Genomic DNA, 62,660 nt, shown 5'->3' with positions numbered 1-62,660 from the left:
ATCAGGCTTGGTGGCCTTGAAACGTGTATATATGCTGGTTATACAATAAACAGAAGAGTTAAGCAAAATAAAGCTTGTGAACTCATATGTGTTTCCAGGTTGTGCCTTATACCCAATTTTTTCACCGTTTTGGTTTCCGTTGCTCCCACGACCATCCTGAAGGTTCTGATGGTCACTTAGGGTCGGCTGCACCATGGTGTAGCACCAAGACTCGCGAACAGAGAATTAGCTGATAGTTGGGCTAAGGCTGGTGAAGAGATGGTAGTTAACTTCCAAGGTGCAGATGTACCTCCTGCTAGAAATTAAAACTTGTCTGTGCCCTGGCCATGATAGAGTAGCATCTTAGTGCTCCTCAAGCACTCATAACCTTTAAGGAAATGACTTCTTCCCATCCCTCTCGCTATAGAGATATTTTTGAATTCCTGCTTGTAAAATGCTATGTGTTTTAGTCTCTGACTCAAATAAAGGCCCTCCCATGATAAGCTGATCATAGAGATGTCCACCAATCAGCTGTACTCGAGTTTGATAGCAAGTGTTTGATTTCTCTGCAGCACCTCCACAGGGGAAAAGATGTATTACACAGTTCTCATTTAAATAAATGGTCGCTTGTGTAACACACACACACTCACATGTTGAGTCCTCCAAAGAAAAAAAATGCTCTTTACAGCTGATAGATGAGGGTCCTGAATGAAAGACCCCCATCTGCTTAACTCAGAATTCCCTAGTAAGGTATTTGTAAATGAGTTTTCTAACCCAAGCAATCCCTATAAGATTGGATGTGTTGGATTCTCCTATATGCTACTTGGATGTGATATGATGTCGCTGATGTTACATTACAGTATTTTTCCTATTTTTGGTACTTTATGATCCACCTTTCAAAAACACCCTAAATGGTTTACTAACCAGTTAAAAAGACGTTCCGTTCCTTTAACCTCCTCAACTCCAAACTTCTGCTTCTCATTACCTACTTAAGACCTTTGAGATGTGTGATAGACCTGCGGTTGTCTAAAAAATGCACATTTTGAAAATTTTAGTTTCATTCTCCCTCGAGCTTGTACTCAGATTAACGTCAAAGCATACTTCACCTGCTTGTAGGATGAATCTAAGACCGCTATGGGTGGCACTGTGACCACTGACCCATCTGGATACAATTTTGTGTGTTTCCCAAATTTTTGGATTCTGTTTCAACTCACCGCTCAAAAACATTCTTGTGAAGTTAGAAGTATCCTCTGAAATTAGGGCCGCATGTGGATTACTTGACTTCATTGATGGCGTGGCTATCAATAAAGTTGGTTTACTAGCAGCCTAACCTGTAAGAGTACATGTCACGTATGACGGAACCAAACAGCGCCGAACAGGCGCCATTGATTATAAGGGGGTCCGCTCGGTTTCCACTCAGCTGCCCAGCATTTTACCACATGCAGCGCTATTTCTTTTCCTGTATTTTGTGCCGTATCTGCGATGGAACCTCCAAACGGTGTTAACCTGGCCTTATAGTAGTAGATACTACATGCTGATTGGTCATTAATGCTCATATGAGCAGCTCTGGCCAATCCAAGCAGCATGTAGTGTCTTAGACTACCAATGTACAGTATGCATCAGGTTGTCTCAAAGAAAAAAAAAAAATTGGTGTCGCCATCTTGGTGTGTACGGAACTGGAGAGTTATATGGGGCAGATGTACTTAGACCGGTATTTTATATGCAGGTCTGAGTAAAGATTGTGCTGGCCTGAAGTAATACAAATGTATTAAGGTTGCCAAGCTTTTTAATACATTTGGCGCCTCTTCAGGCCATCCGTGTGCCAAATCTGAACTGGCTTAGATTACAGCTATAATTTATGCCAGCTTCTCTGCCCATCCATTTCTCACTAACACTAAGCCCCATCCACTTTTTGCAAAAGTGTACGGGCTGGTAAAAAAAAAAAATAGCAAAAATTTGCATATTTTGCCAAGCAAAATGTTGATGGGAGGACATTCCCTATAAAGTACCACAGTGCGGATTTATATATCACGATTCCATCCATGTAATATGTGTCCCGGATTGTTTATTTTCAGTATCAAAAATATGATAAAGTTTGCCAAAGAATTGCTTATTTTAATAATCCCAATCAGAGGCTTTCAGGTTCGAATCACTCAGGCATTCGATGTGTACCTATTTGTAAGTCCTAGAGACAGGACGTTCCTCTTACCGGCCAATTATAATCAACATTGTCTGTTCCTCTAACACGAGAGACTATAGAAAACCTAATAAAACGAGTGGCCCAACACTGTTATTTCATATTTACCAAGAAGCTGCATCGATGATCCACCTGGTGTTTATGAAAATTGCTGTATTATGTTGATTTTCTGCTCCCAGCAAGTGTCCATAATTGAGAAGATTAGTGGTAGGTATGAAATGGGATGAAGGTCTGTGAGGACTAAAATGTGACGGGGTCTGTCCAGATTGTCCACGCAAACTTATATATATTGTTTCCTGTTACGTTCGCAAATGGGGTGCTGGACCTGCACCTGCAGATATGCACAATAATAGCCCAAAGGGCGGCAGCCCAAACAAACCATAACCAATAAACGGGAAGTCTTTCCCTAAATACATGATGACGGGGGAGAGAGCCCTGCCTAACATGGCAGACTGATCGCTTCGATAGATACGGGCCTGCACTCGTTCCTGGGACTTAGGTAACCCTACTTGGCCAAACTGAGAAAGGACAAAACAAAATAAGACACAGCACTTAGCTGGTAGTGAAGCCGCAACATACGGAGCCGTCCTCTGTTACGTCACAGTAGAGACCACACGGTCCACAGGAGCCACTTACTGCCAGCTCAGACAGCGAGCAACTGACAATTCACAGCACCTAGATGAATATCCAGCCCAGGTAAATACCCAGTTAATTACCCACAGATATGATTATATTACGTCACACCTACTGAGCTGGAAGGTGCAGAACCAAATCTAAAACCTGCACTGGACCTAGTCATCCGGCAGCGATCTCAGCACTGCTGAAATAGTTCCATTATCTTAAACATACATAAAGCACACAGGCAGAGCAGTAACTAGAAACTCTCAATGCAAAATCTGTACAAGGGCCCGCTGCATACAATGTGCGATTTATAACATTAGTGCCTTTATATGTAAAGGGCCCGGTAGTGACTGCATCCTCTGCAACCCCTATAGCTAGGCCCCTGCACACAAGATTTCCAGACCAAATTTATATCCTGTTTAAAACTTGTATAAAAGTATCCAGAATGTGTTAAATATTCAATAAATAGCTAAACCAGACCTCCGTCCTGCTTGTGCGAGGCTGTAGAAGTCCCAATAGAGAGCTTCTTCTGTTACCTTGGCCGTCATGTTCAATATAAGACAAAGTATATCTATCTATATATTTAGCTCACATCTATTCCATATCTATCCGTGTATCATTATCTATCTTCCACCCATCCATTTCATATTTAGCTCATCTCTACCATCTCATGCCTATATGTGTTGCCAAACTACATAAAGACAAGTTAGAGTTATCGCAGAATCTCCCCCAGGAAATAGGTTGAAAGGACTTTCTAACAATGTGTATAAATATTTATGAGCTGCCGTGTGTACATGGGGCCGGGCGCACCGGACCGCACTCCACTTCTTCATATACTCATGACTTCTATTTTAGATATAAGATAAATAAATTGATTTGCTATCTCACTGTATTTAAAACCATGTGTGAATTTAGGTAGATAGATTCCAATAATGCAATATTACGGTATATAATAATCCTTTCCTATATTATTATCCTTGCACTGTGATGTCATTGTGTATGTCATTCTTGTACTGTGACATCACTGTATTTATTATCTCTGTAGGGTGACTGACAACACAGTGTGTATTATCCCCATATTTTGACTTTACTGTGCTTTTTATCCATGCCATGGGGTATTATTTTATTGCATTACCCATACTGCGTGCCATTATTGTAAGGACTTAAACACATGGGGCCTGATTTTGTCCCGTTTTCACGGCTGCAAAACGGAATGAAATGAAATTATTGATTTCAATGGTTTTATTTTCCCTATTGGGAATTTTGTGCATTAACCGTTTGCAATCCAATTTTGGATTCAGGGTTTCCTAGGGGGCTTTCCCTTTCTGCCATTATACAATGGCGCCATCTGCTGGCTAGAGCCAGTGCTGTGGTGTGTGACATGCTGAAGAGGCCCCCGACAACAGAGCGGCCAGTAATCTACAGTAAGAATGCCCTGCCAGACGATAGATAGAGAGAGAGATGTGATAAATGCAGAGATAGGAGATGGATAGATAGATATCAGATAGATAAATAGATGGATAGATAAGAGAGAGATATATATGAGATAGATAAATAGAGAGATAAATAGATATGAGATAGATAGATATGTGATAAAGCCAGAGAAAGGAGATGGATAGATAGATATGAGATAGATAAATAGATATGAAAGAGAGAGAGAGAGAGATGAGATAGATAGATAGAAATATATGAGAGAGATAGATAAATAGATATGAGATAGATAGATAGATATGTGATAACGCCAGAGATAGGAGATGGATAGATAGATGAGATAGATAGATAGATAGAGAGAGAGAGATGTGATAAACGCAGAGATAGGAGATGGATAGATAGATATGAGATAGATAAATAGAAATATATGAGAGAGATAGATAAATAGATATGAGATAGATATGTGATAAAGCCAGAGATAGGAGATGGATAGATAGATATGAGATAGATAGATAGATAGGTAATATAGAGATATATATGAGATAGATAGAGAGATATGAAATAGATACACAATAATTCATGCACATTTATGTGGCCTTGCAGCTTTTATACATATTCATGCTTTCCCCAAGCTATCATAATCATATTATTATGTATTTGCAATCAGTAGTACCCCCCTTAAAGACTCGTCATATCGTTCTTTTCCCAAGTGCCCATTCTGACATAATTGTCCTATTCCCTCCCGCCGCTGGCCACCGTGTAAGAGCAGTGCCCCTCGCAGCCTCATGCTGACTGCGACATTACGAGCAATTTTTGGATCGGCAATTAATGGACAGGGAGGAGGGTAAAGACTGTGGGAGCAGGGTCAGCAGTGATTAAAATGACCATTGCTGAGGCCATCAAATTTTAACCCCCCTTCTAGTAATATAGTGAAGTGCTGAGACAATCATGAGGTTGTTATAAGGAGAAAGAGGGAGGGCAGCGAGGGACACAAACACGCTGAGGAAAGCAAGAGAGAGGAGGAAACTGGAGAAGAAAGCAAAATACACAATAGGACGGACGTGAGCATTGTACAAAATAATAGCAGCGTGGATAGATACAACTTATATATCAACTGGATAGATATAGATGAGATAGATAGATAGATAGATAGATAGACAGACAGACAGACAGACAGACAGATAGATAGATAGATAGATAGATAGATAGATATGAGAGAGATAGATGATAGATAGATAGATAGATAGATAGATAGATAGATATGAGAGAGATAGATAGATAGAAAGATATGAGAGAGATAGATAGATAGAAAGATATGAAATAGATAGATAGATAGATAGATAGATAGATAGATAGATAGATAGATAGATAGATAGATATGAGATAGATAGGTAGATAGATAGATAGATAGATAGATAGATAGATAGATATGAGATAGATAGAAAGATATGAGATAGATAGATAGAAAGATAGATAGAAAGATATGAAATAGATAGATAGATATGAGATAGATAGATATGAGATAGATAGATAGATAGATAGATAGATATGAGATAGATAGATAGATAGATAGATAGATAGATAAGTGATAAAGCCAGAGATAGGAGATGGATAGATAGATATGAGATAGATAGATAGATAGATAGATAGATAGATACACAATAATTCATGCACATTTATGTGGCCTTGTAGCTTTTATACATATTCATGCTTTCCCCAAGCTATCATAATCATATTATTATGTATTTGCAATCAGTAGTACCCCCCTTAAAGACTCGTCATATCTTTCTTTTCCCAAGTGCCCATTCTGACATAATTGATAGATAGATAGATAGAAAGATATGCGATAGATAGATAGATAGATATATATGAGAGAGATAGAGAGATAGATATGAAGATATGATAGATAGATAGATAGATAGATATGAGAGAGATAGATAGAAAGATATGAGATAGATATATAGATAGATAGATATGAGAGAGATATGAGATAGATAGATAGATATGAGATAGATAGATAGATATGAGATAGATAGATAGAAAGATATGAGATAGATAGATAGATAGATAGATAGATAGATAGATAGATAGATAGATAGATAGATAGATATTTGCAATGAAAACAATACCAGAACAGGATTAGCAGACTAATACTTGATTAGTCCACTGATGAGAATATGAAAACTTTATGGTCTCTAAAGAAGGGTCTCAGACAAACGGATTCTAATTGGCATTCTCCATCCATACAGAGGAACCACTGCAAAAAACAACCATTGAAAGGCAAGCACTTTTGCTTTCTCCTTCACACCTGCGGATACGAATTGCGTATTCTGCAAGCAGATGAAAAATCGTAGCATGTTCTATTTTGCCGCGGGCTCCACATGGACGGCCTCCACTGAAGTCAATGGAGGTGTCCGACGTATAGCGCTGTACACAATTACCATTGTGTATGGGCTGCAGGTACCCGTGTCATTGCTTAGCGATGGTGCTGGAAATACAAACAATGAAAAAAGCTGTACTGCGCATGACCGACGACGAGCTTCAGCGGTAATCCGCAATACAGAGAAATCAGGTACGCAGGGTGACCAGCCGGGCTTACAGACGGAATTCACATTGGGCCTCCCACATGCACAATCCGACCCGCTCATGAGAGCCAATACATAAATTAGACCTCTGAAATGCGTTGGGTATTCCTTGTGGTTCTTCTCAATAAACCTGTGGGTGATGTAACTTGATTCCTGGATCTACTTTGAGTGTTTGAGAAATTGTTGGCACAACCACAGGCGGAGCAGGAAGGGGGTAGTTGTCTTCATGTCACTGCCCGCTTTGCCGAGTAAGTTCTTCCTCTTTAGCCATATATGATGGGGGTTCATTAATTTGACATACTATGCTGAGTGCTGTATTTACATTTTTCCTTGTGACGTTTTACTGTTTTACCAAGACCTGTGGGAACTATGGGATACTGTCAGCACCCTCCGTAGCGAATGTCCTGTTGACACGGAACATAGAGCTTGTCGATTATTGCTAGCTTTCCTGGCCCTTGGTGTAACAGTGGGTCCTACTTACATGTTCTCTCCGGATCACAAGGGGAGTTTGATTTTCTATACCTTTTACCTTTATCTTTTTCCACCTTTGAGCGTTGTCCCGTTTTTAATTACAGTTTCATCCTTATAACACACTGAGCGATAACGGCATTAGGAACACCTTCAGGTTGGTCCACCTTTTTGGGAGTGCCTGGTTTTCAGACAGCGGGAAACATCCGTAGGGTTCACCAGAAAATGGGACTCGTTACTCCAGAGGACCTTCTGCCATGTGTCCATGGTCCGTTGACCTTTTCTGAGCCCATGCGAGGCATTGTTGGCAATGATGTGGGATTTATCAGGGGTTATCTTTCTAAGTCTCAAGCTATTACACTGTAGTGGCCCAGAACAAGGAGGCCCCTCCATAACAGTATGCATGCATTTGTCTATGTAATGTCAGTGTCTTCTGTGTTGCATGATTGAAGTGTATTGTTTAGCTGCAGCACTGAAAGAGTTAAATGTCTGGTATGTGAGAGGTTTGTCTGGAAATGTATCGTTTTATGTTGTGAGTTGGTGGTCACCTGACCATGCTTGATATATGTGATTGCAAGGTTTCTGCAAGAGAGTTCTGTTCTGGGCTTGCAAGAGAGAGGAGTGTAGGGAGGCACACAAGCACCTTCAGCCCTGTGTGGCCCAGAATGGAAGAGACTGAGAGATAACCAAAGTCTACCCTGGGCCGACTTCACCCAAGGGAGGTGTCAGTGTCACCCTTGGACACAAAGATAGAGAGCGAGAGAATTAAGAGCCGCCATGCAGCACACCTTTTCCTAAATGTGGGTGTTGACCGGTAGAGAGTTGAAGAGAAGAAAGAGTGTTGCCAGGATCAGGGCCCACAGATAACAGGACTGTGGTTTCTCCGGTCCACTCGTGAATACTCCCTGTCACACCGTCTTGAGTTTTGCACTGTTATACTGCTGGCGTGTATTCTTGGATTGTAATCAAGTTGCTTCAAGTAAACAAGCTTCACCAACCATTTCCGGTTTGGCTTAGAAAGTTAAATCCCTGTGTGTGGACTCTTTATTACCAACAACTGGATTCACCACAGTGGATTGAACGGTGGCGTCATGCGTGACACAAAGGACTAAGGTAATCCATCATTGGGTTCTCCTGTTTAATAGCCTGTCCTTGGCCCCTTGGACGTGTCACCGCTTACCCTCCGGGTGGGATACGGTAGAGCCACCGTGACAATGCCCAAACTCTACCCTGCTGTCTCCTAGGCTGGGGCTCACTCCTTGGACACTGCAACACCACAATGGGCGCGAAAGGAACACCACATGCGTGCCCCCCGACTCTTGCCTCTAGGATCAACCACACATGAACGGCTGCTGTGTGATCTTCTGTCGGATATCTGTCTATTGTTCAACCAGTCTTGGTTCACTCTTGATACTTTGGCTATGGAGCAGCAAACAAGAGTGACTCTTTAGAAATACTGGCACCACACCTTCGAACACCAACAATCTTTCTATGGTCAAAGTTACTGAAGTTATCATGTTTACCCATGACCGCCAAATGCCTTCTACTGTGCAGGGGAGAGGTCAGCACATTGGAGAGCAAATTGTGACGTGCCCATCATGTCAGGTACTAGATATTCCTAATGCATTGATCATTCGGTGTATAAGAGGGGTGCGGATGGAACCGGGAGAAGAGCATGTAGGACCTGGTGGACCCTAACAGAGATGGCTGCCTCTGCATTAAGTAATCCACATATGGAGCAGATGAAGGGAAATTAGGACTATGTATAATTATAAAATTAGAACATAGGGATTAGTGGGGAAAGGACAAGATGCACAAAGGGGAATTCAATGATCGGCATCAACGGTACTATGCTATTTTCCCCCAACAAACTACAGATCAACTGTGATGCTAAACTTCAGAACTTGAGAAGGAAATGGAGCACAATCGAAACCTCTACATTGTACAAGAGAAGAACTTCTCCCACCTCTACTTTAGGGCCCATTGCTGCGTCCTAACTTTGACCCAGTAGTGGGTCATTCTGACCATGTATGCCATAAAGACTTGACATGGCTGCTTTCTTGCAAAAATACAAATATTTGTGATTTTGTGTCTGGTATTTCAGGCCACATGCATTGGAGTGAATGTGGCTAAGCTGCAATACCACCCACAACCTATGGACGGGCGTGGCACCATTTTTGAAAGAAAGTAGCCACGTGTTCCTCCTTCTGTAAAACTTTTTAAATTAAAGAGCATTTCCTAATGTCTTCCTTCTCCTGTTACAGATTATGCCAAATTACATCTCTGGTTTAAAGACAATTTTCTACAATTTGACAGTAGAGGACGACTAGTAAGTCTACAATCTGAGATTCTCGGAAACGTCTGCTGTTATACATAGCAACCAGAATTAATTTTCCATGTGGAAATGGATGAGAAATTCCTATGTATCTCTGCACAGTTTCCATGTACTCTGATGTCTTTGTAGATTTTTTTCTTCCACAGTAGCGGCTACGATGGAAATGTTTAATGCTAATAGGTAAGGTGGGTGGTCAGCGGATGATTGCTCCTTGTCAGGATCGCAGGGTTTACAGCAAAGCTAGCAGCGTGTGTGTGTATTCCTCTGCATGGGCCAAGCATCTCCTGTGTTGTGACAAGTACGTTGTGAGCTCCCAGCTCTGCTTTATTTAAACTGCCAAGAAAGTCAGGCTACTTCTTAATTGTTGTTTGGAGCATGCCAAGATACCCAGCAGCTCTGCTCAGTGCTCTCTGGTATGCCAAGTATGTCTTACAAGAGTGTAAATGCAGACTAGCAATTAAAAGGCTTGTGAGTACGGTTCAACTGCAATGTCAGATACAGACTATGAACAAGAGTGGCGCTGTTTCAGGAAAAAATGCACACTCCCTTAGAAGAAGTTGTCCTGTAACAACCACTTTAATACTTTTATGACCCGTTGGTGAGATAGGTCATAAAAATAAGTTAGGCAGGGGTTCAACTTCTGTGACTCTTGTCAGCAACAAAGGGGCTCCACAACTAAATATATTACAAACTCCATTCAAAAAATTAATAAGGTGTAGGTCCCCTTTTGAACAGCAATCACAAACATTTCCTGCAGCTACAAATTAGATTTGCACAATGTTGAGAAGGTATTTTAAACTGTTCCTATCTGCAAATATGTTTCGGTTCATGAGTATTTCTGGGATGCCTTAAGTGCACAGTCCTCTTCAGCTCTGCCACAGCATCTCTATATAGATAAGGCCAGGACTTTGAATTAGTCATTGCAAAATATAAATCTTCATTTCCTGGGGCGTAGCTAAAGGCACATGGGCCAGGGTACAAAAGTTTATCTTGGGGCCCCCCGACTTCTCTTAACCGTTTAACACAGAGGCGTAACTTGGAGCTCCTGGGCCCCAATGCAAAACCTGTAACAGGGCCCCCAGCTATAATGCTTTATTCATAGTATTGGGCTCCCTATATGGAGAAGAGAGGCCTTATAGGCCCCCTAAGGCTCCTGGGCCTGGGTGCAACCCATCCCCTATAGTTACGCCAGTGTGTTCAACCATTTTTTAGTTGATTTATTTGTGAGCTTTGTGTCATTGTTTTGTTGCATCACCCAATGTCTCTTTAGCTAGAGTTCATGGACAACTACCCTTACATTATTATGTAAAATGTTTAGTTCCACCCTACAATTCATTGTTTCCTCAAGGTGACTAGACCCTGATGCAGAAAAGCAGCCCCAAACCATGATATTCCCCCCACCAGGCTTCACAGTTGGGATGAGCTTCTGACGAACTTGAGATTGACCATAGTGTTTTTTTTCTTTGGACAGCAGTAGCTTTCTTCGTGATGTCTTTCTATGAACTCCATTCTTGTTCAGTGTTTTTCTAATAGTGGACATATGAACAGAGGTGTTGGAAGCTTGTAGCATCTTCTTGTCAGGACTTGAACAGGTGCTCCTGTGTTCCAGGTGACAGCTCAACCTGTTGAGCTATCCAACCTGTTGGACAGCTCCCCTGCTAAACCTCTCTATTCCTTGGTTCCTACTCCTGATCCAATTTCCTGTTTAGCTCCAACTTGTTGTCCCAAATTGTACATCCTATAAAAGCCTGCCCTGTCACTTCCTCCTTGCGTGTTTAGTGAGCTACCAGCTAGTAGTCAAGCTCCACCACCTGCCTGCTCCTCCACACCACGAACTGATACTTACTTGTTATCGACCTCTGGCTTTCCTCTGACTACACATCCTGCCTGCCCCTTTGTACTGCAACTGATACTTACCCATTTCTGACCCCTAGCTTTACTGACTACGCTATCTGTCTGCTTGGGTTACAAAAAGAGGCTCTGTACCCACACAAGATCATCACACTTCTGTAGGTCTTTATCCTCTTTCAGTGTTGCCTGTTGTCCTCTTGAAGTGATCTTAACAGGACGGCCAATTTTTTTTTTCCATATGTAAATAATTTGTCTAGCCATGAATTGATATAAATCAAAACCTTTAGCAATGCTTTTGTAGCCATTTCCAGATCCATGCATCTCTATAACACATCTTCTGAGAGTTGTTTGCATTGAGGCCTGAATTACACTAACCAAAGAACAGATTTGTCAGTAACCAAGCTTTGTGTGCCATTATTTAATGGGCAAAGCACCCACATTTCCAATCTCATCTTTTAGACTGAAATACCTTTTACCAGTTAGCTCTTGGAGAAGTCATTAGCTCAGAGGTTCACTTACATTTCCTCCCTGGATGATTAGTCAGTGTGTTCAATAAAAGACATGAAAAGTACACTTGTTTGTGCGTTATTACTTAGATTGGGTTTGTCTATAATAGGGACTTATATAACAATCAGACCACATTTTATTAGTAATAAATGCAGAACTCCAGGTCATTCCAAAGGGTTCACTTACTTTTTTTCTTGCAGCTGTAACGGAGCCTGTATTAGTAACAGGCTCCCTTTAATAACTGTAGAAATAGTTTCATCCTGCAGCCCATCTGACGTCCATGCAGTATCTGGATATATTACTTGTACTTGAAGCTGTCATGAGTCGGTGGCTCGTTACGCCTAATTTACCAGGACAGTCGTGGACATTTGTTTAAGGCAAAGGCAGACACCAGGGTGCAAGTTAAACATATAATCTTACATGCACCAGCAATAAAATCAACATGGCTGTGGAGATGTGCAGAGCGCTGACAGGAACCTCATCTGGAAATGAGTGTTTGTCCCCAGGGACCAAGTGTCATCAAGAAATCACAGGACAGACATAGAGACCTGCACAGTGTCTGTACATTAACTATGTCCCCTGTCAGAGGTCTGTGGAACATCGCTCCATTACCCCTGTCCCAGCAGAGACCACTCACTTAACCCCTCCCCTGCTGGCAGTGCAGCGTCGGAGTATTGCCACATGACCACCGTCATGATGGACATTGCTCCATTTAACGTGCCTACAAGGCCTGCAGGCTGTTACTCCATTAAGTGTCGGCCCCACTTCATTAAGACTCAGTAGAAGTCTATAATGAACAGCCTACAGATTACAACTCTATAAATTCTCCGTAAGAGGACTGCAGATCATTTCTCTAGGAGTTAGGGAAGAATCGGACTATGTAGATACTATAGTCTATAGATCCGCATTGGGCTGACTAGGCCATCTTAGCCACAATTCTTGCCACTTGTGCCCAATCGTAGTATTTGCTGGTGATTTCCATCGCAAAGTAGTAAAATATAGTAAAAGCCAAGTGACTTGCATCATGCAATCATGGCACAGCATAGCCCAACTATGAGGATAGCCGGCATAGCAGCTGCTATGGGGCCCACAACTTAGGGTGCCCATCTCCACTCATTACTTAGTTCTGCTACTGTATTATGTTATTACCTTGGCTCTCTAGGGCTGTATTTTTATTAAGAGCTTGGTTCTGGTGCTGTATTTATGTACTGAGATTTGTCTGGTGATGAATTTGTATTATGAGCTTGGTTCTGCTGCTAGACTTATGTAATGAGGTTGATTTGTGCTTTACTCATGCTATGAGCTTGGTTCTGGTGCTGTATGTATGTACTGAGGTTGGTTTGTTCTGTATTCATGTTATGAGCCTAGTTCTGGTGCTATATTTATGTAGTGAGTTTGGTTTTGGTACTGTATTTATGGTAAGAGCTTGGTTTTGGTGTGATATGCATGCACTGAGCTTGGTTCTGGTACTGTATTTGTGTTATGAGCTTGGTTATGGTACTGTCTTTGTGTTATTAGCGTGGTTCTGGTGCTATATTTATGTACTGAGCCTGGTTATGGTACTGTATTTATGTTATGAGCTTGAGAAAGGTGTGCTATCTATGCTGAAACGTGTTTCTGTTAACCCTTCACTACCTGTATGCTGTTAAACCTTCAGTACTTATAAGTGTAATAAAGAGAAGATTCACTTTTACATGCTTCTCAGGTTCTTCAACTGTCTCTTTGGGCCCAAAGGGAGACGGTCTGCCCTACTTCAAGTTATAAGGGGGATCTCCCCATCCCCAGTAAGTACTGTAAATCATTTCTAATTATTAACCCCCTGAGTGCGTATGAAATATCCTAACCTATGTTATGGCCTTGGTACTGGTGCTATATTAATGTAATGAGCTTGGTTCTGGTACTGTATTTGTGTTATGAGCTTGGTTCTGAGGCTGTATTTGTGTTATGAGCTTGGTTTTGATGCTGTATGTCAGGTACTTGGTTCTGGTATAGTATTTATTCACTAAGCTGCTCTGCTGTGAGTATGCTGCTATTTTATACAGATATACTGCCCATCAGTCCAATATATATTGTCTTGTTCTTGTTATACCTCTGCATGTGGTTAGGTGATAAATGTATCAAGCTAGGATGACCTTTTAAGCATATCTGCCTAGTCTTCATAAACAGGTGGGACGTCCTGCAAACCTGGAGAAGACAAGGCTTCCCTGAACTGTACACTGACTGCAGACACTAGGACTGATGAACACTTCTTTTCTTGGATCCACCATTAGAATGTCAAGTGCAGAGTTCTTAAGGAGGGTTAACTAATTTGGGAATCTGGGGCAATTAGTATTTATTTAGAGTGTTTGGGGTCTATTTGAGTGTCTGTATTTAGTGGCCCCAGGAAGGAATATATATTTGTTTAGAGGGTCCGCTATGGGGTCTGTGTTTGTTTAGAGGTCTGGGGGCTCCATATCAGTTTAAATAGTCCAGTTGTAAGGGGGTTATAGTTTTCTTTATGGTTGCATTGCTGTTTCATTGATTATACTGCTTTTATTGAGTAGGAACATTTCATGATAAGGTGGCTTTAAGAGGAGGTGGGAGTGAGGAGCAGTTCCTACTCGGAGCAACCATGTCTACTCCTGGACCATTTATGAATTACCCACGAAGCCTTCATGCTATTGCTGCCAGCAGAGCTTACTTTTATGCCCAACCCTCTCTCAAACCAACCTAACCAAAACTGGGACATGAGTCCCTGCTAGCGCCCCTGCCAGACTATGTAGACAGGGGCACTGTGGTAATCCTCAGGGAGCTTGGCTAATGGTGCCCTTACACTGGATGAGTCTTTGGTGTACAAGTGCCCAATAATCATCCCATGGACTGGAGATCGCTCCAGCCACCCACCTCCATTCACAAGCGATCGCGCAAAGATTGAGCAACTCCTCTGCTAAAAACCAAGTGACTCCGACAAGTCAGCAATTTGTCGCTAAATGCCCTGTCAGCGGCCAGGGCACGGTCACCCAAATTCGCTGATTCTCGCAAATATTCAGGTGTTTATCACTCCGTGTAAAGGAACCTTTAGCTCTCCTGGTTCCACAGCCAGCTTGGTTCCTGGTCCCTGTGAACATCTGTCAAAAGCCTATGGTTGAAGGGGCAGGCCTTGAGCCAGGCCAATGTCCCCTCATACAGTCTGGGAGTCCGTATCAGTTTAGAGGGTCAGGTCCAAGGTCTATATTAAATTAGGGATCTGGTCTGGGGCCTGTAGCCTTTATGGGGTGTGACAAAGGGGGTCATAGTGATTCAAATGTGGGTGTGTCCTATATACATGGGTAAAGCATAGAGCAAAATTTTCAAACACCACTTTCCAGGATCTCCCAAGTGTCCCTTCTTGTAGTACAATGACTATGTCGCAACGTACAGGGACACTGCACCTGAGGAGTCCATGATATCTGCATTCGCTCCATACTCTACTATTCCCTCTTATCAGCCATTAAGGCTAATGAGACACTAGCTGTAATGTTCCTCAAGTTCAGAAAACTCCTTCCTCCCATAATCCTTACTGCAGATGTGGGAACGTCCAGAAACCTGCACACAAGCGAATTTCCCTGCAGCAGAGTCATCACTTTTTGATGGCAGCAATTAAGTTACAGGAGTTTAACTTTAATTAACCACTTACCTGCCATATATCCTTATCCTAGCGAGACCTGTGGAGTTAGATCCGAAGCTGAGAAGTGATGCTCTGCAGACTCTCTCACCACTCTCCCCATCCCTCCCCGCTCATTCTACTCCTAATTGATTTCCGAAGAGCTGATGCCTGGATTAATGGTTGGATCCACCTATCAATCATCCGACGACGCGGTACCACGGGCTCTCATCGCATTTTGCTGAGTGGTCCTTGGGGAGGGTTGAGTGGACCGGTGTATTATTATTTATGTGTTATTCTTATTTAATGGACTTTATGCTGAACCAGGAAAACATGCTGGCAATGCAGTTGGGCCAAAGAGCTTGCAATTCAAATCCATAATCAATATCACTATAATATAACCAGAACTTTATTTAATGCTGCAATATCTGCGCCTGCCTATAATGACATCATAGCTATGGATATAACTCAATGCGACATGACAACAAATTATAAGATGACAGAAGAGATCTGCAGTCCGTCACCCCTTCCTCCTTTGCTGTCTGCAGAGCATTGCTCTTTAACAGCATTCCCTTGTTAGATTGAGACACTATCCCAAAACACTTTTATCTCTGGAGTGACGCACTGCTCTGGATAGAACACAAATGCGATGCATGTATGTATCTGTGTGTGGCCCCCAAGGGTTTCTAAGTCTGCTTGGGCCCCGAGCCCCTGAATTTCAATAATTCAGAAGTACGAAGAAAAAACACTTGAAATATTCAAAACTTCTAAAAAATTCACTATCCTCCAGATTGCTTTGCTCCCGTTCCTGAGGACAATGTCTTCTCCACTCCCCGGGGCTGTATAGTGATGCCGAATAACTCCAGGAGCTTATAGGAAAACCGCCTGATACTGGAGAGATAATGAGATCTGTGCTGATGAAAAGCTGTGTGCATACTAGTAATTACATGCTGCAGTATATAATGCTATACGCTTATAATGGAACTACAGGGGGTTGGTCCCCATAGCAAATTCTGAATGCCATTCCCCTCCTGGATTATGAACATTTACCAGTCCCATGTAAAAGTTCAGGTAAGGACACACTTTCCTGCCAAGTTGTGCTTTAAAAAAAAAAATCAAAAACTACATTGACAAATATGCCCTTACAGGCTTAGGAAGAATATACTGAATAGCCATGGACAGATATGTTACCCCAGAGCAGCCCCCCAAATTATAGTGCATACCATATATATGTGGTGCAAATATTACCTCCATACAGTCACTGAAAAACACTTTAGCAAGACCAACATTACAGTTCCAATAATCAAACTACTAATGACCACTTGTCAGTTAGTATGTGAGTGCTTCTCATGCTCCACCCATGGTGACGCCATCGCTCCGCCCCCTGTTGACATCATCGAAGGTCCTACAACATATATAAAACACAGAGCCTAACCAACAGAAGAACATAATTAGGGCTCTTGAAAAGGGGAGGAGAAAAATAACAAAATGAGAATACAACTGAGCCGTTATTATCTCAGACACAACTCAGCAGTCCTGACAGAAGATACCGACCTACCACCACCACAGAGATCTGGTGAACTAAAGGACCTGCAGTGACATCACTGTTGTGGGAGGAGCCAAGCTGTGTATGTCTTGTGTGGGGATCAAGATGGATGTAGTAGAGCTGTGTGTATAATGTGTGGGAATCAGGATGGATGTAGTAGAGCTGTGTATGTCTTGTGTGAGGATCAAGATAGATGTAGTAGAGGTGTGTGTGATGTGTGGGGATCATAATGTATGTCCATGTAGCAGAGCTGTGTGTGTAATGTGTGGGAATCAGGATGGATGTAGTAGAGGTGTGTGTGTGATGTGTGGGGATCATAATGGATGTACCATGTATCAATGCTGTGTGTGTGCAAATCAGGGTGTAGTCGAGCTGTGTGTGTGATGTGTGGGGCCAGGATGGATGTAGTAGAGCTGTGTGTGTGATGTGTGGGGATCATATTGGATGTACCATGTATCAGTGCTGTGTGTTTGTGAATCAGGATGTAGTAGAGCTGTGTGTGATGTTTGGGGTCAGGATGGATGTAGTAGAGCTCTGTGTGTGATGTGTGGGGATTACAATGGATGTACCATGTATCAGTGCTGTGTGTGTGAATCAGGATGTAGTAGAGCTGTGTGTGTGATGTGTGGGGTCAGGATGGATGTAGTAGAGCTGTGTGTGATGTGTGGGGATCATAATGAATGTACCATGTAGCAGAGCTGTGTGTGTAATGTGCGGGAATCAGGATGGATGTGGTAGAGCTGTGTATGCCTTTTGTGGGGATCAAGATGAATGTAGTAGAGGTGTGTGTGGGGATCATAATGGATGTACCATGTATCAGTGCTGTGTGTTTGTGAATCAGGATGTAGTAGAGCTGTGTGATGTGTAGGGTCAGGATGGATGTAGCAGAGCTGTGTGTGTAATGTGCTGTGTGTTATGTGTGGGGTCAGGATGGATGTAGTAGAGCTTTGTGTGTGATGTGTGGGGATCATAATAGATGTACCATGGAGCACAGCTGTGCAGCGCATTGCGCCACCAGAAACACTGGTACTATGTAGTAGACATGAAGATTAGTTAGCGTAAAATGTCTATTGATTTGTAATAAACTAGATGTATTACGCAGCTGTAGTGACTTTAACTCTGTAGAGGCTAATGGCTGCGTAATTTCATTATGGTAATTGCTGGACAATGGCATGGTGAAAGATGTGTGTTTTATAACTTCAGCCTAATATAAAGTTCCACAGCAGCCTCTAAGAGTTAAAGTCACTTCTCAAAGACTGCCACATACACTGAAATTCCTTTAGCTTGACCGCATGCTGAGGGGACAAAGTCCACACTACACTGGACTTGAGAGAAGGTGGGGAGGGAGGCGGGGAATTCTATATGACCCAGCGAATAAGAATATGTATATGTTACTGATGTAATCTGTTAAACGCCCATAAAGGGCAGGTATCATGTGTTTCAATAAATCAGGCATCTGGGGATTATAACTCCAGAAGAGCTGGTTGAGATTCAAGGCTGATGACTTGTGTCCGATTGGTTTCTTTCATTATGTGTGCACACTATACAATTAGGAAGCTACAGAATACCCTGAAACCTGCTGGAGGAAAATATGATCCAGTTCAACTATAATTACTAGTAACATTATATAAGGGCCAACTAAGATCACCACACCATTGTCACATATTACCACCACATAGTGACTGAATAATACCACCATACTGTTACTAACTAAAGAACACTAGAAAGACCAAAGTCGTCAATACCATCAATAATAACACTATATGAATGCCAAGTAATTCCCCCAGACCATGCCCACATAATACCACCATACTGTTAACTGAAAAAAACACTGCAAAATCATTATTACCTCCATACCTTGACCATTGTGGCAATGTCTGCGTAAGGCGGTGGGTGTCGGCGACGACACAGTGGCTCACGCAGTTTATGTAAAGGTCCAAATAACTTTATTTTCTTGAATATTTAGAGATAACAGAAAACTCTGTGGAAAACAGCACTTATACTTTTTGGCAATCAAGAAAACAAACTCTTGCCTGTCTTACTACTAATGGTCAGCAGACAGCAGACGTCCACCAGGTAGATTTGCTCACTCCAGCTTGTAGCCTTTTATGTTTCAGTGATTACCTCACTAGATCCAGCTGAGCTTACTGGGATCCAGAAGGAAGATGTAGTGGAGTTTTATCTCACCCAGGCTAAGCATTTGGGTGAAATGTACAATTCCTCCAGCAATTTTCCTTGCATATGTCTACATATCTTCCCCACTTCTTCTATAGACCGGAGCACCTTTAGCCACCCTAGATAGCATTATACCCTATATAGCCCATCCGCATTAGGGCTTATTTAGACGACTGTATATCGGCTCGGTTTTCACGCCGAGCTAATATACGGTGTCCTTGTCTGCAGGGGGGCAGGATGGAAGAGCCAGGAGCAGGAACTGAGCTCCCGTCCCTTCCCCGCCCCTCGCCACTATTTGCAATAGGAGGGGGTGAGATGGGGGCAGAGCTAAGTACTGCCACTTAGCTCCGCCCCTGTCCCGCCCCTCCCATTGCAAATAGTGGCATGGGGCGGGAGCTCAGTTCCTGCTCCTGGCTCTTCCATCCTCCCCCCCTGCAGACAAGCACACCGTATATTAGCTCGGCGTGAAAACCGAGCCGATATACAGTCGTCTAAATAAGCCCTTACCCTGAGGTTTGCCGAGTCTATACTTGAGGGCAAAATTAAAGTTCTGTAGTGACAAGAACCATCTTGTCACACTGGTACTGCAGGCTGAATCATATTGAAGTGAATGTGATTCAGCCTGCAGTACCAACCTGGGCCACTGTGCAATGTACGGAGCTGTTTGCTTCCTTTAGCAAAAGCTAGAAATGGGACAAGCACTTTAAGGAACAAGTGAGTTCTTGACCCTGGATATCAGGACTAGTGATTAAGCACTATTCGGTATTATTATATGTGTACTGTATGGCTTACCTATAATTACACTAGATAGCTTTTGGTATTTGTGCTGCATATGCCATTATTGCTGGCATGCTGAATGGTACTGTTATTTGCACAGGATAAGCAACTGTAATTTACCCTCTGTTTGGCACTGTAATTTGTGTTTTTGTGTCTTGTTTTATAGAGGAGCCGTTTGAAACCAGAGAGAGAATTGCAGTGGAAGGTGAACTCGAGGGTTTCAGTAATTTGTGAGCAGAAAAAAATGATAGCAATTTCTTTGTCCTGAAGAAACCCTTGAAGTAGCCGTCACCTTTGGTGTTTGGAAATAACAAGGGCAATGAAAGTATAAGGAAACTGCTGCCCTCTAGTGGCGGCTTATAGAAACTTGAATCATCTTTGTACTTGGAAGATTTATAAAAAGGATAAAAAAATATGAAGCTGCAGAAACATTTTATGAAGAAGCAGAAGACTAGACATATTGTAGATGAAATAGCTACAAACATACTAAAAATATCCACCTGCTTCGGCCATCTTTACAGGTAAACGGAAGAGTGAAACAAAATGTTGTATCTGCATAGCGCCATCTGCTGGATGGCAGCAGGACAAATGGTAAAACAAGAAGCGCTATAAAAAAAAAGGCTAATTACATGAAAAACACAAAAAACGTTTTCCATTTTAACAGTTTATCATTAAAGTTAGTCCTGATGCACAAACTGCAGATCTGGTCAGTATTTTGCATCAGTATTTGGAAGCCAAAATCAGAAGAGGATGCAAAAAAAAGCGGTGAAGAAATATTTCATTTTTTGTGTGTATTTAGGACTAGAGATGAGCGAACGTAGCAGCTGCCAAAACCCGGAATGGGTCCTAAATAGAGATGAGCGAACCTACTCTTTTCGGGTGTTTTTGCACTCGAGCACCGCTTTTTCCGAGTAACTAACTACTTGGACGAAAAGATTCGGGGGGCGCTGGGGGTGAGCGGGGGGTTGCAGAGGGGAGTGGGGGGGAGAGAGAGCTCCCCCCTGTTCCCCACTGCTACCCCCCGCTCCACCACGCTGCCCCCCGAATCTTTTCGTCCGAGTAGTCAGTTATTTGGAAAAAGCGGTGCTCGAGTGCAAAAACACTTGAACCGAGTACGCTCGCTCATCTCTATTTAGGACCCATTCCGGGTTTTTGCAGCTGCTGTGTCCCCATGAAGACACTTCCTGCACTGTGACTGCCTTATCATAGATGCGAGTGAGATTTACTAAAGATAATGTACCAAAATAATGGAAAACATGTATCATGTGATTCAGATATTTTTGTATGAACAGGTGCGCCACTTTTAGAGCAAACTATTAGTATATCAGCAGGGCAGATCAGAGAGAATGATGTCAAGATGACTTCATATCACTGTGATAGGCCATACTAACTGATGAAGGGCAGAAAACAGTAGCCTCGTATGGCGCAGAGCGTTAAGGCAGCAGAAATGCAGTCCTAAGCTCTCGCTCACAACCTGAAGGTTGCAGGTTCAATCAGGTAGCCGGCTCAAGGTAGACTTATCCTTCAGAGGTCAGTAAAATAACTTGGTGGGGGGCTAATAAATTGGCGCTGTACAATTAACAAGATGAATTAATTAGTTCCCAGCAGGATATAGACAAGTCCCAATGTTAGCGCTCCCCCCGTTTAATGCCCGTTCAGACGGCCCAGGTCCAGCGAGTATATGCTTTGCTAAACTGCCTCCCCCTTTCCGGCTCTCTGCAAGGGAAGGGGACGGGACTGGGCAGGAGCTAGTGTGCTAAGCTCCCTCTCCGCCCCTTGTCGGCTGCCAGCAATGAGAGGGGGCAGGAGCTTAGCAACCAGCTCCCACCCCATCTCACCCCCTCCCATTGCAAACAGCCGGCAAGGGGCGGAGAAGGGGAGGGAGTTTAGCAGAGATGCTGCTAAACTCCCTCCCTCCTCCCTTCCCCGTCAGTCACCAATGGCTCCCATAGGAGTCTATGCAGTGGGCGCTGTATTCCGGACAGGAAGATAGTTTCTGAACTATCTTTCCCAGGCCGACGTAAAAGCACCCGGCAGAAATGCGCTCCTATGTGCTATCTTGGCTGGCCGGGCACTTCTACGCCACGGGAATACGCCTATCTGAACTCATGCATTGTAAACCAATGCATTCATATGGGCAGCATAAATACCGGCTGGGCGTGAAAGCGCGGCCAATATACGCCCGTGTGAATGAAGCCTGGTGTTCCTATGGCTTTATGGATGTGCATGTTAATTACGCAGCAAAAACATTGATGAAAACAGCACAAGTTTTACCACAAAACACGGCCGTTTTGTGATGATGTTTTCAACTGATTGGTTTCTACAGGTGAAGCACATTGAAGCGATGTGCTTCATCCCTACAAGCTGTCAGCTGAAAACCGCACCGCAGAACCATGGGGTGTCATGATGAAATGTGCACATTAAAGATGCCATAGATCTGATGTAGGGTAAAATACTCCGCGCTCCAAGGATCGGGAAGAGAGGAATCAGTATTCCAGGAGTTCCGCAAACTATTTTATTAATTATAACAGGTTGTAACTACTGGACTACTTTTTGAACTACTGGAATATTGATTCCTCTCGTCCCGAATATTTTACCCTACATCAGATTTACTATTTGTACCCACTGAAGAACAGTGAGCGCTCTTTCTCCTGGATGTCTCTCGAGATTCCCTGGATTAAGGACGGGCAAAATGTGATCAGCTAACTGGGACACCAAGGTGCTGGCGGGTTTAACCCTTACAGGGACCTCCCACCCAGCACCAGGTAAGTGCAATCCTTTAGCACTTATGCACTATAATATGCATTTTATGTAAGACAAGAAGCTGTAAGGAGGCACTATTACTGAGTGGTGGGCATTATTACATTATTACTGAGTGGGGGCATAAGGAGGCATTATTACATTATTACTGAGTGGGGAAATGAGGCATTATTACATTACTACTGAGTGGGGAGCATGAAGAGGCATTATTACATTATTACTGAGTGGGGGCATAAGGAGGCATTATTACTGAGTGGGAGGCATAAGGAGGCATTATTACATTATTACTGAGTGGGGAAATAAGGAGGCATTATTACATTACTACTGAGTGGGGGCATAAGGATGCATTATTACATTATTACTGAGTGGGGAAATAAGGAGGCATTACTACATTACTACTGAGTGGGGAGCATGAAGAGGCATTATTACATTATTACTGAGTGGGGGCATAAGGAGGCATTACTACTGAGTGGGGAGCATGAGGAGGTATTATTATATTATTACTGAGTGGGGGATTAAGAAGGTATTATATTATTTCTGAGTGGAGGCATAAGGAGGCATTACTACATTACTAAGGGGGGCTTAAGGAGGCATTATTACTGAGTGGGGGCATAAGGAGCCATTGCATTATTACTGGGGGGGGGGGGATAAGGATGTATTATTACTGAGTGTGGGGACTAAAGAGCCATTACATTATTATTGAGCGGGGAGCATAAGGAGGCATTATTACTAACCAGGGGTACAAGGAGCCATTTTATTGCGTGAGGAACATTAAAAGCAGCACTTAGTGTATGTGCCCTACAGAGGGTACAAAAGTGGGGATACCATTATTGTTTGGAGCACTATGGGTGGCATTATTACTATCTGGGACACTATGGATGGGAAGATTGTGTAGTGGTGTGAAACCATAGGGAAGGTGCTGGAAAAGAAAGGAGTCAAAGATGTTTGTATGTCAAATCCTGCAGAGACACGTTGTGGCTGGGAGAAGTCATCATGGCTGTCTGTAACGGGTGAAAAAGATGGGGAAAGTTAAGGACTCCTGTCAGACTGTGATCACTGAATGTAACGGTACTGCACTCAGTTATACAGTCTGCAGAGCGCATGTATAGATCTGGTATCTACCACTATATGCTCAATGTTCATGGGAGAGGCCCCATTAAAACTTCTGCTGAGTTGTCCAGTCTTTTCCAGCTACTCCCCTGTTTGCTATACCTGTGCTTACTATATTTTCCTCTTCCTTTCTAGGTTCTTCTGTGCATTGAATGATGAGATACGGTCACACTACACCGAGGTAACACAATAATATTCTTTAATTGATGGCAGTCATTATGTTTCTATGATATATGGCTATAGCACATGGTATAATATACAAGGCATATCCATGACAATGATTCTCTAGCGAATAACTTTGGTGCAGATGTCCATAAAAGCTGTCCGGTTCCATAGCTGGTGTATACAGTCTCTTACTATGGTAGCATGACTAGCCTGGATCACACGAGTGGGATTTTAGCACATAATAGGCGCAAGAAAAATCACGTCTATTAAAAGCAATGGTTTCCTATAGAAGCGTTCAGACAAAGAAATTTTAGACATGCAAAAAACTCGCACCTAACAAAGCTCGGACATGCGTGGCTACAATGCACACAGCTAAGGTCCGTGCTGCGAGAAAAGATAGGACTTGACCTATCTCTGGTGCATGATGCACAGGAGTTTCCATAGACTCCTATGGGAGCTGGATAACACGCACCATTCACCTCCTGATCGTGTGATGGGCAATTCCACTGCTAATTAGGCTCGACACCTAATAGCTGAAAATCACCGTTCCCGCTATTTTGAAAGCAGTATAGCCGCGTTCTTTTCATGCGTCTATACTGCGCTACAACCACGCTCTTGTGAACGAAGCCTTGCGGAGAGTCCTTCAATGGCCACAGGTTGATAAAACAGTCAAACAATTAGCTGATATACCAATTACTCCGACCAAGATGATCGGGAAGCAGGGTTAATGCTGGCATAGGAACAGCCAGGTCAGACTGGCCCACCTGAGTACGAGAGGACCCTCCGGTGGGCCCAACATAATAATAGATCCCATTTGGAGGTGACTTTGGAGCCAATCACTCGTCACTAGGATCTATTTCTAATTAGGCGTTTAATTGCCATTCCAAGCATTCCTTCCGGTCGTTACTTGCCATCACTTTAGCGCGTTTTTTTACATGCACGTTGCAGCGCCCGATGTGAGTGGCTTTAAGAACGCCAATTACAATCATGAGTCGAGCTTAGTGAAAATTCATTAATGCGTAAATACGTTCCGTACAGGCGAACGTATTTACGTATATGTTCATGCGAATAAGCCCTGACACCTCATTCAAAACTGGCGTATCAGTACAACGCAGCGAGTCTTACGGCGTTGTACTCATCGCAGCCCTTTCGCTCTGCTGGACGAGATCAAATACAGACTGCGATCGGCACTGCGCATGCTCTTTTGAAATTTCCCACTGTGCAGAGTGCGGCTACGTATTAAACGCTGTCCGTTCGCAGGCATTGCGAAGGGGCAGCGTTTCCGTATGCAGCCCTTCAAGAGCTCCGTATAAAGCATGGAGAAATAGAGCATGCTTTGATTTATTTGTCTTGCGTTTTATATGGATGTCTCCTCGCAGTTTAACGCGCGCAGGTGTGAATCGAAGATCTTCATGGCCTCCATTCACTGCATGTTACGCATAGGAAGTACATGAGCGTAATATGCGATGACAATATGCCCGGTGAATGCGCCCTAAAATCTAACACTTACATACTGTAATATATTTTTCGTTCTTGTTTCCACTTATTTTGCAGCATGTTTTTAGGCCGCCGGCACGCAGATTCTTTCTGCCGAATCCGCGGCGGGCTGCTGCAGCAAATACCGTTCAAAGCATGCTCTAGGAAATCGCTTTTCCTGGCACACGAGTGGAAATCAATTGCGATTTCTGCTCGCGGAGGAAAAATCTCAGCATGCTCCATTTTTGTGCAGATTCTGTGTGGACGGCTTCCGTTGAGGACAGGTTGTAGATTCCAGATCATTACCTGACAGCGCGGGAAAAGTAAACATTTGAAACTAAAAATCTGTACTGCGCATGGCCGACGGTAGCTCGCCGCAACCATCCGCAGTACAGCAGAAAGAAGACAGGTAAGCTGGATCGACGGCCAAAGTAAGAGCTAGATTCCGCTGTGGTGCGCAGGCGGCCTAAGGCCTCATGTCCACTAGGAAATTCGGGCCCGCGCGGATTCTCAATGCAGAATCCCAAAGCGGGTCCCTCCTTTCCCGCGGACATGAGGCCTGAAAATTGATTTTTTTCTTACCTGTCCGGATGTAGTGGATCTTCCCTCCGTTGCGGCCGGATCTTCTTTCTTTGGCCCCTGCGGATGTGCTCAGCACGCCGGAAGCGTGCCCCACGCATGCCCCGTGCCGGAGAGCAGAAATTCAGTTGTGCCGCAGATACGGACGGCTTCCATAGGCTTCTATGGAAGCCCGTGGGAGCCGTCCGCGCGGGAAACCCGCAGAAAATGGAGCATGCTGCGAGTGATCTCCCGCATGTGCGATCTGTGTGGCAGGGAAAAAGGACATCCGCAGGTATTTACTTACCTGCGGGTGTCCAATGCGGATTTTGTAATTCTAATTGTCCAGTGAACATGAGGCCTAACTCTCTACAGGGCATAAAAATCATCTTAGTTTGCTACCTGGAAACCATAAACAATGCACAATTCTTAAAGAAGAATCGCGCTAAAATCGGACACGCCGCGTTTTTTCTAACTTGTGGAAAAATTGCTTGTGTGAATTAACCATTCCTGTGCACGTTCTATTCAGGTCAGAGTTGGATAGAATTCATATGAGGAAATTCAGCCTTAGGGCGCCCACCCACTGGCGATTTTTTTCCCTGCGAAATTCGCAGCGTTTTTTTCTCTGCAGTGGTCTATGGGACTTGTAATGTTAAAATCGCGATCGCGCAAAATCGCAATTTACCGCGAAATCGCAATTTTGCGCGATCGCGATTTTAACATTACAAGTCCCATAGACCCCTGCAGAGAAAAAAACGCTGCGAATTTCGCAGGGAAAAAAATCGCCAGTGGGTGGGCGCCCTTAGGTAAGTATCCTCTTCTGCGCTGCTGACCCTGTTCACGTGTTTAAACAGGCAGGGCACTCTAATGAGTAGGCAGGCCAGCCTAATTAGTCCTCCATGTTATCAATTAACACTGTGAATAGCGCAAATTCGTTTGAGATAACTGCGCATTTGCGTACACCATAGACTCCTATTTGCGCGAGGAATACACATAGAATAGAACCTATTGACATTAATGGGTTAATTCTCATTTCCCTTTTTTTGCACGCTCCTTTATCCCGTGTATATTTTATGTGCATTTGGGCACCAAACAGCCCCAAGAAGTCTATATGGGGATGCACAAATGTGCATGCAATACATAGCGGGATGCACAAAATACAGCGCAATTCTATGAAAAGAAGAACACATCTGGACATCATTAGGCCTTTTAAATCACAGCGAGGAGGGTTGCGTGCGTATATGAACAGGCTCTGCATGCGCAAAGTGTACAGCAAAATATGCCGATACGTGCGCAGAGAGCCTCATCTATAGCGCAAATATGTTGCGCTGAGGCATGTGCATTTGTGAATATGCTGGTGTGAAGCCGCTTTTAGGGTGCATTCAGACGACCGTATATCGGCTGGGTATTCACGCCCAGCCGATATACGGCGTCTCTCTCTGCAGGGGAAGGAGGCTGGAAGAGCCAGGAGCAGGAACTGAGCTCCCGCCCCCTCTCCACCCCCTGCACTATTTCCAATGAGGAGGGACGGGGCGGAGCGAATTCCCAGAACTTAGCCCCGCCCCTGTCCCGCCTTCTCTCATTGCAAATAGTGCAGAGGGGCGGAGAGGGGGTAGAGAGGGGGCAGAGAGGGGGCGGGAGCTCAGAGCACTGCTCCCAGCTCTTCCAGCCTCCTCCCCCTGCAGAGAGACACCGCCGATATACGGTCGTCTGAATGCGCCCTTGGATTGTTAGTACATGAGCAAATTTAAGGAGCTCTGGAAATTAATCCATAATAATTTCCTTCACAGTATCTAGCCTGCTTGTTGATGGTTTCTGGAAGAAAGACGAGATTTTCCACACTGCAAAGCCTAAACATGAACTGCAAAATCAATGAAAACACAAATAATAGTAAGTGGAGCTAAGCTCAATACAATTTGGGTCACCCACATTTTGACCTAACGCATCCTTAAAGGGGATGTCCTGAACTGTTACTATTGCTGACCTATCTTCAGGATAGGTTATTAATTAGAGATGAGCGATTTTCGAGTACTTCCGTACTCGGGTGAAAAGATTCGGGGGGCGGGGGGAGGCGTGGCGGAGCGGGGGTAGCAGCGGGGAACAGGGGGGAGCCCTCTCTCGCTCCCTCTTCCCCCCACTCCCCGCTGCAACCCCCCACTCACCCACGGCGCCCCCCAAATATTTTTGCCCGAGTACAGAAGTACTCGAAAATCGTGGTACTCGGGCGAAAAAGGGGCGTGGCCGAGTACGCTCGCTCATCTCTATTATTAATACTTGATCATTGGGGGTCTTCCGATTGCCACGCCTGCTGTCAGTGCAGACAACCCTGGAATCATAGAGCGCTGTCAACAATACAGCAGCCCATTTTGGTACTACAGGCAGAGCTACCATTGAATTCAATGTGAGCTGTGCCCACAGTATGGACAATGTAATCTGCTGCCAGTGGTGCCAGGAATCAGCTGATTGGTGAAGATCTTAAGCGGCAGATCCCCAGCCTTCAACTATTGATAACTTATTGAGAGGACAAGTCATCAATAGTAAAAGTCTGAATAACCCCTTTCAGATAGTCCACGATGCTGTATTTAAAGGTCACTCCATAAATGTGCACTTGCAATGAGTAATTAAGTTCTTCAACTTTCCTTTGTTCCCCTTAATGTAATATTATCATATTCCCTTTCATTGGTACCCTGTGTTCCCCACTCATCCTCCTGTTCTTGCACCCCCTTTTGACAGGTCTTTGCCCCTCCTCTGGGCACTGCGTAATCATCCCATCCTGGTAAATATGGATATTCATATCCAATCTCATGGGCATCAGTAGCTTGACTTCTCCAAGCGTCCACCCTGATTCCCTCTGGCTCATCATACACTGGGGTAAGTTCTGGCTCGTCATAAATATGTTCGGGTTTGCAAAACTTTCTTGACTTTGACTGTGGTGGAACATTAGGTCCAAGAAGACCTCCAAAGCCTGTCGCCAAAAGGTTCCTTGCCACTTTATCAAACGGCACGGCATATTCACTCTCGGGAATGGGTTGGTTAGTGGGCATGTTGTTCTTCAAAGGCAAGGTTGATAGTGAAGGGACCGCTGGTAGAGAACTAGAACGAACTGGCTGATGAGGTACATTGGCGACTTCCTCATGATATTGTTCCTGGCCGGTTGGAGAATCATTGTGACTTGCTTTGATAGCAGATTCAATGGCGTGGAAAATGTGACTTCCGTGGGCAGTCTCAAACTCAAAGTTGCCCTCCCCTGAAGCACAACGCCGGCCGGCCTCAAAGGAGAACATGGTCTGTTGGTGGAGAGGAATGAAAACTATGAAGACAAGTCTGGAACAGGGGTAGGTACAGGTTTAATACAATTATAAAACTACTAGCTGTTCTCACTATACAACAAATGGCTGCATTATTAGAGACCCCAGCCCTTTCATGATGGAAAGTAGACATGTGACAATGGGGTGCAGCATGAAATCAAGTTACAAGCTTTCCATGGCTCAGTTTCAGTGTGAATCCACATTTGAATGGGAAATGCAGCTATCTGAGTGACTTCCAACAAGGCCTGGTCATTGACATAGACTAGTCGGGTCAGACTATGCAACAACGAATTGCTGTGGTTCCGAAAGCCAAAGGAGGTCCAATGAGCTACTAGATGGGGGTCTCTAATAAATTGTCCATTCAATGTATGTATACAGTAATTTTTCTCTTCAGCAAGAAATAGATGTATACAATGAGCTGCTTGCAATGAGGAGCTTTGGCCAACTAAACATTTCTTCTGTAGCACCTCGAATGAATAGGTGTTTATGCATTATGTTTATAGACTGGGTCCATCAAATGGAGAGACCCTCTTTATTTGTGGCTTCATCGTCTGATGTGGCCATACATCACCAGTGGCTTTCTGGGGCTTCTAAAAGCTGGATATATAGTAGCTAATCACTGGGCCAGCTTCAGTATTGCAAGGGGTTGCATTCATGAAACAACCCCTTTAAGGCCGCCTGCAGACCGCATACTCACCCGCGCCCCGCAGCTCTGGCTCTTTCAGGTGGCGGCGCGTGCGCAGAGCGGAGCCGGCGGTTTGTTTGCTGCGCGAGATTTCGCGCGGACAAACCGAGGCCGTCTGCCTAGGATTGCGTTTGCTAACGCAATCCTATGGCAGCTTCCAAGGGTGGAAACTCCGCGGGAAATCCTGCCGCGGGAAGTCCCGCCGCGGAATTTCCGCCCGTCTGCAGGCGGCCTAAGTGATGTTCTTGTATAATAGATGCCATGGCGGTGACATTTAACTGTTCTTCTTGGAAGACACTACAGTTTAGCTTTCCCGCTTTGAACTGATCACAGAAAATATTTTAATATCCCTTTCAAGAAAAGCACAGAAGAGATCTTCTCACCTTGTCTCTTCCAAACCTCCTCAGGTATGGATACGGCCAGCTGAAGACCACATTCCCCATTTGACGATCTCTCAGAGAAAGACATTTGCCTTCAGCTACAAGAGTGTACATGCCGGAAAGACTACAGCGGGACGAAGCCTCTGTCTGCCTCACCCGCACTGCAAACTGACCACCTAGAGAGAAGAAAAAGTCACATAACATTATAGCAGCAATTTCGGAAGTGGTGTAATGTTTCTACAGGAGAGAGCGCAATGAGAGTATCCATAATGCAATGCTCCCTGGGAGAAAGCTATGCAAATAAGGGGTGGGAAGATGCCTCAACAGCACCACCTATTGGAAGGTTAATAGGGACAGCTTGTTATGAGAGTTTCTGTGTCTTTGGATAATGCAAAGGGTTCTTTGATCTCATGATCAACAGAGTTCCCGACAGTCAGACACCTCTACTGAGAGTATTTCACGATTCACGATTGCTATTTTCTCAATTGTGTAATATATTGGGAGGCGGGGGCAGGATAGTCTTCAAGACTTGTAACCGGGATAGACAATCCATTTTCTGTAGGTTTTGTTTGGATATGGGTATTAGCGTGGAGAGACATTAGTCCTTCATAAGAAAATATGCCCTACCATGTGGATGCATGGTCTGGAAGCATTTGCATTTTACATTACGTATTTGCAAGGTTGGTTCTTTTTACATAGAATTTGAAACAGTTTTGTGTATTTATTAGTATATTTAAAGGGGTTCTGTCATTAAAAAAGAAAAATTTTATACTTTCCTATTCCTCCCTGGTCAGTCTACTAACCAGATCTTCACCTCCACCATCTTCCCCATTCTCCTGCAGTCCAGGGGGTCACTTCACCTCCAGCTGACTTATTCTTCCCCGCCTGCCCGGCAATGTACGTTAGGTCACAGCTCACAGGCCAGAAGTAGGACTGCCTATCTGCTTCAGAGATTGCTCATGTGAGCTGTCTCGGCAATAGATTAGAATTCCTTCCTAGGCAGTGAACGCTACATCACAGGGACGTGACCTTCACTGACAAGGGTGGAAGGAATGTGAGGAATGCAGCCTTTATAACAAGCTGGCCGGTGCACAGTCGGGTGACCCGGGGGACTGTAGAAGCTCAACCAGGAGAAGATGTGGTAAGGAGACTGACGGGGGAGGAATAGGTGAGTACATATTTTCTTTTTTAATGACAAACCCCATTTAAAGGCTATGGACACCGTTGCACTGAGGTTTGTTTTTCTATGTTCATTTGCTTCCTAAATGTAAAATTAAACAACTTTCTAAACAGTCTTTATTAGAAAATTTCCTGCTACTATGCTGCTGTAGAGTCTGTGTAACTCCTTCACATAGCTGGCTGTCCTGCTGAATCTGACAAATTTCCAGCACAGCACTGCTCCTGGCTCTGTTGGCTCTTTCTCCTCTACCACTACTTTTTTTCAGTGTTTTGTCCTTATACAGGGGTATATTTTTGCCCGTAACAAGTGCCAACTGACAATATAACAAGTCTATTGGTGTCTGTTAGGTTTACATTTACATACCACAATTATTGTACAACAAAAATGAGCATTTTACCATTTGTCAGCATGAGGACTGCAAAAGTGATTCTCAGGTAACCGCTAAGAATCACTTTTTCCATGTCATAGAGGTCCATAGCTTATAAAGGGGTATTGCGGAACTTTTTATAATCTTTTCTATTGATGATCAACAGGTCATCAGTAAATGATAGGGGGAAACCTGCAGCATAGATCCCCAATGAACAGCTAATTTCCGGGGCCGCTGTCACTGTGGTCAGTGCAGGAATCAGAAAGTGCTGACCATAGCGCAGCTCCTGTTGACTTCAATTTCCCAGAATACCCCTTTAATAAACCCCATCGTAATTCACGATCCTACACACAATGCCTTCACTGACATCATTCCCTGCCATCAATGGCTAGTACTGTCTAATTTGTCTGAATGTTTTTGGGTTGTGGGAGGTAACAGAAACTGGGACATCAAGAGACTATACATATTCTTTAGGGAAGATGACCTGGTAAGATTCTATCCCAAGGACTCAATCGGCACAAGCCAGCAGTAGCAAACAATGTGTCGGAAAAATATTTGGATGCCTCCAGCCTACCATCTGGGCTATGGGCCATTTTTCATTTACCATTTATTTATTCTTTCTATGAGCAATTACTAGGCAGGCAAGATATTAGGTCTAAGAAGAGATCCTAGAAGGACTAACTTGAACACTAATGCCAGTTCTAAAACAATATCGTCTGCTGCAAATCAATACTCTGCAGATGATTGGGGGTGGCAAGAGATGGTGACTGGAGTTACAGCAGACCTATATGTATCTGAACTTGTATGGTGATCATCCATATAGTGAGCATTGACCTTTACTCACTGCGTGGTCTGTGGCATCTCTAGGAATGGCTCACTTTCCCAATTGTCTATACAGGCATATATGGGTTGTCTGCAATTACCTATATAAGGCTGCTTACTGAGCAAGATCTCTGATTAACACACCCTGATTTGAGGGAGGGATAGTATAAAGTAGTAACGGTTCCTACCATATTGGTAGGGAAACGCGTTGAACCGAACAGAACTGAATAAACATCTATCCGAATTGAATATATATCTAATTGAATCTAACATACATCTGTGACAATAATCTAGTTTGCTCATGGATGCGTATCTGATTGGTAATTGAGGACTCACATAGTGAGCTAAAGAGCGCCAGTTAGATTAGCAACTGCTCTCTAGCTGGGGACATCTGTGACTTTGATAATCCGCACAGAGCTGTTGTAGCCCACTACTTTTAACACAAATTAATAAAGTATTAACCCTTTCCAATCCAATTTGTATCCTGATTTTCCTAGGGGGCTTACTCTTTTTCTGTCATTATACAACGGCGCTATCTGCTGGCTAAAGCCAGTACTGCATGAGGTGACACGTTGGATAGGCTCCGACAGCAGAGAGGCTGGCAATATACAGTAAGAGAACCCCGACGGACATCTTCCAACATCGGAGCTGTACAGCCTTAAATCATAATGTCTTCAGACGTCAGACAGTGGATTGGAAAGGGTTAAGTTTTAGTTATATGTCTATTCTGTGATGGAAAAATAATTGATGTGCGGCTGAATGAATAATACGAAAATAAGCAACTTTCCAGTGTGACAATTTTTCAATTTCCAGGTTATTCTCCACCTGAACTTATTTTAGAAGAACCTGATTAATAATGCATGCTGACATAGGGAAGGACACAGCATGACTGCGGCCGTGTTCCTTCCCCTTCTCTTCCGCATACTGCCAGTCTGTGTGGCCGCTGTGATTACATGGGATATAATAGCTGCAGGCTGCACTCTGGCCTATGGCTATTAAACAGAGTATCCCTAATTTATGGTCTATCTCACATTCAGAGGCATAGCTAGAAGCTCCTGGCCCCCAAAGCAAAACTGTATCAGGCCACCCAACTATCAAGTGCCAATTGTAGTAGTGGTCTGTCTATATCTAGGACAGGGATTATTGGGCCCATTAAAGTGATTCTAGTACAAAAGGTATTTATGCACAGGATAAGATGCAATGGTTTCAGGATCAGTGGAGATCTCAGGGGTTGACCCTAGCAATCCTGAAACTGGCACACCCAAATGCCCCATGTGAATGAAGCAGCTGTGCGCATGTTCAACTGTTGCCCCATTCACTTCTATGGGAAAAGCGGAGATCGAAACGCTCAGCAATCTCCCTCCATCCCATAGAAGTGAATGGAGCAGTGGTCGAACATGTGCACAGCTGCTTCATTCACATGAGGCATTCAGATGTCGTTCTTAGACTTGCCAGTAGGTTGGACCCCCAGCAATCAGGCATTTCTCCCCTATCCTGTGCATAGGAAATAAATTATTTAGTGGTAAAACTCCGTTACGCGAAAAAGCATGAATGTACACAATCCAGTAGGGGTGGGGGGCATGGAGTGGGCCCACAGCCAAGCCTGCTCCAAATGCAGTGGATGTCGGCTGTCTTTGACAGTTGATACCCACCCACAGCAGCCACGATCGGAGATAATTCTGATCACTGCTGTAAACCATTTAGATGCCACTGTCAATTCTACAGCCACATTAAATGGCCTGACTGAAGGAGGGAGCTCCCTCTGCCTCCCAAAAGCCTCCTCCACAATGAGATTGTAGGGTGCCATTCAGGTGTCATGGTAGTGTGAGGCCTTATGAAGACGTCAAAGGCTGCCATATATTTCTGCCCATTAAGCCATGCTTGTGGCAAATCTTTATAGAATGCCTGCAGAAATACAATATACTGCAATACTGCTGACATATTGTAGTACATTGCATAAGTGATCAGATGATCGCTAGTTTAGGTTTCGCATGAGGACTAAGTTAAATAAATTTTCTTTAATGACTCTTCCACAATGAAATTGTGGGTGGTGTCACGGCAGTTTAAGGCCTTATTAACCCCTTAGTGACCAAGCCTGTTTACGCCTTAATGACCAGGCCAAATTTTGCAAATCTGACACGTGTCACTTTAGCATGGAAAAACACCAGAAAGGTTTTGCATATCCAAGCGATTCTGACATTGTTTTATCGCCACATGTTGTACTTCATTTAGGTGGAAAAAATAGACCGATAGAATTTGTGTTTATTTATTAAAAGCGCCAAAATTGGGAAAATTTTGAAAAAATCGTCATTTTTTCACATTTCCAACTGCAATATCTCAAATATGTGCAAACATAATATAGAAATTATTGCTAAGATTTATATTTCCATCCGTTTACTTTATTTTGGGCGCACATTGGAAAAACTTTCGTGTTTTTTTTAACCATTTAGGAGACGTACAAATGTAACATTACTTTTCAGCATTTTGAGGAACACTTTGTTTTCCTACACCAATCCAAGATTGGAAAGGCTCATAGGAGTCAAAATGATAGATACCCCCACAAGTGACCCCATTTTAAAAACTACACCATTTAACGTATTCACTGAGGGGTGTCATGAGTATTTTAACCTCACAGTTTTTTTTCAGGAGTCAATGCAATTTAGAAGAGAAAAACAAAAATTTCATATTTTTGCAAATATGTCATTTTAAAGACAGGACTTTTTTCTATAGTACACATGAAAATTAGGATTTGCACCCCAAAATGGATACCCCTGTTTGTCCTGTGCTCAGAAACATACCCATTGCGGCCCTAATCTTACGTTTGGATGCACAATGGGGCCCAAAATGAAAGGAGCAACCGGTGGCTTTCGGAACAGAAATTTTGCTTGAAGGAGATTTAGTCCCCATTGCCCACTTGTAGAGCCATTGAGTGACCAAAACTATGGAGAACCCCGACAAGTGACCCCATTTTGAAAAGTAGACCCCCTAACGAATTTATCTAGGGGTATGATGACTTTTTTGACTTCACAGTTTTTGAATGAATCTAAGCCAAGCAGAAGGAAAAAATTACGATTTTCATTTTTTTGGCAATTGTGTCAATTTAAAAACTGTTTTTTTTGGAAAGTGTACATAGGAATGAAGACTTTCGCCCCAAAATGGATACCCCCATTTGTCCCGTGTTCAGAAACATACCCATTGTGGCCCTAATCTACTTAAAGGAAGCATAGCTAGGCCTATAATGGAAGGAGCACCCGTTGGATTTCAGGGTACAACGGAATAACTTCCAGTCCCCATTGCCCACATGTAGAGCCATTGAGCGTCCAAAACGATAGAGAACCCCCACAAATGACCCCATTTTAAAAACTAGACCCCTTAACAAATTCATCTAGGGGTGTACTGCATATTTTGACCCCAAAGTATTTGAATGAATCTAAGCAAAGCAAAAGGAAAAAATTACGATTTTCATTTGTTTGGCAATTTTGTCAATTTAAAAACTGTTTTTTTTGTACAGTGTCCATAGGAATGAAGACATTCACCCCAAAATGGATACCCCTGCTTGTCCCCTGTTCAGAAACATACCCATTGTGGCCCGCTGGAGGGAATGCCCGCTGGATTTCAGGGCAGAACTGAATAAATTCCAGGCCCCATTGCCCACTTATACGGAAAAAAATTTGACTTCCTAAAAATAATCCCCCCCCCCCAACCCCCACCCCCGCCATCCCCATTTTTTGACATTCCCTAAATATTAGATAAAGGTAATAATATAAACTGCGTTTTATGTCCGAAGACAGGGGTAATTACGGAGGCTGGTTGGGTTGGGCACATGGGGCAAGAAAACCGGGTATCCCACCCCCTCCTCTCATGTATTTTGGGGGGTATTTCGTAACCTCAGCGGCAGGAATGGGGTGTAAAAAGTGGCGCTGTGAGGCTTTGTAATCTTGCTGCGGTGCAGCGGTCTCACAGAGAAGGCGCTCAACAAGCTGCTCCTGGAACTGCAGGAAGACGAACGTTCCCGGGGCTTCTTGTAAATTACAGATTACAGGTAGCGGTCTGAATAACGCCGGGCTCACGTAGCCGTAGGCGGAATCCGCTTGCCGAGGCCCGCAGCAGATCCCAGCTGTGAGCCCGGCTGTGACCCTGCGTACGGTTGCGTAATGTACTGCGCATAACTGCCTACTCACACAGGCGGTTTTTTGTTTGCATTTCCCGCGCCGTCGCTTAGAGATGACTCGGGTACCCGCAGCCCGTACACAATGTGTTTGCATATGGGGTGCGAGTATATCTGTGGTCATAGAGCACAATGGGCTCTAGGTCGCAGATATTCGTGGTAAAATATAGCATGCCGTGTTCTGTTTCTGCGAGTGGATTACGTAATTCCGACCCGCTAATTGGGGGGAATTGTGTAATCCAATGCATGCGATTGATCCGTGGATTACCGCTGATCAAGCGCATGCAGAACCTGTAATTCCTCTCCGGTCATGTGTGAACGGCCTAATGTTAGATCGCTACTTTATCACGTGACCGGGGACCGCTCAGCGAGGCCACCGGTCACTGCTCCAAGCACTCAGCGATCGTTAGTCGCTGGGAGCAAGGAGATTTAAAATTTCCTGGGCTTCCCGGCTCCTGCGAATGTGTCCGGCATTTTGCCAGCGGGCGCATGTGCAGCAGCCGGAAGGGTCCATGGAGGATAATCGCATCTGGATTCAAATGCGGAAGCCTCCGAGAAGATGTTTCATCTCCCCCAACCGATCGCATCGGTGAGGGGAAATGAAACTGCCACTTTTTAAAGAACTTTTATGTGATCGCCATTATGCATTGTATAATAGCGATCACGTGACCAGTAACCGCTCACCGCGGCTCCCCGTGACATCTCCAGGCTCTTGGCTACCTTTTGTAGCCAGCAGCAGGGAGATTTTATATTTCTTGGGCAATCTTTCACTTTTGCGCATGCGTCCGCCATCATGCTGACGGGCGCATGCGCCGAAGCTGGGGTAAGATCCGCGGATCAACATCCCACCAGGGAACAAATCCGGGACCTTGGGTACGTAATTTCATCCCCCCTTACGGATATGATCCATAAGGGGAGATGAAACTTTAACTTTTTTAACTTTTTTTTACTTTTAACTTTTTTTTTTTTTTTTTACCTTTTAACTTTATATGATCACCGTTATCTGATGGATAACGGTGATCATATGACTGGAAACTGCATACAGCGGTCCCCAGTCATATCTCCCTGCACTCGGCTATCTGTGACAGCCGGGTGCAGGGAGATTTTGAATTTGCCAGGCTCGCCGGCTTCTGCGCATGCGCGCCGCATCAGCACATCGCAGAAGCCAGTGGGGGGTCCCGACACCGGCCGGAGGACATCGGCGGACCTGAGGTGAGTATTTTCACCTCCCCTCATAGATCCGATCCATGAGGGGAGGTGAAACGTTTCTTTTTTTACACTTTTTTTCACTTTTCCGCGATCATCGTTATCCGTTGTATAACGGCGATCGCGGTACCGGGGACCGCTCACCGCAGTCCCCGCTGACATCTCCTGCCTCCCGGCTACCTACAGGAGCCGGGAGCCAGGAGATTTTAAGTCTCCCACGCCGCCGGGCCTTCTGCGCATGCGGCTGATGTAATGCCGCCTGGCGCGCATGCGCAGAAGGACGGCTACGGCGCCCGGAGCATCGGGACAGCTGGGAGTCGTGCGGCGGACATCGGTGAGTAATTTCAGCTGCTCCGATGGATCCGATCCATCAGAGCAGCTGAATCTTTAACTTTTATTGCACTTTTATTAACTTTTTTGCGATCGGCGCTATCCATTGCATAGCGCCGATCGCAATGCCGGGGGGGCTCCGAACAGCCCGGGATGACAGCTCCATGCTGTCAGCTACCTGCGGACACCAACAGCATGGAGCTGTCACGTCCACAGCCCGAGGGGCATTATTCTCTGCAGGAAGCATGTTTTTACGTCCTCAGAGAATAAAGCCCACTTCGGGAGGACGTAAAAACACTATGGGCTGGTCGTTAAGGGGTTAAGGCCCCAAAGGCTGTTATGTATTTTTGTATAAGGGTGGATTCACACGAGCGTGTTTATGTGCGTACAGTTGTGCACACAAAAACACGCTCCTATTAGAAGCATTGGTTCCCTATGGTGTGCTCACATGTCCGTGTTTTACAGGCGTGCAAACGCACGTACCTGCAAAGCATAGCACACGCATGCTCCATAGGTCCCTGGTGTTAGTCAATATTCCCTAGCGGGGAGACCCCTTGTCACTGAACACTGTGACAGCACTGTCACAGTGATCAGTGCCTAGAGGACTCTCCGTGGGGAGTAAAGAATCCCCTGCCACCGCTGTCACAGCTGTGGCAAAGGATTTCTTCATGTCCGTGTGGAGTAAAGAATCTGCTACCACAGCTGTCACAGCGGATCGAAGTGTTCTCCAATTGCTTTCAATGGGACCGGCACTTCTGAGGTCCCATTGAAAGCAACATAGAATTCAAAGCGGAGAGGTGAGTATATATATAGATAGATAGATAGATAGATAGATAGATAGATAGATAGATAGATAGATAGATAGATAGATAGATAGATTGATGTATTTTATTTTTATTTTTTTACACAAACAGGGATGATTTTCAGGGAAGGGCTTATATTTAAAGCCCTTCCCTAAAAATCACCGCAGGGGTAGCTGGCAGCCCATTGCTTGCAATTAGGCCATCGGCAGCAGCCGCAGCCCCATTAAAGGCAATGGACCTGCATTCACGTGTGTCTGTGCACGTACGTGGGTGCGCACTTTTGTGCGCACATATGTACGGCACACGCAAACGCTCGTGTGAAGCCACTGTAAGTGATCAGATGATTGATAGTTCAAGTTTCTTAGGAGGACTAAGTTAGATAAAGTTTTTTTAAAAGTTTTACAAGACTTGTAAGTTGGTAAAGCAATTTGTAAAGTGCTGCAGAATATGTTGGCACTATGTAAATAAAAATTTATATAATTTTTTTTTTAAGTTAAATCTTTTCCCATTTTCAACAACAAAAAAAAAATAATAAACATATTTGGTGCTGCGTGTGTGTAAAAGTCCAAATTGTTAAAATAACATATTATTTATCCAGCACAATGATCACCATCAGAAAAAAAGTATGCCAGAATTGCACTTTTTTGGTCACCCAGTCTCAAAAAAGTGATCAAAAAGTTGTATGTAACCTAAAATAGTACCAATAGAAACCACCGGTCGTCCTGTGAAAATCAAGCCAGCACACAGCTGCATCGACGGAAAAATAAAAAAAGTTATGGTGGTCAGAAAGCAGAAGGCGAAAGAAAGCAGTAAAAAAAATAGGTATTCTTTAAAAATTTTCCAACAAAAAACGTGTAAATTTAGTATTGTCGTAGGCGTAGTGGCCGATAGAATAAAATTATGATGTAACTTTTGCTGCAGCATGCACACCGAATAAAGAAGATCCCGTCAAAAACGTAGAAATAGTGTGTAGTTTTTTTCATTTCACCCCACTTAGAATTTTATTTTTAAGTTTTTCAGTATATTATATGGTACATTAAATGGGACCGTTCAAAAATACAACTCGTCCCATCCTGCGGAAAACAAGCCCTCAGATGGTTACGTCAAAAATAAAGACGTCATGACTTTTTGAAAGTGGAGAGGAAAAAGCAAAAAAAGAAAACTGACTCAGGAGGGAAGGGGTTACGCATCTGGATCGAGGTGCAACTGCAACAACTGTAGCCCTTGTAGTTATACCGCTGCTAAGATTACTCAAGCCGCCAATTTAAAGGGCACTGTTGCTGTATTAAACATGGGTAGAGGCCCTCTTTAAATCTGGTCACCACTCCGTGAGACGTGGGGAATCTATAATGTAGTTGAGCTTCTCCTGCCCAGTAATTATCTCATCCTCTGCTGCCCCCTGCTGTGCTATCATCTACAGATGCTTTGTCTCTACCCCCTGCTTCTACCAGTTCTCAGCACAGCGTTCTCCTCCACACCTGCTGAATGTCACTTTCTCATCTCCGGCATTAAGCTTCTTCACTACCACATCAAAGTCTTCTCAAACTCATTACTTTCCTATAGATGCAAAAACTTGCACCTTGTACCGCCTCGGTGACCCGCTTCCATCTCATCAGATATTGTAATCACGTCGCCCGCTAGCTTTCCTCACCTGCCGAGGCCTCCTTGCTGGTGCTGTATAGTGAGTTCTCTTGTAGCTGCAGACTTGACATCAGCGGCTGGCTGCCTGTCCTCTCCAAAGTCCGCCGTTCCTGGACATAAACAGAATGCCTTGTCAGTACTGCATGTGATTGACTTTGGCACGGAATCCGTTACCCTCTATATTGCTATGGGAGGGAAGCGGTAGTCTGAAAGTCACGGCAAAATTCTATGGAGTTGTAGTGGCAGCAACGTGTGTCAATGCAGTGTAAGGCCTCTTCCACACAAGAGTATTTGTACACATCCGTAATATGGATCGTTATATGGAAGTAATACAGATTAAATTGCATCATTAGGTCATCAGGATTTCAATTTGCTTCTTCCATATTTATATTCTTTGGTATTATTAGCTATTTAACATAAATTGATCCGTTTTGGGCTCAATAGAAAATAATACCAATGAAAACAAATTCAGATGCAAATTCCAATGTCCCCAGTAGTAATAATGCCTCCTCTCAATGACCCCAGTAGTAATAGTGCCTCCTCTCAGTGGCTCCAATAGTAATAGTACCTCCTCTCAGTGGCTCCAATAGTAATAGTGCCTCCTCTCAGTGGCGCCAATAGTAATAGTACCTCCTCTCAGTGGCTCCAATAGTAATAGTACCTCCTCTCAGTGGCACCAATAGTAATAGTGTCTCGTCTCAGTGGCCCCTATTGTAATAGTGCCTCCTCTCAGTGGCCCCTACAGTAATAGCACTGATTTGGTTAACTGGTCACCGGAGGCTATAGAGGCTTTTGTAAGTTTGAAGAAGGCATTCTCGTCAGCCCCTGTACTGGTACAACCTGATCTCAACTTGCCTTTTGTGGTGGAGGTAGATGCGTCCGAACATGGTGTGGGGGCAGTTTTGTCACAGGGCTCCGCCTCCCTGGCCAAGTTGCAACTGTGTGCCTTCTTTTCCAGGAAGTTCGGTCCGGCAGAGAGAAACTATGATATTGGCAATAGAGAATTATTGGCTATCAAGTGGGCGTTTGAGGAGTGGAGACATTTTCTGGAAGGGGCCAAGCATCAAGTTACAGTATTTACTGATCATAAAAATTTGATATATTTAAAGTCTGCCAAACATCTAAACGCACGACAGGCCCGGTGGGCTTTGTTCTTTTCACGCTTTAATTTTGTAGTTACATACATTCCTGGTTCTAAGAATGTTAGAGCTGATGCCTTATCCCGTAGTTTTGGAGCCCCGGAGACGGAGGATTCCAATTCTGAGAGGATCCTGTCGCCTGGGGTAGTAGTGGCAGCCTTGATGTCAGACTATCTAATCAGATTTTGGCAGCTCAGGCGGATGCCCTGGTTTCTCCTCCTGAAGGGAAGCTTTTTGTACCCAGTACCTGGAGGTTGGAGGAGGTCCATACATTGGTCTTAGCGGGGCACCCGGGTATCCGTAGTACGTTAGAATTATGAAAACGTTGGTACTGGTGGCCGCGGATGGCCCGGGATGTCAGGAGTTTCGTGGAAGCCTGTACCACTTGCACTCGTGGGAAGAGTGTTAGGAGTCATTCCGAGGGGCCTATAATGCCACTGCCTGTTCCATCTAGACCATGGTCGCACTTATCTATGGATTTTATTACCGATTTGCTCGTTTCCCAAGGGTATTCAATGATATGGGTGGTGGTTGACCGTTTTGTTCCATTGAAGAAGTAACCATTGGCACCTGAACTGGCATCCATTTTTATTAAGGAAGTTGTACGGTTGCATGGCATTCCAGATGATGTTGTATCAGATCGGGGGGTACAATTTGTGACCCGCTTTTGGCGTGCGTTCTGGAAGAACATGGGAGTGGAGTTGTCATTCTCCATGGCCTTTCACCCAGAATCCAATGGGCAGACGGAATGCATAAACCAGGAACTCATTCAGTATCTCAGGCCCTATGTCAGCGATCGGCAACAGCAGTGAGCAGAATTTTTGGTGTTGGCAGAATTTGCCATTATTAATCACTGCAATTCTGCGCCCGGTACCTCAGCGTTTTTCTGTAATGTGGATTATAACCCCAGATATTCTTTGTTTCTGAGAATCCTACAGCTGATGCTAGCGTTGCCAAGCTGGAGGAGGTGTGGGGTGAGGTCCGATGGAATTTAGGCCAGGAGAGGCATGTTAAAGGGTGCTGCTAACAGACGCACCATCTCGGATGCCTTCTCAGTTGGTCAGTTGGTGTATCTTTCCTCCAAGAATTTGAGGTTAAAGGTTCCAGCTATGAAATTAGCCCCACGTTTTGTGGGACCTTTCCCTGTTACCAGAGTCATCAATCCGGTGGCTTTTGAGTTGGCGTTACCAGAGTCTTGGAGGATACATAATGTTTTTCATAAATCTTTGTTGAGGAAATACGTCCCTCCTGTGGACCTCCTCTCTTAGGTGGAAGGTAATTAGTTTAGTTAAATAATTATTTTATGCTAATATGTTTGTAATAAAATGGCTGCTGCGGCCAAATTATCAGAAGAATATAATTGTCGTTATTTAGGGAAAAGACGGGTGTGGGGTTGGAAAGGGGTGCAAGGAATTGAGGTTACAGGTCAACAGCAGGTAACGACTCAGATTCATGACACTGCTGGGGTTCTAAGGGCTGGAGGGACCTGGAAAATAAGGAGTATCCAATCCAAATAGCAAATAATCTGAATGCACACACACTTTTTTATTATGCAGAATTACCAGCCCATACAATTTACGGACCCGTTGAAAACCCTTGTACCGTGCAGCATTACCTGGGTGTTCTATTATTTTTTGGGCAGTGTAGGAACCATCTGGGCAGTGTGTGCCATTATGGTGTTTACGGAATGTCAGTACCATGTTGTAGTATATTAATTTTTTATGTATTTATATTATTCTTTTCAATACGTACCAGCCATGCTGGAAACTCACCTGCGGAAATGCTAAACTGCAGAGCGCTCTCACCCAGTTTTGCTGTTCGTGGATCTCACTAGCAATCAGGTAAACACGCAGTTTTGTCTCAATGCTGAACGCCCGAGTGTCTTTTGGGCAGGTCTCTCCACAGCGATCTGATATGCTCACACATTCACTGAGCTGTAGCAGTTTCCAGCACTCTTGCTTACGCCCTGTTTCAGGGGCCTGGCAGCCCTCGTACATCTCCAAGCGTGCCAGGCCGGTGGAAGTAGCTTCATACAACAGTGCCCATACTTTCTTCCACTTCTGTGATGGAAGGCAAACAAAAAGAACAGGTTTACTATGACAACTTGTGTCCAACTGTCAAAAAAAAACATTTCCATAAAATGTTGTACTAGAAAACTTAGCGCTAGTGATGCCTCTTCTAGGACCCTCATCTATTAAAGTGGAGATCAGCTGCTAAGAGTGTCTATCGCACTGGAGGTCCCAACACATAAATACCCCATTGATTTCACTGGTAACCGAGCAATGCTTCATTACTCCTGCGGGGGCGCTGAAGGGAAATTGAATGCTTGCTCCTTGGACTCCCAGCTCAGCTGGGGGGAGAGATCTGGGCTGCTGTATGTAAGGTTTTATTAATTAATGGATTTACAGTAAGTGAAAGTTGTGAGATGGAAATTAAGCTGTCCACAAATCAGTCCGTTGTTTTCATCCAGCATGCTAAGTACGAGGAACTGAAAGACTTTGTTCCCTGGCCAGCTAGAGCTATAGAGGGCACTGCGCATGTGTGTTTCACGCAGAAAAACTGCACATCCCCTAAATGGCACATTACTAGTGATGCCCCATATACAATCCTAGAACTGTCAACTCCTAGACTATGAGCTAGAAGAAACAGTGACATCACCAATGATGTTATGCATGCCCAGATCGCAGAACGGGGGTACTTTTGAACATGTAAGTCTATTACAAACCTAAATGTTTCTAAACATAGGATGAGCAAAAGCACAAAATATAACTCGGAAAACCCCTTCAAAGGAGTTTTTCTAAAAAAGGCTTCCTGTGAAATGACATGCCAAAACTCATGGGATAGCATGGTTTATGACATGGCATTACTTAAGGTGAAGGCTTGGGATCGCCCACACCTGGATAAGTTGTCTGCTATGTTTAACCGCTTGTTAACCATTTGCAGCCCTTTGTAGACTTCCTGTACCCCCACAATGATGGGATATTCCAGCAGGATAATGGACCGTGCCTTTGAGCCCACGTTCTTGACAGACTGGTTCAAAAAACATGCCAGAGACTTTTTATGAATAGTGTGGCCTGCAAGTTCACCCAGTATGACACCAATTGAGTATGTATGGGACGTGGTGGAGAGGTCCATTCACACCTGAGATTCTGCACCTACAAATACCATAGAGCTGTAGGCCACTATCAGACCACATCACTCAACTTCCCTTCAGATGTCTTTCATCCACTTGTAGAATCGCTGCCACGTCAAGTTGCCGCACTTCACCAGGCTAGAGGATGTCCTACCTAATATTAGTTCCTCCCCTATGACTTTTGGCATGTTATTGTATATGAATCGCTGCATTCAACACACTCCTGTCCAGTATCACTTCGAGCGCACAGTTGGTCAATATGCCAATGGTAGCATATGTAAGGGGGAAAGGGTTTGTTTACTACTATGACCCACAACATGTAAGTACAGGGGGTTATAAATATTGCTGAACCCTCTTGTTCTGAAGTATGCAAGTCAAAATCCTCACATACAACCTACTTCCATGTAGTCGATGGCCTACAGAATCCTCTGTCTTTAGCATATTGGCAGTGCATTGATGAGACTCTGAGGATTCTAAAGCTATTCCAGGAGAACTCAAGAAATAACAGCCACAGCTGCTGCATTGCTCATTGGTGATAATTATATGTTTTATCTTGAAGCTGCATGCATCTCGACAAGCCCTTCCTATAAACCCTATTAGTACATATGGAAGACATGAAGAAGGGGTCATCAGTTTGGGTCCCTTCTCTATGAGACAAAGGGAAAGTCATCGGAGACAGATGAGCGCTTGGTCCCATTAAAATGAATCTGCTAGTTATTCTTGCCCAGTGGATGGATAATCGGACTCTTTTGAGAGCCCCATGCCCGCGCTCTCCCATACAAGTCTATGCCCAATGCCCCAAAATCTAAGTTTCTGCCTGGTGTGCGCTGTATTCTACTCTAGTTCTGAACAATCCAATGGTCATTTCGTTTGTTGGCCTGGTGCTGGATGTCTCTACCCTTCATTAACAAAGGCTACGCCCCTTGGCTAATGACTTATTGTATGCCTTGAACTGGAGATGCCATGTGTACCAATCACTGCGCTTATGTCACAGTTCCAGAATCGGCGCATGCGCAGTTGGCCTCTCTGGTATTACGCACATGCACCGATTCCTGAAGTACAGCCCATTCACAGTGACTGTAACACACTGAGCTTAAGGGAGCTGAAGACATCATTCATTAGCAAGCAGAGTGGTCCGCACTGATGCAGAGAGCCCAGACCGGGCCAGCAGGTGAACCGCCCACCGATCAGAACTAATCTGCATATGGCATGCGCCACATGAAAATGTGATTTCATACCATTGGAGTCACTGAGGAAAAAAGTATTGTCAGTGTGCCTTCACACGGGCGAGAGTGCGATATGGGTCTGAGGATCTCGGAACAATATCGCACTGCAATCCTTCGATTCCTGCTGCGAGTGCGATGCGTTTTGCAAGAACGCAATATTCATTTTCCACATGCATTTTTCATGCGTGCGAAAATCACGTTGTTTCAATTGCATGAAAATCGCGTCAATATGTGAGTGCGATGAGGTTTCTTTTTGCTGCCATAGGAAATAACAGACAACCGCATTTGCGCACTGTTTTGCATTGCACAGAGAATAGAACCCATTGTTTTCTATGGGTTCCTTCTCACCGCTCTTCTTTGCACACGCGCCATGCCCTCCTTTTTGCGTGCACTTGTGCACCTAAGGCTCCATAGGAGTCTATGCACACCTGATCCCTGCAAAATTGTGCAACGAAACGCGCAATTTTGCAGGGAAATTGATAACACCGGCCTTTTCAATCACAGCTCGGATGTGCCACACGCCGATGTGACACATCTGTGCCGGTCCCCGGTGGCGCAGAAAATACAGTAAATTCCTCTAAAATGTGCGCAACAGCGCAACCTTCACAGCGCAAAACGTCACGCTACCGTGAGTGTTTTGGTGCTTACGCTTGTCTGAAGCTGCCCTTACACCGCATGTCCACGGGTGTTTGGTAAAATGGTCCAGGTCTTCCCGCAGCCTTTTACCGGTGTTTGTAAATACCGGTTCTGCCGGCAGAGACCGCATGTGGGCAGCGAGTATACTGCACATGCCTGCGTATCACACGGATGCAGTCATGCGCAGTGTGACTTTTATTTTACGTGCGTGAATATGCCCATGTGAAGGAGCCCTTACAGTGGAACAGCCAGGAGTTCTGATTTAAGGCTGGCTTCACACCGGCGTAAACGTATTTACGTGTTCATCTGCTTGATGGGTGTTGCGTTTTTGCACGCGTCTGTGCATATTTTACTGTATTTACTTGCACATGCGTTGCCTGTGTATATGCACGCACAAGAAAGCACACAAGCATGCTGCCATTGATTTCAATGGGCATTAAGTTTAATATGTGCTATTTTCGTGCGCAATACGCACAAAAATAGAACATTTTGCGTGTTTTTTTTCCCATGAATGAAATATGCACGCAAAATATGTAATCTGCACAAACCCATTAAAATTGGAAAAACCCTTCCAAAATGTCACTCTTTTGGCTTACTCAGACGACCGTATATCAGCCGTGTATTCATGACGGCTGGTATACGGCGTCCCTCTCTGCATGGGGAGGAGGCTGGGAGAGTCGGGAGCAGGAACTGAGCTCCCGCCCCCTCTCTGCCTCCTCTCCACCCCCTCTCCACCCCCCTGCACTATTTGCAATGAGGGGAGGCGGGGCAGGGGCGAAGCTAATTCCTAGGACTTAGCTCCGCCCCCGCCCTACCGCCTCTCATTGCAAATAGTGCAGAGGGGCGGAGAGAAAGTGCAGGGAGGCAGAGAGGGGGTGGGAGCTCAGAGCACTGATCTCAACTCTTCCAGCCTCCTTCCCCCGCAGAGAGGGACGCCGTATATCATCCGGCGTGAATACCCAGCCAATATACAGTCATCTGAATGCACCCTTTTATTGTAGATTTTCATTTTACGTTTTATGTAAATATATTTTACGCAGAATTCAGTTGCCTTAAGTGCGCTTTTAACCCCTTAGGCCTCATGTCCATGGTAAAAATAAGATTTAAAATCCGCAGCGTTTTTCCCGCACGCGGATCTGCGCCCCATAGGGATACATTGGACACCCGCAGGTAGTTAAATACATGTGGATGTCATTTTCCCCTGAGGCGCGGATTGCATCTGTGGGAAAACACCAGCGGCATGCTCCATTTTAGTGCGGGTCTCCCACGGGGACGGCTCCCGCAGGCTTCTATTGAAGCCTATGGAAGCAGTCTGGATCCGCGGCACACCCGCGCCTGAATTTCTGCTCTCCGGGCACGGGGGCGCGGGAGAGCAGGAGTTCAAAAAAAATGGAGTGCCCGGCGCATGCGCGCGGCTCGCTGCCGAGTGCCGAGCATATCCGCCAGGCCGAAGAAAGAAGATACGGCCGCGACGGAGGGCAGGTCTGCAGTGTCCAGACAGATAAGTAAATTCTTCTTTTTAGTCTCGTCCCCAGGAAAGGAGGGACCCGCTGCGGGATTCTGCATGAAGAATCCGCGGCGGGCCTGATTTTCCCCGTGGACATGAGGCCTTAGTGACATAACAAATTTTAGCCAGTAAATCATATACCTTTTGTGTTCCAGCAGTCAGGGCTTTTCTTTTTTCCTCAATGTGACTGAATGACACTTTGTGTTTTGCGGGATCAGTTCTAGTTTTCATAGGAACCAATTTTGGGTACATATAATGTATTCAATAACTTTTATTTTTATTTTTTTTTTCTGTGGGAGCAATGAAAAAAACTATTTCAGCATTGTTTTGTGGGATTATTTTTATGGGATTCCCCATGCCATATTAATATTATGTTGCCTTTATCTTCTGGGTCATTATAATTGTGACAACACCACAATATAGAGAAAACACCACATTTTACTATATTTTACTACTTTTGCAGAAAATAAAAAACTTTAGTAAAATAGCTTTTCTCTGGCACATCATTCTAGGACCAGAGAATTTTTATTTTTCAGTCGGCAGAGATGTATGAGGGCTTGTTTTTTGTGGGATTACTGTGCTGTATAGATGATGTAATATTTTATAGTAGAAGATGTTATGGATGTGATGATACCAATGTGTAGGGTTTTTTTGGTTTATTTTATTTTTTCATTATTTAAAAATTGTGTAAGGAGAAAAAAGTTTTTTTTAATTTTTTTTCTATAAAAACGTTTAGATGCTACAGTCAGCAATGACTTCAGCATATGCAGGGTTACAGATAATCGCTCTATTTCCCTCATTACCTAAAGTAAACTTTGTAGAATGATAACTACTAGAGATGAGCAAGCACGCTCGGTAAAGGCAGATACTCGAGCGAGCATCGCTCTTCTCGAGTAACTGCATATTCGTCCGAACAAATGCCTTTACCGAGCGTGCTTGCTCATCTCTAATAACTACTTGTTTGCTCAGGTGCGCGTGTGTTTATGCGAAGGATTATCCTGGCAGAGTAAACAATGTACTCATTGTGTATGCAGGGCAATTTTTATGATGGCTAAAAACCAGCGCTAAATGAAAAGTGAATGAATAGTGCACGACTCCCCGCATTTACATGTAATGATTATCAATCGCTTTTGGCCATTTGAACCAATTTTAAGCAATAATCGTTGCATGTAAAAGGGCCTTTAAACAGTATAAAGGAGTGATTAGATTTGCAAATCTTCATTATTTTGCACTTTTTCTATGGAAAAAAAAAACATATATGACAACCTGGTTCTATAATGGATTGAAGAGGGGTGATAACATAAACAAACATTCATGTCACCCCCTACATTGGACAGGGGATGAGACAGGAGTATCACAAATACTCTCTGCTGCAGGATTGCCCCCCCCCCCCCCCCCCCACTGACTGAAAGGTGACAGCTTTAAATTCAGGATTCACGACCCCACTTCAAACGGCTGTAGCTCCGCCTCTAAAAGTGTCCTTTTAAAGCCAAGAATCTTATCTTTAAAATTACACCAACTGCATTTTGATAGCATTAAAAAACTAGAGCTACATCCGTTTAAAGTAGAACGAGCTCCGTTCATCCAAAATAGTAGTGTTCTTTTTTTTCAGGATTGACAGAGTTCGTCCTAAACTGTTGTGGAGTTAAACACCAAATCAAGAAACCCCCGATATCAATTAAAGGCTATATCAAAATTTGTGTTTATTTTTTTATTGCTCCATCAAAAATGAATCAATTTTGTAAATCGCCTAGATGAAAAAAATTCATGGTTTGTGCGTTATGTCTCCCTGGTTACAGACATAAGTCTAATGCTAGAGTTATATTCTCTTCCATCTGTCCCCTACCTCTTGCTCATCTAGCAAGCCTATTATCAGACATGCCAACACTGTCCCCAGGGGCGCACATACCAAGCAGGTAAAGGCATGTCGTTGCTGTGGGGTACTTGAAGAGGTTTGAGGGAGTCTTCATTTCTCTTCTCCATATATGGGGTGATCATTCCTTCGCAAGATTTTACCTCTACACAATATTAGCAAGCAAGGAAAAAGGGAGCAGACAGTTTCCCTCTATTATTAGTATGAAACGGAGGACATGTGAAGTTGGCAGAATAGCAACAACTCCCATATAGACTGTGTACTAATGGTTGGCACCCTGGCACCAGTCACAGATTAATACAAGCGTATCGTATTAGCAGAATCTAAATGTATAATCCCCACCCTCTGCCCAACAATATCTGGCACTACTCTCAATGACATATTCTCATGACGATGTACTTATGCTACATGCATTTATTTTTAGAGTTTTCTCCGCCGGTTTTAGAGAGGAAGTGAAAAATGGAACATCAGTGATCACGATATAAATAACCGAAATTAGCAGAACGGCATGAAGAAGTAGTGAATATGTGGTGTGTGAGGCTTCTATTCAAAGCTCACTGCATGGGTCACATGTACATGACATTTTGTATTTGCTTTTCTTTCAAATGAAGACAGGTTGACATGAACTTTTAAAGGGGTTGTTCTCAGTATAGACCATCTATAGTAGATTAGTGGGGGTCCTCGCTAATAAGCTGCTTGTTAGACCAGCGCTCATGCATGGAGCTGATGTGTGCAGGAAGCAGACAGCTCCGCTAACATTATAGTGGCCAGGATTAGTATTAAAGGAAAAGTTTCTATTAGGGCTACAGACGTTTAAACCCTTTCCAATCCACTGTCTGATGTCTTTCTACATTCTGATTGAAGATTGTACAGCTCCAATGTCAGAAGACGTCCGACAGGGTATTCTTGCCGTCTATTGCCAGCCACTCCGCTGTCGGAGCCCCTCTGGCACACACACACTGGCTGTAGTCAGCAGATGGCACTGTTGTATAACAGCAAAAAGAGAAAGCCTTTTAGGAAACCCTGAATCCAAAATTGGATTGGAAAGGGTTAAAAGTTGTGCCCGATATTGTCAGGCAAAACTTACATCAGGCGACACATCCTCAGGAGCTCAGCAGACTGATATATCTGTGAGCTGGAACTTGCTGACCAAAATGCAGGCATGATGTTATAGAGCAGGAGGAGCTCAGCAGACTGATATATAGTTTAATGGGGAAACAAGCAGTCTAACTTTTATCTTATTAATTTATATTTATGCTCATTCTGAGCTGGGCAGTCCAATGGGCGGTCCTAGCAGTGATTGACAGCCTTCCCTGTATGTACAGTCATACCAATCTGTCAGTCACTGATAGCTCCGCCCATTGGACTGTTCAGCTCAGAATGAGCAGAGATATAAATGAATGAAACACAAGTTATACTGAATCTTTCCCCATAAAACTATATATCAATCTGCTCAGCTCCTCCGGCTCTATAGCATCATGCCTGCAGTCTGGACAGCAAGTTCCAGCTGACAGATTCCCTTTAACTAATATTTATACATTTTTGTAAGGTAAAAACTGTACATTGGTTATTGTTATTATGCCATGCATCAATGGTGTAATCAGTATTTATTATTATTATATATCATTTACTTTATTCTCCAGGTTATTATGATCAGTTACAAATATGTTTTTGTATGGTGAACTAAAGTAGTTGGAAAAAGTAAAATGAAAGAGGGGAGTTATTTTTTTAAGGAGGAGAGGACTCAAATTGTTTTAAAGGGCCACTCTGGCAAAAACCTGATTGCCTGTCACACTCTGGAGGTGTCCTCTGTGTATTTCAGTCAGTTACCCCCCTGTCTGATGCTTATCAGGCACCATCTTGATGTTGCTTACACTTTCACATCAATCCCATGATATCTCAGGACAGGATTATATGATCAGCCAGAGACTGTACCATTGTTGCTGCAGGTAAAACATTTATATTACATTCTGCATTCAAGTAAGCTACAGACCAGTGTAGCTGTGATCTTCTTTAATATAACTGTGTGACAGGAACTGTGTGATTATCATCAGTAACTGTAATAGGAGTGTCGGTGTCCCCTTTTAGACAGTTTATGTGGTACGGTCCATGTAATAGCATCACACAGGCTGAGAAACTGACACATAACCCTAAGTAAATCTGAGCAGGTCAGAATTGAAATCTCATGACAACCTGAGAAAAAAGAGGCTGGGAGATTCAGATAGAAAGGAATAACTAACCAAGGTAACACTAGCAGACTTGTATATACCAGGCGACTAGTAACACTAGCAGATATACCAGGCATATATACCAGGCGACTAGTAACACTAGCAGACTTGTATATACCAGGCGACTAGTAACACTAGCAGACTTGTATATACCAGGCGACTAGTAACACTAGCAGACTTGAATATACCAGGCGACTAGTAACACTAGCAGACTTGTATATACCAGGCGACTAGTAACACTAGCAGGCGTGTATATACCAGGCGACTAGTAACACTAGCAGACGTGTATATACCAGGCGACTAGTAACACTAGCAGACGTGTATATACCAGGCGACTAGTAACACTAGCAGACGTGTATATACCAGGCGACTAGTAACACTAGCAGACGTGTATATACCAGGCGACTAGTAACACTAGCAGACGTGTATATACCAGGCGACTAGTAACACTAGCAGACTTGTATATACCAGGCGACTAGTAACACTAGCAGACGTGTATATACCAGGCGACTAGTAACACTAGCAGACTTGTATATACCAGGCGACTAGTTATATAATTAATTTTAAACATTTCACTGGAGTGGCTTTTTAAACTTTATTGATCTTACTTATCCTCTGCAACACTGACTTGCAATCTATTAAGCCATGCCTCTAGAAACCAGCTGCCATAGAACGAGTTGGGGTGATAATGGCCTGACAGAGGGAACCCCTTCCTTGATCAAGCTCCTTAAATCCAAAAGTCACTATTGACAACAGTATTTAACACCATTGGGGAATTTTTTTTTCCACTCAAAGGGTTTTCCAGGACTAAACAACTGATGACCTATCCTGAGGATTGGTTATCAATAGTTGATCAGAGGGGTCTGCAACTCGGGATCCCTGCCAATCAGCTGATTGAAGAGACCACAGTGCTTGGGTGAGTGCCATGGCCTCTTCTCAAGCATATGACGTCACGTTCATCGGTCACATGGCCTGAAAGTAGTTCAGTCTCATTCAAGTGAATGGGATTAAGCTGCTATACCAGGCACCGGAAATACAAAATGTACGACGATGTACCTGATACGTAGTTAAGAGGCGCTGTTACTCACTTGAGTGCAGTGGACTCTTCATACACTTGATCGGTGAGGGTCCTGAGCAACAGACCACCATTGATCTGACATTGATGACCCATCCTTTGGATAGGCCATCAATATTGGAGTCTTGGAGAACTGTATAATGCTTCATTTCCCTGATGCAAGTAAAAATACCAGGCATATATGCTACACAATATACGGCACTGTGCCTGATATGGAAAGAAGCAGCCACAGTCATCGGCAGGGTGCTGTTGTCACTTGAATCATCTGATCAGTGGGGATCCCAAGTGGCGGACCCCTGCCAATCCACTATTGATGACCTCTCCTGAGGACAGGTCATAAATAGTAAAGTCCCAAAAAACAGCTGGACGATGTACTTATTTTACACATAAAAATTGAATTATTAAAAACTTGAAAATGAAAAAAAAAGGAGGGGGGAGAATACACAAGTAGGAAAAACGGACAAGAAGGGAGTGAGAAGGCATAAAAAGGTAAAAGTATAACACAGTACTTGTAAAAGCATTGGAAAAAACGATATTAAGAAAACACTGATATTACGATGTTCTTATGATGTGGAATTATTAAACCCACAATAACTAAAAGATTGTCCAAATAATACATAATATTGCTTAGTAGTAAATACATAATCAGTAATACTAATAAACATGCAATAAACAGTGATTGAACAGATAAAAAAATATACACCTGCTATCCTTTCATCTGTATTTATAACTATATACAAACATACAACCATACACACACACACATATATATATATATATATATCATACATTCTGCCACCAGGGCCCTGGCCTTTACCATCATATCCTTTCCATGCTCCTTAGGCTGCCTTCATGCTGGCGTGAAAATCACGCAAGATTTGTGCGCTGCCAGACGCACAAGTATGAACCCCATTCTTTTGAATGGGTTCATTCACATTAGCAATGTTTTTCTGCATGGGACCTCCATGTGAGAAACAAATTGCAGTATGTTCTTTCTCCCATTGTTCTCAGTAGGATCAGCGGCAGCAGCGCTGGCCCCATTGAAAGCAATGGGAGAACTCCACGATCCTCTGCTGTGACAACCGTGGCGGGGCTTCCCTTCTTTCCGATATTGCGCTAGGCAGTGTGAAGGAGCCCTTAGGCCCATTAGCAGACTTTAGGCTGCTGTACATGGCAGCCAATAAACCTGGAAGATGTTAATTGCAATGATTTAGGGCAAAAACACATGGACGTGCTTTTCTGCCCTTATACGGCCGTGAAACAGGGCATGCTGCAATTTCTTTACGCGACCGAAATGTGTGTGCAAAATGCACATATGACCAAACCCATTGAAGGCAAATGGGTTCCATTCACTGTGGATTTTGCAGGGGTAATACGCAGTACAAATTTCTTTCTGTAAGTAAGCCCTAAGGCTGGGTTCTGACGGGACAGCCGCACCAAAAAAACACGAGATTTCCGCAGGATAAGCGCAGCTTCAAAACCCGCAGCCTGCGGCATGCCACGTCTTCGTTTTCCACACAGCATGTCAGTTTCAGTGGGACTTGGCTACAGCATGTGGACGAGATTTGTGCACAATCTCGTCCACTTGGCTGGCTAATCACGGGATTAGGAGCCGCGGGCGGAATTGCCGTCAGACATTCCGCGGCAATTCTGTCCCGTGTGAACTCAGCCTAAAAGTTCTACTAGTTGGCATTGACACTATTTACATGGGTGACCATGTGCTACATTGTTGTGCCAGGTGGACCAAAATGGGTACGGCTCTTTGCAGTGAATCTCCATTCTGGCTAATTTATGGGGGGTCCTAAGTCGCAGATGACCTCCATGTACCTCAATACAAAGAAGTAAAACACAGTGCAGCACCGATGAATTAGTTTATATGAAGTACATGGTGTTACACTTACCTTTCCAAAGCGCGGCTGATGCTGCACTTGCAGAGCTCCCTGCTTCACCAGACCCCCATCCATCGCCTACTCCAGTTGGCTTACTTCAGGTAACTCTTGTTTCCTCTCTCAATAGTGCAGGTCACTGTAACTTTCTTAGTCTGCACCCTTCCAATGTAAGAGCTGTCTCTTCCCAGTCGCACCACCAATACTACTCTCTATACTTCTCTCTGCGCTCCTCAGCCTCGCTTCCTCAACATCTCAAGACTGTTTTCTCTCATTCTCAGCAGTGATGCTCTATGCACTCTCCTCTTCTACGGTCACTCCCTCCAGAGAGCATCTCTCTCATAAGTCCCCAAGCCCATAGTTGGAGCTGTCTCTTCTCCCTTACAACCCCTGTCTTGTCTGTCTCTTTTGGGAAGAATCTTATTTTGCAGACTCTTTCTGCATTTGTTCCACTGTTCCCTTCCTCTCGGTTGCAGTATCTCTTGTGCAAGACTTGTCTCTCTGCCTCTTTTGTTGTCTCTCAGTTCCTCCCTCTCTTGAGCACACTTCCGCTTTAAAACCAATTCTGTGTTTGGGGACGTCTATCTATATATGTATAAAGGCTGCTTACTTCTCTCTGCAACATCTTAAAGGGGTTTTCTGACTACTGAGATGTATCACTTATCTATCGGACAGGTGAACATCGTCAGATCACTCCGGGACCCCCATGATCACTAGAATGGAAATCCAGAGTTGCCCCCCAATTGCACCTTACGGCATGAGCTGAATGTGCGCAATATTAAGGAGTGCCACATTTTCTGACTTTCAAAATTCAGAAACGAGGGGCGTTAAAAAAGTTTCAGCTTGACTGGAGATTTTTCAAAATGTTTTAATACTTTGATGTACTTTGGTTTTGCCTGATACATGAGGCTGATAGTAAAGGTCATTGTTGGTGTGTACTTTCCCTGATAGTTCCAGATCATAGTTAGACACCTTTGAGCCCCTCGCATGTATTGTTCCAGCTCCTCTGACTTCAAAAGAAAGCTGTAGCGGATGTAGTTTTGCCAACTATTCGGCATTTGCCATGGTATGCATTCAGCAAAAGGATCATTCAGACAGTCTTGAGCTCTGGTGACAGTATTGACGGAAGAGCTGGGGTGCAGGAGATGATTGACTCAAAGCGTTCCTGAGTTTTCAACAAGTTTTAACAACTTTTTTAAATTTTCCAGGTCCTCCTTTATCTTTTCATTTGTTGTTGTTTGCACCCTGTTTCATGTCTGTAAGTTCTGATTTTCAGGTGGTGTTCCCCATTTCTCTGTTGTTTGTGCAGCGACCGAAAACCAAGCCTTCAGCTGAGGAGACAGCGGGGTACAAGATGGTAACGGTTCATGGTGGCTCTACTGTCTCCTTTCCCTAAAAACTGAAGTATAGCCCAGCTTGGTCACTAGCAAGGGAGATAAGATTTTGGTGGACTTGATATCTGCAGTTGAGTTCTCAATTATTATCGTGACGCCAGTGTCCCTAGATAAGTTATGAGTTGCTCACGATAAATAAATGAGTTCACAGACAAATAAAAAGTGCTTTTCAAAACCTCGGACACGCGGTTTCCTTTTACTCACATTCCAACTTTGATTTTCCAACACAGGCAAATGACTTGTACTTCTCAACATGAAGATACAGGCTTCTGAACAGATTTTTGAGCTCTACCTTTCTGAACACATTTGTCAATAGAAGGTTCTTCTCCCAAAGCGCACACATCCTCAGTCACTGTTATCTGAAGGTCTCTCAAATCACACTCACTTCAGATCGGTTCAGCGGGGGTGCGTGTGGCTCTTGCATTCCCAAACCAACTCTTAAGCAGAATCTGGTGTGCTCTCGTGCCCGGAGGAGACAAGCCTTCTAGAAGCAGAGACATAGCCGCGGCCTAGCCTCAGCAGGAGCATCAACCCGTCTCTGCTGCGCACACCTCCTTCTCCGACCACACCAAACTTCTTCTCCTACTCTTTCACTCACAAGCTCCTCACTCTTCTACCCATCGACCAATCACACACTGATGGGACAAGGAGACAAATGAACTTACTCAAAAACTAACAGACTTGCAAAGGATGGAGGGACCCTACTCTGGGTCACTACATTTGCATTCCGCTTTCAGGGAGAGGGCATGTAGCAAGCCGAACATTCTACCAGTAGTTCACTGCTCTGACTTCCTTGCCCTTACTTCCCATGCTGCACTGCTCTGTTTTTGGTCCAATCAACAGGAAGGCAATACCTGAAATCTTTGCTCTCCCAAGACGATTAGGCATTTAGAGACATTCTAGCCAAATTATTAGTAAACCCATTATAATATGTGTATGTAATGTGTGCACATAGACAGATACACACTTACATGCTATAACAGCAGAAGAGGCAGAAACTGTAGAGATCCTTATCACAATGTCTGCAGACCTATTAGCCTGTGCATGGGAGCTGCCCGTAAAGATAGCCACTCCCCCTATGTAAGCTCTATACCTAATGACAGAGAGTGGATTGCTGAAAAGCTGGAAGAGAGACCCCTAGTGGCAGCCACTTCAAACATGATAATTTTTAATGCAAGTATATTACATAAATGATGAGACTAACACAAGCTAGTTCAATGAATGGCTGAGCACTGCCTCTGATTGGTTACAGCGCTCAGCCAATCAGAGGCAGTGCTTTCAGGAGGCGGGAAATTTTAAATCCCCGGCCAGAAGAGAATGCTTTAGAACAGTGCAGGGGAGCAGAGGAGAAGATGCATCGGAACTGGACAGCGCCGGAGAGGCGGTTTATTATTTTTTTAAGATTTTTGAAGCAGTTAGGTCCTATTTTATGGGAAGGGCGTATATTTCAAGCCCTTCCCAAAAATCCCTGTGGGGGTTGCCTTCATCCCATTGCTGTCAGTGGGGCGGCAACAGCGCCGACCCCATTGAAAGCAATGGGATAGCATTGTGCTCCTCTGCCACAGTTGTGTCAGGGGATTTTTTTATCCCCGTGGGTAGTCCCTTCATTACTTCACACTGTGACAGTGCTGTCACAGTGTTCAGTGATGAGGGGACCTTCGTGGACCCAGTGCAGCTGCTCCAGTGAACGGGCAAAGTCTCACGCGCTGCACATATGAAACATTGCCCGTTCACGCGTTTTGTGCTGATGCGTGGAGCACAAAAACATGCTGGTTGGACCAAGCCCTTAGTGTGCACACAACTGTCTTTGGACAGGTCTTATGTATCTAGCAGCTTTCATATTTAACCCGATCCTGGATCAATGCGCCGTCCTCTACTTTTGGGACCGAGTCACTTGTGGGAAGGGAGACTCCCTCTCCTTCCACGTGGTCTGTAATCAGTGGCCTTGAGTCTTCAGGCACTCTCCGTGCTTTCTCATGCACTGCTCCTGTTACCATGCAGGGCGGCACTGGGTCCCGCGGCCGGCGCGCGCCGCTCCGATGTCGGCTCCAGCGTCCCGGAGCTCTGCTGTCGGGGCTCTCCCGGCGGCGTGGAGCAGCCAGCGTGCAGCGGTGTGGGCGTGTTCGCCCGTAGGGTGCCGCCCGCTCTCCTCCACCTTCCATATGCAATAGTGGGAGAGTCGGCTCCTCCCACTCTCCGCCCCTGGGCAGAGGCTTTATGTTAAAAGGCTGGCAGTGACCTGAGCTCACTGCCAGTTATTGGTTCTGCTAGCCTCTAGTCAGGTCTGTCTCAGTCTGCTCTAGTTGCTCGTCAGTATCCTGTCAGTTTGCCTGTGAGCTCCATCTCCAGCCTTACTCTGCTTTGTAAGTTTTGTTCGTCTGTTCCACCTGCCTCTTCTGTCGGCACTCTGTCCCCTGTTAGTAGTTCCATCTAGGTAGTCGCCAGGTCCCTAGCCAGCGCAGGGACCGCCGCCCAGTTGTCCGCCTGGGGTTAGCCAGGGCCGAGGCAAGTAGGCAGGGACAGTGGGGTGCGGGAAGATCAGGGCACCCCACCTGGCGCTCGGAGGGCAGAGTGCCGTAACATAATAACTGGCCCTTAAAAACTGTTTGTCATGGAGGCGATCAGTTCCCTCACGAACCAGCTGCAGGCCCTGGTGCCTGTGATCCAGGATTTATCTGCCCGCATGGTGGCCCAAGAGCAGCAGGGGGTGTCGCAGGGGTCGGACGCCTCAACCAGCCCCGAACCCAAGTGCCCTCTTCCCGAGGTGTTTTCTGGGGAGAGGAACAAGTTTTTTGTTTTCCGACAGGCGTGTCGCCTGTTTTTTCTGATGCGTCCCCGTTCTTCCGGGTCGGAGGCTCAGAGGGTCGGGCTGAAAATGTCCCTGCTGCGGGGCTCTGCCCACACATGGGCCTTTTCCATCCCCGAGGGTTCCTCCTGCCTGCAGTCTGTGGACTCCTTTTTTCAGGAACTCGGTGGTATCTTCGACGAACCGAGCGGGGTTGGCGGTTTCGCGGTTGTTGGCGCTGCGGCAGGGGTCGTCTTGTGTGGAGGATTATTTCTCCAACTTCCGACGCTATGCGGGGGATACGACATGGAACGATAGCGCGCTGAAAGACGTTTTTCTGCAGGGCCTCTCGGACGCAGTTAAAGACCTGTTAATTTCCCATCCCGTTCCCGGGTCCTTAAGGGAGGCTATGGAGATAGCGGTGAAGGCAGATAGGAGGCTCAGGTCTAGGAAGCAGGACAGGCAGACCCGTAGAGTCAGGGAGGTCGGTTGCCCTGGTCCCTCTTCCTCCTTACCAGTCTCTGTGCCTGAGCCGATGGAGGTGGATCCGCTGGACCCCAAAGAGCGACGCCGGATCCGTTTGTTGCATCGTCTCTGCCTATACTGCGGGAAAGCTGGACATCGGGTGATAACCTGCCCACTGAGGTCTCAACGCTCGCAGCCGGAACCGGCGGAAAACTCCAAGTCCTAGGCAATTGCAGGGAGGATCGCCTAGGACTTCAGGTACTTCCTAAACTTTTGGTACTGTGTCATGTTAGATTCCGGGATTTTTCCCGATCAGGGCGGGCGTTTATTGATTCCGGAGCAGCCGCCAACTTGATAAGTCTGTGTTTTGTCCGTTCTCTGATGGCGGAATTTGTGGCGCTGAAGACGCCAATTCATTTTACCAGTATTGATGCTACCCCCCTCTCTACAGGCCTGGTACGATGGAGGACCCCAAGATTACAGTTCACGGTGGGGATCCTCCACTCGGAAGAACTGTCTTTCCTGGTTATGGAAAAAATGTCGGTTGATGTGGTGCTTGGTATGCCCTGGTTGGCACTGCACAATCCCCAATTTGATTGGTCCACTTGGGAATTGACTCATTGGGGATCATCCTGTCATAATCACCTGTCTACCATAGCTGTGTGCTCCGCAGATACGGTGCTCATTCCGGAGTATTTGTCAGACTTTCAGGATGTATTCTCCAAAAAACGGTCTAAGGCTCTGCCTCCTCATAGGGAGTGGGACTGTGGTATTGATCTGATTCCCAACAGTCCCATCCCTAAGGGAGCCATTTTGAATTTGTCAGGCCGTGAGCATGAAGCCCTTAAGTCCTATGTCTCGGAGGCTCTGGCCAACCGACATATCCGGCCGTCCAGGTCCCCTGCCGGGGCAGGTCTCTTCTTTGTAGAGAAGAAGGACGGGACACTAAGGCCTTGTGTGAATTATCGGGCCTTGAATAAAATCACTGTGAAGAACCAGTGCTCCTTGCCCATAATTCCTGACTTGTTGAATTAGGTGGTAGGGGCCCACTGGTTCTCCAAACTGGACTTGCGGGGGGCTTACAATTTAATTCGCATTAGAGAGGGAGATGAATGGAAGACGGCGTTCAACACCCCCCTAGGACATTTTGAATGTCTGGTCATGCCTTTTGGACTTTGTAATGCCCCCGCTGTGTTTCAGGGTTTTATGAACGCGGTCTTCCACGACTTCCTGGGGGTATTTCTGGTCATCTATCTTGACGACATTCTGGTGTACTCGCCTGACTGGGACTCACATGTGCAGCACCTGAGGTTGGTCCTGACCCGTTTGCGCGAGTATCAACTTTTTGTCAAGTTAGAGAAATGTACATTTGGTTCTAAACAAGTATCCTTCCTTGGTTATGTAATCTCACCCACGGAGATTCAGATGGAGTCTGATAAAGTAGCAGCAATCTCCCAATGGGTCAGACCAGACAACCTCAAGGCTCTCCAGCGGTTCTTAGGTTTTGCAAATTTTTACCGCAAATTCATTAGGAATTACTCAGTTATTGCTCAACCTCTGACCGACCTGACTAAGAAGGGGGCCGACTTGGGTAAGTGGTCGCCTGCAGCCCTTGAGGCCTTTAGCCGTCTAAAAAAGGCATTCACGACTACCCCGGTGCTAATACAGCCGGACGCACAACTACCCTTTTTTATTGAGGTAGACGCGTCTGAAGTGGGGACAGGAGCAGTATTGTCGCAGGAAGTCAGTGGGAGGTCTGGGTATAGCCCATGTGCGTTCTTTTCGCGGAAGTTCAATTGAGCAGAGCGCAACTACGACGTGGGTAACTGCGAATTATTGGCTATCAAATGGGCTCTGGAAGAGTGGCGACACCATCTTGAGGGTGCTAGACACCCAATTACCGTATATACTGATCACAAGAATCTGGTATATCTCGCCAATGCGAAAAGACTCACAGCTCGTCAAGCCAGATGGGCGTTGTTCTTCGCCAGGTTTAATTTCGTCGTGACATATATCCCAGGAGAGAAGAAGGTGAAGGCGGACACCCTGTCACGGAGTTTCAGGGTACCGGATAGTGAGACCATGACTCCCGAGAATATCTTAGCCCTCGGCATGGTGGTGGCTGCTGTGGAGTCTAACTTCGTCCCTCAACTACAGGATGCTCAGCAGGACGCTCCTTCGGGGGTGCCGGAGGGCAGATGGTTTGTGCCAGAGACCCTACGCCCTAGAGTCATGGATGAGTCTCACTCATCGGTTCTCG

The 62,660-nt window shown here is 44.7% G+C and overlaps 1 protein-coding gene across 2 annotated transcripts; it reads right to left on the bottom strand.

Moving 5' to 3' along the window:
* Positions 1-28,456: 28,456 nt before the first annotated feature.
* On the bottom strand, positions 28,457-56,224 carry DOK2 (docking protein 2). 2 transcript variants are annotated; one of them, XM_066593485.1, is made up of 5 exons: positions 55,772-56,224; positions 43,965-44,252; positions 41,064-41,163; positions 30,540-30,712; positions 28,457-29,450 (listed from the first exon to the last, which is right to left on the bottom strand). In XM_066593485.1, exons 1-5 carry the CDS (start codon positions 55,832-55,834, stop codon positions 28,794-28,796), a joined length of 1,281 nt encoding a protein of 426 aa, XP_066449582.1. In that variant the 5' UTR covers positions 55,835-56,224; the 3' UTR covers positions 28,457-28,793. The 2 variants fall into 2 exon arrangements, with proteins under 2 accessions (XP_066449582.1, XP_066449583.1); XM_066593486.1 differs by having other exon boundaries at positions 43,998-44,252.
* Positions 56,225-62,660: the final 6,436 nt, after the last annotated feature.

This window comes from Eleutherodactylus coqui, chromosome 2, assembly GCF_035609145.1.
Source record: "Eleutherodactylus coqui strain aEleCoq1 chromosome 2, aEleCoq1.hap1, whole genome shotgun sequence".
Lineage (NCBI taxonomy): Eukaryota > Metazoa > Chordata > Amphibia > Anura > Eleutherodactylidae > Eleutherodactylus > Eleutherodactylus coqui.
Note: the sequence above shows the minus strand (reverse complement) of the source record. Positions and strands in the feature narration are given on the sequence as shown.

What these genes read in the sequence shown, in the direction of transcription:
- DOK2 (XM_066593485.1), bottom strand. Translation starts at nt 55,834, where the DNA reads ATGGATGGGGGTCTGGTGAAGCAGGGAGCTCTGCAAGTGCAGCATCAG. An exon ending in CAGCAAGGAGGCCTCGGCAG is followed by an intron (nt 30,713 to 41,063) that starts GTGAGGAAAGCT and finishes TCTTCTCTCTAG; the next exon opens with GTGGTCAGTTTGCAGTGCGG. An exon ending in GGAGGTTTGGAAGAGACAAG is followed by an intron (nt 29,451 to 30,539) that starts GTGAGAAGATCT and finishes CTCCACCAACAG; the next exon opens with ACCATGTTCTCCTTTGAGGC.